The 72,089-nt window shown below is 32.0% G+C and overlaps 1 protein-coding gene and 1 long non-coding RNA gene across 2 annotated transcripts; one reads left to right on the top strand and one right to left on the bottom strand.

Moving 5' to 3' along the window:
• Positions 1–17,259: 17,259 nt before the first annotated feature.
• On the bottom strand, positions 17,260–67,852 carry lin28b (lin-28 homolog B (C. elegans)). The gene is made up of 5 exons (XM_056481631.1): positions 67,760–67,852; positions 67,343–67,388; positions 61,704–61,873; positions 25,322–25,509; positions 17,260–17,533 (listed from the first exon to the last, which is right to left on the bottom strand). Exons 1-5 carry the CDS (start codon positions 67,850–67,852, stop codon positions 17,260–17,262), a joined length of 771 nt encoding a protein of 256 aa, XP_056337606.1.
• Positions 46,581–47,565, top strand: LOC130248097 (uncharacterized). Its single transcript, XR_008839601.1, has 3 exons — positions 46,581–46,738; positions 47,192–47,284; positions 47,397–47,565. It is a non-coding gene; the product is annotated as an uncharacterized LOC130248097 (long non-coding RNA).
• Positions 67,853–72,089: the final 4,237 nt, after the last annotated feature.

Genomic DNA, 72,089 nt, shown 5'->3' with positions numbered 1-72,089 from the left:
TGTTTGATGAAAACTTAAAATTTGACAAACAGATCAGTACTGTGGTAAAATCCTGCTTTTACCACCTCAGACAACTGGCTAAAGTCAAGCCATTTTTATCCCAGAGAAATTTTTAATCGGTGATTCATGCCTTCATAACAACACGTCTAGATTACTGTAACTCTCTCTCTATTTTGGTATTTCTCAGCCTTCCCTCTCTCATCTGCAGCTGGTACAAAATGCAGCTGCTAGACTCTGGCACCCGCAAATATGAGTCGGTAACTCCAATCTTAGCTGCACTTCACTGGTTGCCCATTAAATACAGAATCGATTTAAAAATTGTATTATTTGTTTACAAAGCCATCGAAATGTTGCTCCTCAGTACCTTAGTGACTGGCTTTGTCCATATACCCCCTCTCGATCATTGAGATCTTATAATCTCAATGTACTCACCGTGCCCAGAACACGCCTTAAAAACGAAGTGATCGAGCGTTTGCTGGTCCTAAACTCTGGAACAGTCTACTAATTCACATTAGACTTTCACCCTCCATTTCTGTGTTAAAGTCTGTTTTAAAGACCTATTTATTTTCTCTTGCTTTTAATACTCCCTGATCACTGTTTTATTTGTTAAATGTTTCTTTTATTCTGCTTCTCTCTCTCTTTAGTAGTAGTAGTAGTAGTAAAACTTTATTGTCCTTGACAGGAAATTTGTTATGGGCATCACCATATTGCTGCAGACATTCACGTAAAACAAGCAATAAAAACAATACAAAATACAACAGTTACAAAATATATAATGGTAATTAAGATAGACTCTTATTAAATAAACCCACTGATACAGGTACAAAAGATTTCTTATAACGGTTTAACCTACACTTTGGGACTCTATATCTTCTACCTGAGGGAAGCAGTTCGTAATGAGGAAACAAAAAATTAGTTGGATCGTTTACAATCCTTTCCACCTGATTGAGGACACAATCCTCATATAAAACTCGAGGATTAAAATATTCATCGTGCCCAACAATTTTCCATGCTGTCTTTAAGAGATGCATCAATTTAGATTTACACTGAACAGATAGGTTGCCAAACCACACTGTGATACCATATCTAACAATGCTTTCAAGAACAGCTTTATAAAACAACATCATGAGTTTCTTGTCAACTAGCACTCATATGTACAGCACTTTGATCAACCTTGGTTGTTTTAAAATGTGCTTTATAAATAAATATTGTATTGTATTGTAACAATACAGTAGGTCAGTAGTGAAAGATGACCTCACTTATGTCAGATTCTTATGTTTTCTTGCATAGCTGTATGTTGAAATCACACCAAAACCTTGGCTACGGGCCTGTATATGTTAACATTATATTGAAACATCTGCTTAAATTATTGTTAAGTATCTTAAGTTATGGGATCATAAAAATATCAATCTGTAAACACGTTATATATTTTAAATGAGGAAAATAAACATGCGTTATGGATGTGACCAAAAAGTATGCGGGTTTACAACATACTTTGTAGAAATTATGTGAATTAAACTGCATAACCTAAAATAAACGATGCTAATCAAAACTGTGAGAGTTGACTCACTATATAGAACAAAAATGGTTGCTTTTATTTTAACTTACATTTATGCATTTTTAAGGAAACATCTCTGTGACATCTCTACGTTATGGATGTGACAGATGTCAAATTGGGTGTTTCCCAGTGTTGGGTTGCGGCTGGAAGGGCATCCGCTGCGTAAAACATAGGCTGGATAAGTTGGTGGTTCATTCTGCTGTGGCGACCCCTGATTAATAAAGGGACTAAGCCAAAAAGAAAATGAATGAATGTTCATTTTTAGTTTATGTTAAGTTTTAGTTTATGTTATGTTAATTTGTTAAATTAGTACACTAAATTTATATGTTAGGGAAAAATATTAAATAACATTTCGGTAAATAGTAAAAACCAAGAAAAACTAAAAATATACACAATTTTTAAAAAATGTTGTATTTTGTAATTTTTTTTTGCAAAACTTTGCTTGAATTCAATTGTATTATCTTTCAATTTCTAAAGATGCTCTGTGACTAAAATATTATTTTAATAAATATATCTGTTTAATAAATCTGTTTTGTTCAAATACAATATAAATTACCTATATTTACTGAGAAATGGAAAAAAATATTTATTTTCAAAATGCGGCGTACATATATATTCTGAGCACTGTGTATATATATGATAATGTGTAGCATTTGGGGTCAATAAGAGTTGCAAAATTATTAAGCAGTAAACACATTCATAATGTTCAAATGTTTTCATAATGTTGGCATAAATCAGTCCATTATAATGATTCATGAAGGAACGTGTGACTCCGAATACTGAAGTAATGGTGCAGAAAACTGAGCTTTGCTTTAAAGGAGTAAATTACATTTTTAAATATATTGAATACATTTAAATAACTATAATAATTATTCATAATAGTACAGGTTTTTAGTTTTGTATCAAATGAATGTAGCCTTAGTGAATCTAAGAAGCTACTTCCAAAAACCTTATCAACTCCAAACGTTATGGTGATTAACATCATCATTACATTTTTAAGCAATATGTCATAAATTCTTCAGTTAAACAACTCAGCAATTATTGTCATAAAGCTCAAGTGAATTAAAGATACTGTTTACTCAACTGAAAAGACATCAAAAGTATCATAACCAGTGTTGTGGGAAGTCCCTTTTAAAAGTAGTGCATTACAATATTGGGTTACTCTTCAAAAAGTAACAATTGCATCACTTAGTTACTTTTTATAGAAAGTACTGCACTAGATTACTTTTGAGTTACTTTTACATTACTTGTCCTTACCTGACACCTCTTTCAGAACTTGCAGGGTTTTTTTAGAGGAGCTCTGCTTTTAACTATAACCTACACCTCCTTTTTTCTTAAAAATAATAATGATTGAGAGTAATGTTATCCTCTGAGAACTTTCTAACCGTAGAGCTATGCATGCCTTATATACAGATTATGAAATAAGTTTAAAGCAATGTGTTTGCTACTTTTATCATTTTTGTTTATTAGCATGCCTACATGGTATCGGTGCGTGTAGAAATGTGCAGATTTTCACAGATTTATTCAGGCCATCACTCAATCTACTTTAATTATGTATTTATTCAGTTTTTAATTTAATGTCAGTAATATTATTGAATAACATGCTAATTATTTGATTGTTTTATATCAAAATTATATGGTTTATGACAATACAGTTTGTAACGTAATATTTTCTGGTTTTAGTAGATAACCTATACAAGAGACTTAATTTGTTTACCAAACAAGTGGTTCTAATTGTATTTGCATTGAAAACATACTATTGTTTATTTTTTTTACGTTTTTTGTTACTATATGCTCAACAGCATTCAGCATAAATTTAATATGATGCCATTCAGATTTTGTACAAACTTCTGAACAGAAATAGCCATCCGCAGATTGTGTCTGGCCCTGTTTATTAGTGAAGTAAATTCACTGTCCAGTGAAGTAAATATTGCAATTAAGCCTAAATAAGTACCAATGTTAAAGTATTTATATTACAGCAAAAGACAGATCTCCTAACATGTTTAATAACATAAAACCGAACAGTCAGATGATAAAGAGATTTTTTACATTTGATGTTGTACAAGTTTTTTACCTACACATAACCTACACTTAAGGACAATCCCTTTCTTTGTTGAGTTCAAAATAATGAGAATACACTAAAACAATGCAGGGTTTTACACATTTCCTTCACATTGTCCCAGCACAAATCGATTAAGTTAACTTAATTGTTTTTACAAATTTAAGTGGATTTAACAAAAGAATTAAGTTGTCACAAAAAATCAAGAATTGTGTTGATTTAGCTCATTTGAAATATATTACTTTAAACAAGCAACAAAAATCTTTTTTTGAGTGTACTGCACTACAGAAATGTAAAGCTCCAGCCTGCATCTTCAGTTCTGATGGTCTGTTCCCTCGCAGCACACTCATATTGAGTGTGTGATTTAACACGATTACATTCATTTTAATTCAGCAATTTATTTTTTAGGTGAAGTTTATTTATAAACTAATTTCGAGAGGACCACATGCTTATGATTGCTTGTGGCTGGTCCCGCATTAATCAATTTATGATTCACCAATCAGACAATTCCTAAGCCACTATAAATACCCTAAGTTCAATATCACAGACATCTTTGTTTTGAAGAATCCCCCCTTCCACCCCTACTCCTTTCCTAGATGGGTGGCAGGCACGGTGGCCCAGTAGTTAGCACTGTTGCTTCACAGCAAGAACCTCACTGGTTCTAGTTCTTACCATGCCAGCCGACGTTTCTGTGCAGTTTACACGTTCTCCCCGTGCTCACGTGGGTTCCCCGGTTTCCTCCCACCATCCAAAAACATGCAAATTAAGTGAATTGACTAATCCAAATGGACACCATAGACATGCTCCTATTAAGTTGTTATCTCTTAAGAGCAATCACTATCTGTTCATTAGCTACTACAGCAGGGGAGTTCTCGAGATCTACCTGAGCTCAAACTCCCCTCTCGCCTTGCAAATGGGAGGGAGCTCAGAGCTCTGTCCCTGGACAGAATGCCAAACATGCTTTATAATCAATCATCAGCTAAGTGTGAACTCTTGAAAAGCTAATTAATTGACCCAAAAGGTAACTCGCATTACATTTACTTAAAAAGTAATTACTTAAATTACTTAAAAAAATAAAAAGTAATATATACATGACGTGTATTGCTTATAATGCTTTACTCCAACAATGATCATTAGGAGCAATGTGTATTCATTTTATTTTGCTTGTATATACACGTTTGGACTCTCAAAGTGCTTAAACTATTAACTTTTTATTTTGTAGATGATCCAGGACCACCGTTTCAGCTAAAAATTTAACGTCCTACTGAAAGTGCAAAATTTGAGGGTGAGTAGATTAACAGCACATGTTCTCATTTTCGAGTGAACTGTCCCTTTAAAATTTAATTATCAAATCAATCAGCAAATTTACTAGTTGAGGTTATTTTGTCGAAATATGTACTTGTTACCATTCTGCATCTTTTATTGCACTGTAAATATGCTGGGCTCCACACAATTCCTTCATGTAGTCTGAACACAAATTAATTAAATTAAATGTTTTTGCAAATTTAAAACATAAAACAATTAAGTTGTCCAAAATAACCTCAAGAATTGTGTTGATTCAGCTAAATAATAAACTTAATTTATTGATTTTATTTTAAATCATTAATGTTTATTGTCAGAAAATACTGAAATTCTTCACATTTTTTTCAGAAACGACAAACTCACTTGTGAATTTCTCTCCAACATATTTAATGTTGATATAATAGGTTTAATATCAATCAAGTAAAACAGTTAAACATACTCAAAAGTCCTAATTTCACAGACAAAAAAGGCAAAATGCATATAAATGTGGTTACAATGAGTGATACGCTCTTCAAATAATATCGTAAGAGGCAATCAGTGCTTCGATGAAGTTAAAACAGAAATGACGGCCGCTCTGAATGCACTTCGACAGCAGAACTGAGAAATGATAAAGTTTGACATCATTAAAATAAGGGTTAATAAAGCACCGCCGTCTCTGTGCATGAATAAAGACATCATTGACTTCAGGAGTCCAACTCAAAGTTTAAATACACAGGGCATAAAACAAACCAGTTCGTAAAGCCACAGATATATAATAAAAATCTCTGAGCGACAATGTTATTCAAAGTTCAGCAGCCACTTGGAAAATAGAGGTATGTGTCCAAATAAAATACAAACAGAGTCTTGAGAACGTGATATGATTGATTATTAAGACCGCAGTGATTCATTAGGCATTACAATATCAATCAAGAGTTTCCAACAGTTGTTACTTTCATTAGTCCTGGACTTTGGTCAGTTTCATATACATTCAGTGCTAAAAACAGTGAGGCAAAATAAACAGCACAGATGATCTGGTTTCAAACACAGAACGTCAAATCACTTGATGTCAAACAATCTGGCAGAACTGTATTCGGTCTTGTGACTTCAAATCTCTCAATCAAACAGCGGTAAATCAGTAGTTCTAACATCATGTTTCCTTTTACAATGCATATATGTTATGTATATAGCTATGGAAAAAATTAAGAGATTTTCTTAAGAAATTCCTGTTTTTCTGGAGAGACTTTTTAGTTTTAAGTAAAATGATCAATTAAAAAAATATTAGATTTTAATTAATTTAATAATTGTATTTATTTTTTAGAAAATTTATTATTTTTCTATTTTGGGATTGGAAAAAAGACAACAAAATCAACCACAATCATCGAAAGTGGTTAATTTTTTTTAATCACAACAGAATAAAAAAAAAGATTTATATTTTTTATACTGTTTATATATGCTCTTAATATCCAAAAATAAATGTTTCTGTTTCTCTGGGCTTTTTTTTTTTTTATTTTAAGTAAATGATAAATAAAAAAAAAGTCAAAAAGTGTTTTAATATATTTTTTAGTTTAATTAATTTAATAAATGTATTTTTTAGAAAATGTAATGTTTATATAGTTGTCTTTGGAAGAAAAAAAATCAACTACCATCTGGTTAATTTATTTAATCCCAACAATAGAAACATATTTAATTTTCAAAAAAAATAAATAAATAAATAATTTATATATATATATATATACACATATATTTATATATGTATATATATGTATATGCAGTGCATCTGGAAAGCATTCAAAGCGCTTCACTTTTTCCACACTTTTTATGTTACAGCCTTATTCCAAAATGGATTAAATTCATTTATTTCCCCAAAATTCTACACACAACACCCCCTAATGACAATGTGAAAAACTAATTTATTAAAAATAAAAAAGCTGAAAAATCACGTGTACACCAGTATTCACAGCCTTTGCTCAATACTTTGCTGATGCACCTTTGGCAGCAATTACAGCCTCAAGTCTTTTTGAACATGATGCCACCTGCCTTTGGGAATTTTTTCCCATTCCTCTTTGCAGTACCTCTCAAGCTCTATTAGGTTGGATGGGAAACGATGGTGTACAGCCATTTTCAGATCTCTCCAGAGATGTTCAATAGGATTTACGTCTGGGCTCTGGCTGGGCCACTCAGGGACATTCACAGAGTTGTTGTGAAGCCACTCCATTGATATTTTGGTGGTGTGCTTTGGATCATTCTCCTGCTGGAAGATGAACCATCACCCCAGTCTGAGGTTAAGAGCACTCTGAAGCAGGTTTTCATTCAGGATGTCTCTGTACATTGCTGCATTCATCTTTCCCTCTATCCTGACTAGTCTTCCAGTTCCTGCTGCTGAAAAACATCCCCACAGCATGATCCTGCCACCACCATGCTTCACTGTAGGGATGGTATTAGTCTGGTGATGAGCGGTGCCTGGTTTTCTCCAAACGTAACGCCTGGCATTCACTCCAAAGAGTTCAATTTTAGTCTCATCAGACCAGAGAATTTTGTTTCTTATGATCTGAGAGTCCTTCATGCCTTTTGGCAAATTCCATGCGAGGAGTGGCTTCCGTCAGGCCTGATTGGTGTATTGCTGCACAGATGGTTGTCCTTCTGTAAGGTTCTCTCACAGAAGAGCGCTGGAGCTCAGACAGAGTGACCATCGGGTTATTGATCACCTCCCTGACTAAGGCCCTTCTCCCCCAATCACTCAGCTCAGATGGCCGGCCAGCCCTAGGAAGAGTCTAAATATCTTCTATTTATGGATGATGGAGGCCGCTGTGCTCATTGGAACTTTCAGAGCAGCAGAAATGTTTCTGTAACCTTCCTCAGCCTTGTGCCTCAAGACAATCCAGTCTTGGAGGTCTACAGACAATTCCTTTGTCTTCATGCTTGATTTGTGCTTTGACATGCACTGTCAATCCTGGGACCTTATATAGACAGGTGTATGCCTTTTCAAATCATGTCCAATCAACTGAATTTACCACAGGTGAACTCCAATGAAGCTGCTGAACCATCTTAAGAATAATCAGTGGAAACAGAATGTACCTGAGCTCCATTTAGAGCTTCACAGTAAAGGCTGTGAATACTGATGTAGATGTGATTTTTCAGCTTTTTTATTTTTAATAAATTTGCAACAATTTCAAAAACTCTTTTTTCACATTGTCATTATGGGGTATTGTGTGGAGAATTCTGAGGAAATAAATTAATTTAATCCATTTTGGAATAAGGCTGTAACATAAAAAGTGTGGAAAAAGTGAAGCGCTGTAAATACTTCCGGATGCAATATGTATATTAAATATATGTTTTGGGCTTATTTTTAGTTTTAAGTAAATGATAAATAAAAAAAATTAAAAAATATGTTTAATTAAATTAATTGTATTTTAATTAATTTAATAATTGTATTTTATTTTTAGAAAATGTAATGTTTCTACTGTTGTGATTGAAAAAAACAACAACAAACTCAACCACCATCATTTAAAGTGGTTACATTTTTCAATCACAACAATACAAGAATATTTAATTTTCTCAAAAAATACAAAATTTTATATATCCATTTTTTTTTTATTATTTAGGTTTGGATTAAATGTCATCAGTAGTTTACGGATTAAAGCAAAATTATGTTTTACTAAAATGCATAACTATACATTATAAATGCAGAGAATTTCCAAGTGATCTCTTAATTCTTTCTATAAATGTATACACACATATACAAAATACTGCCGCCAATGTATTACTCCTAGTATTGATGTTACAAATAAACAGGTAACACTTCACAATAAGGTTCAACATAAACTTACAATGAAAAGTAACTCAATCTAAAGTTGACGCTAACATTTAGTGATGCATTATTAAAATCAAAGCTGCACCTTTTAACATTTTAATGGACCTGAGCCACGAGCTAACATTAATCAGATGTATTGGTTATTAATGTTTGCAAAAATGAATAAATACTGTAACAAATGAACTAAATGGGACCTTATTATGAAGCGTTACCAATAAACACAACTGGAATGATATATATACAGCACTTAATGCCCCAAAATAAGACACTGTCCGCCTCCTAATCAAAATCTAGCCATAAAACAATAAAAATAAAGGCACAAAAAGCGAAACAATCTTTGCACTGAGCTGTAATGGAGAACATTTTGAGTTTTTCAGCAGGAGCGGCGATAGGAGTCGGTGTTAGATTGAGCTGAACCGTTACACATTCAACAGCTAGTTTGGTTGAGTTACTATTAAACAAAAAAGGGAGGGAGAGAGAGAAATGAGCAGATGATTTCTATCAAACGACATAAAAATGAGTCGATAACTGGAGATGAAAAAAGAGAAATGAGGTAGACTTCTGTGTAAACAAAGCAAATGATAACTTTCTCCAAAAGATGAAGACTAGTAAAACAAACTACAAGGACTCGACACTGTTAATCGCCTAAAAAAATACAAAAACAACAGAAAACAAAACAAAAGTTTGACTATGTGTAACTGAAGAGGTAGTTCTAACATACCAGAACAGAGTCGGTGAGTTTAATAAGCAACAGTCAGTTCATTCAGTCAATGCTTCCCTACAGAATAACATCAAATACACTTATTTGGTTCGTTCCCTGAGAGAAGTTCATCCTGAGAAGAATTGTGGGTAGAAATGTACAAAAATACACTGTATAAATCTGTATGAGGTTTGGGGTCTGAGTCTGTGCTGTGTCTGTCTTTTGGTCAGTTTCTTTCTCTCAGATTGTTTTCTTCGTCTGTGCATTTGATTAAATACGATGCACACACACACACACGCGCATACACATGCATGCACACACATTCATAGGGCTGTTTCACAGCATGAGCGTCAAACTTCGCACTTCCAATGCCTTCAAACACAGCCGGTCTTTGGTATAAACATCTATACCAAAACACACGCAGTTAGTTTGCGCCCTCCGATAAAACCACATGACACACTGTTTGATTTGTCAACACAGGATGGAGAAATCCATCGTGCCGGAACAGTCATGCGAGCTCGCTTTGAATCTTTTACACATTCAGTATCGTCAGAGGTGTCGTCTGGTTTTTCCAGACCTCGAGCAGAGGATGAGCGCTGGTTCAAGTCATAATAGAAATCTCTGCCTGAGCACGCACACACATACACACGTTTCACTGCTTGTGTGATGGAGATTAAAAAAAGCAAGCTTCAGTTATATATAAAAACACTAATTAATTTTGGATTTGTTCCTTGATGAAACTCACTCAAACATCAAGTCGAATGAAATGTGAAATTATTGGAATGAATATCAAGTTAGTCAATCAAAAATGAACATTTTGTCATCATTTAAACACTCTTGTTGTACTTGTTTGAAATCTATTTGAGTTTCTTCTGTTGAATGCAAAAGATTATTGTACAAAGAGATATTTTGACTTGTACTCAACCCATTGGGCTCTATTTTAACAGTCAAGGTGCAAAGTCATGCATGGCGCAAAACATTAAGAGTGTGTCGGAATCCACCCTCGCTATTTTAAAGATGGAAAAGTACACTCTGCACTGTGGTGCATGGTCTAACGGGGTTGTGCTTATCCTCTTAATGAGTTATGTGTGTGTTTTGAGAATAATGTGCATTAAATCAATCAGAGTCTCATCTCACATTCCCTTTAAGAGTCAGATGTGTCGCACCACGGCGCATTTGCTATTTACATGGTGGACTTTAAGTGGAAAAACTGAACGCTTCACTAGTGTGAAAACAATTAAACAGATCATTTGCAAGTCTGAGGATAAAGAACAAGCTTCCTCCATTCAGCTTCTTTAGTTTCTATAAAATAAATTAGGGATTAAAATGTTTCGAAAGTTATTATTTTCAAAATATAAAAACCACTGCCTCCATGCCTCATCTCCTCTGAAGACATCCTTAGCCTACATATTTAATTTAGTTTGTTAAGCGCAAAGATTTGTTTCAAAACTATTTCTAAATTCAGTTCTAACATCCAGCAAACGAATAAATGAACAATAATAATGAAGTGTGTATAACCAAGTTGTATCCAAACACACGTCCTATTCTTATGTCCCATATAGCATGTCTCCAAAACCGACAGATGGACAAATCTAAACTTGTTTTTATTAAAACAAATATAAATATGTGTATAATAAATAAAAAAAAAATAATAATAATAATAGCAACAACAACATTATACAAATGCAAGTTGTCATGAATAAACTGAAAAAAGCCTCCTGAGATGAAGGCAAGGAGGCAGTGCTTTTTAGATTTAGGTAGAAAATAATATTTTTTTAAACATTTTAATCCTTTCATTTTTCCCATACATCCTGTGTGTATTAAGCAATGTGTAAGCGTTTGGACCTGCATAGGCGCAAAACTAACACGTTCTGCGCTGGACTTTAGACATGCTTTTAGTTGATCAATGGCGTGGTCTATTTCAGGTCCTCAAAATAGCAATGCATCAACAATGCACCTTAACACACCTCTTTTTTAGACCAGCACACCCATGAGTCCACAAAGCAGCGCAAATGGATTTACTATTTAAACAACGTGGCGCAAAACATGAAAATTAGGGTTGCGCTGGTCTGAAAAAAGCAACAAATTGCACCATACACGTCTTGCACCTTATTGCGCCGGATGTATGATAGGGAACATTGACTTCCATAGTAAAAAATGTAACCTACTATGGAAGTCAATGGGTGCCGATAACCAGCATTCTACAAAATATCTTCTATTTTCAAGAGAAGAAAGAAACTCAAATACAAAGAGGAATAAATGATGAGGTCATTTTCATTTTTGGGTGAACTATCCTATTAAGGAGATTTTCACGCCTAATTATGAATGCCAATTATTCACTTATTTTAATTGTGTTTACTTTACTAAACTAATTCTCAATGGTGATTCTCACTGCTTTTTTACTTCATTTAAAATGCATTTTTGAAACTCAAATCAGTAACACTGACATGGTGTAAGCACTTGAGAATTTGAATACATTTCTCACATTACAGTAATATATTTGATATTTATTTGCATTACTGACAGAATTAATACTTTACTTCAACTAAATACTGTTTAAAAATCTATTTATCGTGTCTTTTTAACTGATTTTGTGATTAAAACTGACCCTAGCGTGTGCTTAAAATGCTTAATGAGATTCACCATCCCATTCTCTCCTCATCAGAACAAAAATGAGAGACATTTCAGATGCCAAACGCTGCCGTAACGCTCTATAAACGCATTTCTGTTACTAGTAAGCATTAGTTAAACTTCTAAAGCTCATCAGTAGTTAAGCTTGACAGAATGAAAAGGATCGGAAATTATTGCTGACAGTCAATTCACCAGGGCTTTCAAGGACGTTTCGGCGTTAAACGGCGAACCTCCAAATGCACGGCATTCTGGGTAAACAATGCTTTGTTCAAGTGCACTTTTGTTCAGTTTTTCCACAGTTCAATGGATGATTGTAGCAGATTTGCTCATAACGTTGGGATCATTCAGATCTCCGCCAGCAGCTTTAAACGATCAGATCTCAGTCTCTCTAAGGCTTCAGTTTGTCTACATTCATTAGCTAAATGAAAAATAAAACAAATGTGTGTGTTTTTGTGTGGACTGTGTAATGTGAAAACTGTAGTATGTTATTTATTCTCCGCACATAAGGGCGTAAAAACCTTCTCAATATTTAGTACATTAGCATGGTCGCACAATTATCAAATAAAAAAATTGATGGACTTTTTGATGAAGCTTCATAAAGATACAAATATTTGTACAGATACAGATTTTTTAAAGGGACAGTTCACCCAAAAATGAGCATTTTCTCACTATTCATTCTCCCTTAAGTGGTTCCAAACCTTCCGTTGAACACTAAAGGAGATATTTTGAAGAATGCTGAAAACCTGTAACCATCGACTCCCAATGTAAGAAACACAAATACTATAAAATTCAATGGTTATAGGTTTTTAGCATTCTTTATATTCTCTTTTGCTCAAAATAAGAAAGAAATTCATAAATATTTGAAACAAATAAAAGGTGAATAAATGATGACTGAATTTCCATTTTTGTGTGAACTATCCCTTTAAAGACTAAACGAAAACTAATTGTATAAAATCTTCAAAAATTATTCGTTGATACACCAAATAGTATGGACTAAAATCTGTCGATCTACCGCTTCATTTTTGCAGCGTGACGCAGTTTAAATTGTTGTATAATGCTGTGTTTTGCGTCATGTTGGAATTACCGTAATGATAAAATTAAACATTAATTCCACGTTGAGCAGTTTTTTTGTTGTTCCATCTCATCAGTTTACTGTTGATTGTGAAACTAAAGATCAGGAGGATAGTGTTGCTAAGTTTTGTCCTTTGTAAATATTTTGAGAGTGTAGGGAGCTAAGTTTCCATCCAAAGATGCGAATTAAATTCATGCGCAAAACTGGAACGTCGCATAAAACGGTGTTTCTCAACCACATTCCTGGAGGACCACCAACACTGCATGTTTTGGATGTCTCCTTTGGCTGTAATACCCATTACCGATCTTTCCATCTCTGCTAATGAGCTGATGATCTGAATCAGGTGTATTTAATTAAGAAGACATGGAAATTGTGCAGAGCTGGTGGCCCTCCAGGAATGTGGTTGAGAAACACTGGCATAAAAGACGTGCGAATAAAAATAGGTGGATGGAGACATAGCTAATTACATTATTTGCTGTGCTTCATGGTAGTGGGCGGGTCAAGATCTCTTTTGCTGATTCTGATTGGTGGAATTTTCTGTACAGCATCATGGGTAATGTACACTGTAAAAAATGCAGGGTTCCACACAAGCAATTTGTGTTGGGACAACATGAATGAATTAAGTTAACTTAACACTTTTAACAAATTTATGTGGATTAAACAAAAAAAATGAATTGTTCTAATGAAATCTCAAGAATTGTGTTGTTTCAACTCATTTTTTCAAAAAATATTTTTGTAAATGTAGTATTTTTGCAAATTTGGCTGTTTAACAATTGTTTTAAAAGCCCATTGAAATAATGCGAGCAGAAGGGTTCGTTAGATGCATATAAACATCAACAAGCTTACGATAACCTCATGTACTGTTAAATTAATGGAGTTTTTAGTTATGCAATATGCAATCGCTGTTCACGGAATTAGAAAATCAGTCTGCGCACATACAGTATGCTGATGAAATTTTGTTACTTACTATACAGAGTCTAGAACAGAGATCCCCAAACTAGGGCCCGCATGCCAAAATTGGCCCATGGTAACTTTTAATTTGGCTCAACATCCCATCTGAGAAGAGAGGGAGAATGATGGGGATGGTTTTGAGATTGTCAATTCAAATTGAATGTTACCCTTTGTTTGTTTTATTGTTAAAAGCTATCTGAAGTTCAATTAAATGGTGTAAATGAATCAGATTTTCTTTAAATGTACATACAGTAACCCGACAATGCAGAGACTTTGGTGAGTGAATCAAGGCAAAAGCAGAATCTGCCTGACTAGTGCATTCATCATTGAACTCCACTGTGTTACTTTTTTAAAAAGTTACACTGCATTAGTTAATATGATTTATGATGATATGAAATAATGTTTTCTATTTATTTCAAAACATTATTAAATAGATTAGGAAATTACCCATGACAGCTTTAAATGTAATGGTTTGGTATATTTACCTTCGGCCCACATTTGGTTTTAGGCCCTTCACACTAAAAAGCATGGGCACCCCTGGACTAGAATATGCATAAATTAATATACTGCGGATCTTAAAAATGAATAGTTTCTGGTGTATACTGCACGCCTACAGTGCACTTGGTGTAAATTGCATCATCTGCATAGTTGCAAAAAAATAACTGGTAAAATTTACTAGCAATTTTGGTGCGAAAATTAGAATTATTTATATTTTGTCAGGTCTTGACTTGTTAAGCCTGATTTTTCAAACTTAATCAGCATAAAAGGAGTAAAAATAGGGATTTTTAAGGATTGGAAAATATTATTACAGTCATCGGATTTTAATTCAGTGCGGTTTCTTTGTACTTTCTTATAAATTTAACAAAGTTTAAAAATATTTTTAGTATAATTCCTACAGTATGTGCGCAACCTGATTTTTCTAACCTCACATACATTGTTTGCTTTTATTAGATTTTTTTCAGTAATAAGTTGTTACAGAAGAAAAGCAACAACAAACCACTGAAGAAAGCTAAATATAGACACGGTATGGCCTGCTTTTGGTCACAATGGATCATGCACAGCATTACCAATTACAGCAACATCCTTAACCACTAAAATAATTCACGATACACTCTCAATATATTGCCGAAAACAAATAAAATCATATTTTTCCAAGTTATTTTCTGTGTGACAACACAAAGTGAAAGAATGTGTAGTTTCCATTTGTAATTTAGATTACTATTTCTTCATTACAGTAATTTAGACTCAAAAACAGCATCATCCTCCACGTTCAATGAAGCAAAGACGCATAACGGAGGAGAGGAATCAAATCAAAATGCCATTATATATATATAAAAAAATCAACTTCATCTACCTACGTGTTCTATATAAATTACAGTACACTTCAACATTTATAATATCTCAACATATATTAAAGTCTTAAACTATCACCGCGTCTGTGATGAAGCAAAAGACAGCTTTACACTGCAACTAAACAGTGCTGATAGGTTTAAAGCGGTTCGTTAGTCCTTTCTGACTGAAGTTCATTTAGCTCTTACGCTTCAATCCGTACAATCGAATCGTCTAAAGACCAGAATATTTGAGAGCCGCATATATAAAAGAAATTAAACACATATTCTCCATTAAAAACTTTCTCTTTGTCCCACAATATTGTTATTAATTGGATATATTCAAGCCAGCCATAATAAATCTGTGCCAGGACCCATACATTTTAACGTGAATCGAATTGTGAAGTACTGAGACTTCATTGCTGTTATATGTGAATCTGAGAATGCATGTTCCTGATCTGAATATGAACGTTTTACCTGTGCTTTTCCTCAAACTGTTTCAGACGATAATATTGCGAAACATTAGGGTTTAAAGGTTGTTATAGGAAATAAATGTTAAATATTTGTAGATTTAAGGATTGTGAAAATGTTTTTAAAGTTGCATTTATTTAATTAAACTCACAGGAGTAACTGGTATATATAATTTTAAACAACAGTAACGCTTTAGTTTTGGTCACAATTCATGCTATTTACCGCTGGCTTATTATCTGCCTACTATTAAGATATTAACTGTTCATTAGTAGTTATAAAGCTTGATCTTATTCTGCATGTCTAATCCTACCCAAAACCTAAACCCAACTTCTATCTTACTAACTATTAATAAACAGCTGATTAGGAGTTTATTAAGCAGGTAGTGTTGGTTAATGGTTTGTTAAAAGCGTGAATTGTGGCCTAAACTAAAGGGTTACCAACTAGTATCTGCTTTAATAGATTTTAAGGTAACACTTTAAATAATGTTCCATTAGTTAATGTTAGTTAATGTATTTACTAACATGAATAAACAATGAACACTGCACTTAATACCATAGTTATTCGTTCATTCGTTCAATGACAATAAAGTCGTTCATTGTTAGTTCAACTAGTGTATTAACTAATCTTAACCAGTATAACTTTGGATTTTAATAATGCATTGTTGAACTATGATTATTAAATACTAATTATAGTAAATTCTTAGTTCATGTTATTAAATATGTTAACTAATAGACCATTATTTTAAAGCTTTTCTGATAATAAACAATGGTCACAGGTGAATTTTCAGCATCATTACTCACTGCACTTTATAGTGTCTCCTAGTGATCGTCCTACTGATCCTTTAGAAATCCTTTATAATGTAATAAATTCTTTAATTATAATATAATAAACACTTATTAGTGATGTTAAAAACCGTTGTGCTGTCCATCCAAGAATCTGAAACAGTCTGAAAAGTGTTTTTTAGAGGAAAAGCAGACCAAACGTTCACATTACGAACTTTAAGTAAAAGTCCTGCTCAATTACTCACATTATGGAGGTAAAACGCTTGAATTGGATTGTAATTTTTAAAAACATTAATACATGTCTTTCTTCTTCAAAGCGTAATCTGTTTTGCTTTACTACTCTCTCATTTACACACTCACATTCGTTCTAAAACAAACACACACACACACACAAACGTCAGTCATAGAGTTTGTTGTGATTGCTTAGTGAGAACACACACATGTATGTACACTCATACACACACAAACAGGTGTGTGTGTGTATGTGTCAGTGTGTGAACCCATCATTATGATACCATATAGCTGCACGGGAAGGGAGGGTCTCGTCTGTGACCCGGCCGTTTGAGGTAGATGATTTCGGGTCCGGGCCTGTTCTGGATGAGAGGTGTGTTTGTTTTAGTCCCGGCTCTTTCTCCAGCGCTGGGAGCGACTCCCTCTGTGAGAAGCCTCCTCCGGGGATGAAGACGAGCCTGAACGGCTCTCCTCTTCCTGGGACTGAGCGGAGGTGGAGGGGCGTTGGGGGTCCTGAGACGCGGAGGGCGACGGCGCCCCCTTGTGGGGACACTGGGCCACCATGTGCGTGACACTCTGACAGTAGTGACACTTCTTTGGCTGGGGTGGAAGGCCACACTCTTTAGCGTGGTGGTCCAGACCTCCACAGTTATAACACCTGCAGGAGGACAGGAAAATGCACGATTATGGTTCAATAATATAGGACAGTGGTAGGGAACCCATGGCTCGCGAGCTCTCCAGCGGTCTCCCTTCAATAATATTTTAAAGTTAAAATTTTTAAAATTATAACCATCACTAAAAATCAGTTTCCTATTGAAAATACAATTATAGTTACCTTTTATTGCATTATATTTACAGCAAAATGAATAAGAACTCAGTTTACAATAAAAGATTGTCTCAATCAAAGCTTGTGTGCGGCACTGTGGATTAACTTGAATCCCGACACCAATAAAGGGCGAGTAACTTACATTTCTATGGTAACGTCGCGCACATAAATTCAAACAATATTCATGAGTGGTGATGGCGAAAAGAAAATCCATAAATTGTCCTTTCTTCATACATGGACTTGCTCAACATGTGATAATTCATATTTGTTTGTTTTTGAGTTGTGCATGGACATCAATAATGGTTGTTAGATATACACACTCTTGTGTTTAGGCTCAGAAATGTAACTTTAATAATGATGAAAAACTTCTTTTCAATGCGATTAAAGTGAAATACTTGAACATAAACAGGAAGCTAAGAAAAATGTTCATTTTAGGAGAACATTTCAGATGGCTTTTGCATCTAATTTCTTTATATACACACACACACACACACACACACACACACACACACACACACACACACACATATATATACATATATATATATATATATATATATATATATATATATATATATATATATATATATATATATATATATATACACACACACACACACACACACACACACACATACATACATATATATATATATATATATATATATATACACATATATATATATATATATATATATATATATATATATATATATATATATATATATATATATATATATATATATATATTTAAATATATATACATATATATATATATATATACACACACACACATATATATATATATATATATATATATATATATATATATATATATATATATATATATATATATATATATATATATATATATATATATATATATATACACACACACACGCATATATACACACACACACACATACATACATACATACATACATACATACATACATATATATATATATATATATATATATATATATATATATATATATATATATATATATACACACAGACACACACACACATATATATATATTAAGCCAGATTAAGCCAGTAAATCTAGCAAATATTGTTGTTATACTTTTGTCCCGGCATATGGGGTCAAATATAACAATGTGCAACTTTTGTTTAAAGGTAAGTTATATTGGAGTTGTTCTACATTGGTACATAATAACACCTGATTTTAATAGACCACACTTATGAGTAGCCCCACATGGAATCTGCACGCGCAGAAATCCCCAGATCTTTGGCCCATCATTGAGTGTATTTATTTACTTGTGTAAATGTGTGTAAACTTGTATTTATTCCGTTTTTAAATTAATTTCAGTAATATTATTGACTAATATGAAAATGTTCATTTGATTTATTTACAATACAGTGTGTAAAGTAATATTTTCTGTTTTTTAGTAGATATACTATATGAGTGACTTGCTTTGTTTACCAAATAAGTGGATCTAGATGGATTTGCATTTTAAACATTAAAAATAAAAAAGCTATTATTTTTCATTTCATATATTAAGTTTTTAGTTACGAGGCTACTAAAATAATTCCGCATAATCTGCAGATTTTTTACAAAATTCTCAGCAGAAATAGCAAAAAATGTCCACAGATTCTGTCTGGCCTTAATTGTGAGTTGGTAACCACAGCAAAAATATATTTCTGCCTAAAAACATTATCTTTTACAATTAGGTTTTTATGAAAAATCTGACTTTCGTCTCCGCTCTTCCTTATATTTTGCATGAATAAAATAGTGTTTTCAAATAAAAGTGAAAGCATGCATCTACTAAGAGTTTTGCTGATATTTAAATTCAGTGTTTGTCACTAGAGGGCGGTAGAGGATTAAATTTAGCCCAACATCATTTATATAGAAATTACCAATTGATTTGTTGACATAAAATAGGTGCAGAATAGTATTAATCATACAAAAGTAATAAATAACCATATCGTTTTTTCAATAAAACACAAAAAACTTTGAACATGAACAAGTTAATAGCCACAGCATCACTAATAAGATTCAGTATGTTAGATATACGGAAACCGAGTTACTGAGAGCATGAGGAATTATCTACACATTAACAGAAACCTCCTATGTAACCATGGAGCCATCGGTTGCCAAGGAAAATCCGCTGCATGGTAACAAGAGAATAGGAAATGACATTATAGCTCTAAATATAGAGTATAGATCTGTGTGTGTGTGTGCGTGTGGCTCAGATATATTATTACACACTCCTTCAAGATATGTGATTCTGATTGGTCGATCGCAGCATTCTGCAGTCATAGACTGACATACGATGCCAATCTACATCTGACACAGGCAAATGTTTTCTTAAAGCCGTTACATCTTTATTATATAATCATGTATGTTTTTAATATCTAGTCCATTTATCTGCTTAATTTTAGTTAGTGGCAGAATTAAAAAATAAAAGAAGGTTGTATCTGTCTCTTACGCCTGCATTGACTTTAAAATACGATCATCCTAAAGAGACATATACTTTCCTGTATAAAGAACCAGTTTATTCTGTGGATAATTAATAGTATAAACTATAATAATAAAATCATTATTTGGAAAATGTTTATAGTTACATCATAATATTTTCCCTACTCATAACTGTTGCGGCTGTTGCCTGCTTGTGTGTGTGTGTCATGACGTCACTCAGTTTGTTTCCTAGACCCTGGTCCACCTTTGCGCACCTGCTGCGAGTAGTGCTAATTGCAACTTGACTATAAATAGGGACCGACGTTGAGCAGAGAGGGAAGACTTCACTGCCAGCCATCAAGCTTTATTTATTTTTCTTTAATACCCTGCCTTATTTTCCTTAAGTCTTCCTTTATTATGCTTTGTTATTTGTTGGGTTGTTAGTCTTAGGTTACTGTTGGATATTTGTTGGAGAACGTGAGTTTTCATTCTTTATTCATTCTTGCTTAGTTGTGACATTATTTGTTTGATTGTTTTGTTGTAATAAGACGAAACTTGATTCATGGAGGTTATTTATCACTCAACCTTTGATTTTTTCTCTTTTTTAAAATATTTCCCAAATTATGTTTAACAGAGCAAGAAAATTTTCACAGTATGTCTGAAAATATTTTTTTAATTACCTAGTCTTAACTTTATTAACCTAGTTAAGCCTTTAAATGTCACTTTAAGCAGTATAGAAGTGTCTTGAAAAATATCTCATCAAATATTATTTACTTTCATCATGGCAAAGATAAAATAAATCAGCTATTAGAATGCAAACACGGGGAGAACATGCAAACTCCACACAGAAATGCCAACTGACTTAGCCCGGGCCTGAACCAGCGACCTTCTTGCTGTGAGGCAACAGCGCTAGCCACTGCACCACCGTGCTGCCTGCGTTTATACATTTATTTGTATTTCATCTTAGTTTCCTTTGGTATTTAGTTTAATTTTTCTGTGTTTTTAATATTGGTTTTAGTGCTACAATTTTTACTTTAACAAAAGTACTTACTAATTTTGACCTGTGTTAATAGATTAAAACAGTCGATCTTTTTATGTCTCTTTAAATGAACAGCCTATTGTATCTCTGTGATTGACAAGCGTCAATAAAATCAGAGTTAAATTAAGAGAAATGACAGCATTGTCAAATGACCTTCAATGTAATGTGCTAACCAACCCAGAAGTTCATATTGTTCTAGCTTTATTCTAATATTACTTCAATATCCAACTTTAGCGATCAACTTTTTGATTTCACTAAGGAAATGTGATAGACATCGGTTATCTTTAATGGGTAAAACAAGTTTATATTGTATGAAGCTCATACAAATAACCTGAACCGGAAGCGCTACGAGGTTTTTAACAAAAAAACGGAAGTCTGCTATATAACCCCTATAGACGTGAAACTACAAAAAATATCATATATTTTACGTTCACGTTTCTTCCAATAGCATATAACGTTTACGACTTTCAACAAAATGAAGGAAATTTAAGTTTTACGGTGGTCAGTGGAGAGAAAGATGGACGTCACTTTATTAGCCGCTAACGAGTTGACGAGACATTTCAATGCAATTAAATATTACGTTACCTACGTTAGCCAATAGAGTTAAAAACGTACGATCAGTTAAACGTGATAATAATAATAATAATAATAATAATAACATAAACATTTAAACCACTGATACTTATCGCCGAGAATGCTCAATAGCCTATCTACATTTGAGAGATTAGCTGTTGTCTCTGTTTTTAGCCTCTAGGTGGAGCAATGGTTTAACAAATTGCTAGTTTAGGCTGCAGACTGAACTGAACTGCACAAAACGGCGAGCATAAATTATGAATTACACTAACACTTCATTTCAATGTACAATTCACGCTATTAACAAACCATTAAACTAAGGCTGTTAGAGCTAGCTTCTAATTAGAGGCTTATTGATAGTTAGTAAGATGGTATTTGGATTCAGGTATTGACTAGGGATGAAGAATCAAATCATAATTTAGAAGTAGCCTACTAAAACACAGCTAATATACCTTTAATATCTTAAAAATAGTCAAGTAATAAGCCAAGTTAATAGTGTGAATTGTGACTTAAACTAAAGTGTAACTTAATATCATCATTTTAATTGAAAGAAAACTAGTTTTAAATGTTTCTACATCAACATCTGCACCTCATCATATATTTTAAAACATACTATATGCATCATAAGCATCATATTTAAACTGACTGCTCATATGAGTGGGAACATGTCTAGATATACGCAATTATCTTGTTAAAGGATAACTCTCATAACATTAAAGCTATCAGGGCCTGGGAAGAGGAACTTGACTTGGAGTTTGAGAATGACTACTGGAGTGCAGTAATTAGACAATGTGCACACCTCCACTTCGTGATCTAGACTCAGTTTTAGTACGATTTAAAACGATTCACAGAGCTCATCTCTCAAAGGCCAAGCTTTCTAAAATATATCCCAATGTTTTAAGATATGTGTGATAAATGTAAACTTTCATCATGTAACCTTAGTCACATGTTTGTATTTTGTCCCAGGTTGCAAAACTATTGGATTACTTTCTTTAAAATTGTTTCTGATATTCTGGGGGTCAAGTTAGCTGTTTGCTTTTTTAAATTTATTGCATTCTTAATCACTTAAAAACCTTAGATGTGGATTGAGTGAAGGTATATACACTTGAAGTCAGAATTATTAGCCCCCTTTGAATGTTTTTCTTTTTAAAATATTTCCCAAATGATGTTTAACAGAGCAAGGAAATTTTCACAGTATGTCTAATAATATTTTTTCTTCTGGAGAAAGTCTTATTTGTTTTATTTCGGCTAGAATAAAAGCAGTTTTTAATTTTTTTTAAAGCGATTTTTAGGTCAAAATTATTAGCCCCTTTAAACTATATTTTTTCCGATACTTTACAGAACAAACCATCATTATACAATAACTTGCCTGATTACCCTAACCTGCCTAGTTAACCTAATTAACCTAGTTAAGCCTTTAAATGTCACTTTAAGCTGTATAGAAGTGTCTTGAAAAATATCTAGTCAAATATTATTTACTGTCATCATGGCAAAGATAAAACAAATAAGTTATTAGAAATGAGTTATTAAAACTATTGTGTGGATTGGGAAATTGGGAATAGATAGATAAAAATCTATCTATCTATCTCTTTAATTAATCTCTTTTATATATAACTCTTTAATATCACTGCAAGTACAAACACTTAAATGAAAACATCATTAGCAATCAATGACAGAAATCCTTTAAAAATGTCCGTCATGATATTAACAGTAAGCGACATCCTATAACTTAAAACATAAGGACAAATATTAGGATTTAAAGATTTAATTTTAACCAATCATTTCTACAATGAACTGCACTAGTCAATCATTACTTCTAATATAGTTAATTAAATATTCGCTATCAACCTAAACTTAAGATCTTTAATAGTATTAGCATACTTTTATTTTAGATGACTGTTATTGTGAACTTTCAACATTGAAAATCATCTAAGCATTCAATAAAAAACCTACGCCGGTATTATGTATTTCAAAAATGAACTGAGATAAATACTTTTAAATAAAAATATTTTAAAATAATTTAGTGAAATATGGTCTTTAATTACTATTTTAAATTGAGTTGTTCAAATGTTATTAGCTTGAGTGTAATAATTTATGTCAAAATCATATCCTAATTCTTTTCCAAATTGATGTTTAGCCTTTTTGATACTTATAAAAAATAAAATAAATAGATATTAAAACATCAATTCAGCTACACCGCTGTCAGCTGATGGGTTCAACAAATGCCCATCATCTCCACCTCTATAGGGACAGTCTATATGCTCGCCCACACATGCGCACGTACATACTTATAAATAGCTTTTAGCACAACAGACTGAAAAGACTTGTTCAGTTTGGTTTCTCTCTCTTTTTTTTTGCTCTGATCACCATGGCAACAGGAAGTAGAAGACAGACTTACAATCAATGTTGAGTCGGGAACAGAAAAGGTTTGGCGAAACTATAACACACACACAGTTGAAGTCAGTAACTGTCAGCTGACTTTATTATTAAATTTTCTTTTTTAAATATTTGCCAAATTATGTTGAACAGAAGAAATTTTCACAGTATGTCTGATAATATTTTTTCTTCTGGAGAAAGTCTTATTTGTTTTATTTTGGCTAGAATAAAAGCAGTTTTTAAGCCCCTTAAAGCTAACTTTTATTTTCTATAGTCTACAGAAAAAATCATCATTATACAATGATTTGCCTAATTACCTTAACCTGCCTAGTTAACCTAATTAACCAAGTTAAGCCTTTAAAATCCTAACTAGTAAAAATTTTTGTATACATTTACTTCCTATAATTATTTCTATTGTTATCATTAAAAGCAGTTCTTGACTTTTGCTGCTGGTTTAAACTAATTATTTAAAATGAGTTGAAACAGCATAATTCTCAACTTAATTGTTTTATCTTCAATCCACTAAAATTTGTGTTGGGACCACGTGAAGGAATTGTGTGGAACGCAGCATTTTTTACAGTGTTGTTCTGGCTATTTCCAAACAATTAAAGCTTGTGCAAACTAAAGATAAGCTATACTAACAAATTTACATTTGAAAATGTGCATGCTGAATTAAATAAACCCGGTGAACTTTTAATTACTCCAGAACAAACTGAAAAAATGATTCATTGTGTTTACTTCCTTTTTTTAAGTGGTTGCAAACAACTTATAAGGGCTGAATTTGAACCGTCAAACTAAACTGTGTAATGTTCAGCTTAATTTGTTTGTATAAATTCAGCCCATACAAATTGTTTGAAACCTTTGATAAAGTTTAACTGTTAGTTTGACTGTTATAAGTTGAGATGAATTGGAAAAGTTTGTTTGATTCAACTAAAAAACTGCAGGCAGCAAGATTTGTATCTATTGAATTATAACATGTATTAATGTAAAGGTGAATATTTAATTACTTCAGAACAACTACACTGAAATAAAAGATTCACTGGATTTCCAACTAATTAGGGTAACTAGTTGCAAACAATTTATTTGAGCTGAATATAAACAAATAAATAAAGTTGAACATTACTAATTAGTTTGTTTAAATTCAGTCCATATCAATTGTTTGCAACCAGTTACCTTAAACTCCATGTCCCATGATGCAGTGCACACTCACCGGTCTCCCTTTGGTTTGCGCTTGAGGGGTGGGGCCTTCCCTTTGGGGCGTCGCTCGCTGCCGGAGCAGGGGCCTCCGCCGGGCCCCGTCACCCGGAGCGACTCCAGACCTTTACTTGACCTCTTAAAGGTGAACTCCACCTGCTCGCCCTCCCGCAGACTCCTGAAGCCCTCCATCACCAGCTTACTCTGAACACACACACACACACACACACGCTTCATTTAATACACAAATATCTGAACACTTAAAGACATCAGGCATTCTTGAACATTTACTACACACTGAAAAAAAATGATTCATTAGATTTACTAAATTTCTTTAAGGTAAGAGGTTGCAAACACTTTATATGAGCTGAATTTAACTGAATAAATTAAGTTGAACATTACTACATTGAATGTGTTTGTTTATATTCAGCCAATATAAATTATTTGCAACCCCTTAACTTAAATTTAGTAACAATGAATCATTTTTTTTCAGTGCACTCAACTAATGGTGTTTGCTGTTTGTTCATACTAATTTAAAATTAAACTAAATTCAACTTAATTTATGTTCAATCCACTTAAATTTGTAAAAACATTTTAGTTAACTTAATCAATTTGGGTTGGGATAATATGAAGGAATTGTGTGGAACCCAGCATATGTCTTATACAGTGTACACTCAAAAAGTGACGTTTGTGGTTTGTTCAAACTTCTTATTGTAAAAAGCTCAGCAATTGGGTTGTTTTAGCTCATTTTAAATCTCTTCATTGTTATATGGTGAAAACACTTTGCGCTAAATACACACATGTACAGATCCCCCTATTGGAACATTTACAGACATCAGGCATTCTCGAACATTTATCACACACTGAAAAAAAAGATTCATTAGATTTACTAAATTTCTTTAAGGTAAGTGGTTGCAAACACTTTATATGAGCTGAATTTAAACAAATAAATTAAGTTGAACATTACTAAATTGATTGTGTTTGTTTATATTCAGCCAATATAAATTGTTTGCAACCCCTTAACTTAAATTAAGTAACAATGAATCATTTTTAGTGCACTCAACTAATGATGTTTGCTGCACTGAAAACAATTATTCAAAGATGATTCCTTGGATTTACTAATTTTTTTACGTTAAGTGGTTGTAAATAATTTATTTAAGCTGAATTTAAACAAACAAATTAAGTTGAACATTGCTCAGTTTAATTTGTTTGTTTAAATTTAACACAAATAAATTGTGTGCAACAGTTTTGCATGCAACACTTTTTTCAGTGTGTTTGTTTAAACTCCTTATATAAAATGAACAATTCTTAAGTTTTTTTGGGGGGACAACTTAATTTACGTTCAATCCACTTAAATTTGTAAAAACAATTAAAGCTAACTTACTCAATTTGTGTTGTGATAATATGAATGATTTGTGTGAAATGCAGCATTTTTCTTTACAGTCTACACTTAAAAAATGACGTTTGCTGTTTGTTCAAACTACTTATTTAAAATGAGCTAAACCAACACAATTCTTGAGCTTTTTAAAATAACTTGATTGTTTTATCTTCAATTGTTTTATGTTAAAAACACTTAAAAATAAATAAATTAAGTTGAAAATTACTCAATTAAATGTGTTTGTTTATATTCAGCCCATATAAATAGTTTGCAACCCTTTACCTTAAAAAAAAAAACATGTAAATCCAATGAATTCTTTTTTTCAGTGCACTCAACAAACGACGCTTGCTTTTAGTTCAAACTATTTAAAATCTACACAATTCTTGAGGGTTTATTGGGGGCAACTTAATTTATGTTCAATCTACTTAAGTGTTTAAAAACAATTAAGTTAACTTCATCAATTTGTGTTGGGATAATATGAATGAATTGTGTGGAACCCAGAATTTCTTTACAGTCTACACTCAAAAAAAATGACGTTGGCTGTTTGTTCAAACTACTTATTTAAATTGAACTAAAACAACACAAGTCCTGAGCTTTTTTAAAATAACTTGATTGTTTTACGTTTAATCTACTTAAAATTGTAAAAACTAATGAGTTAACTTTATTCCTTCATGTTGTCCCAACACAAAACGATGGATTGTGTGGAAACCAGCATTTGTTACAGTGTAGAATAAAAGAGGAATAGATGAGCAAGAAAGATTTTTTGGATGCTAGGAAAAAAAAAACATGCGTCAGTATCAGCAAAAGCTGCATTACAGAAAGCAAATGTTAAAACACTTGGTTTAAATACACACATGTACAGATCTCCATATCTGAACACACAGACATCGGCTTTCTTGAACATTACATTAAACAAATGCGTTTGCTGTTTGTTCAAACTACTTATTTAAAATGAGCTGTAACAACACAATTCCTGAAGGGTTTAACTCAATTGTTTTTACAAATTTAAGTGGATCGAACATAAAAGAAATTGGGTTAATTTAATATGTATTGGGATAACATTAAGCAATTGTGTAGAACCCAGTATTTCTTTACAGTATACACTGAAAATGTTTGCTGTTTGTTCAGACTACTTATTTAAAATGAGCTGAAACAACCCAATTCCTGAGCTTTTTAAAATAACTTAATTGTTTTATGTTCAATTAATTTATGTTAAAAACACTTTGCATTAAATACACACATGTACAGATCTCCATATCTGAACATTTACAGACATCAGGCATCCTTTAACATTTATTACACACTGAAAAAAATTATTATATTTATTTACAAAAACATTAAGGCAAGTGGTTGCAAACAATTTATTTGGGCTGAAAATAAACAAAAAAATTAAAGTTGACCATTACTAAATTGAATGTGTTTATATTCAGCCAATATAAATTGTTTGCAACCCCTTAACTTAAAAAAAGTGTGTAAATCCAATGAATTTTTTTCAGTGCACTCAACAAGTGACGTTTGCTGTTTGTTCAAACTACTTAATTAAAATGAGCTGATTCAACACAATTCTTGAAGAGTTTAAATCAATTTCTTTTATGTTCAATCTACTTAAATTTGTAAAAACAACTAGGTTAACTTAATCAATTTGTGTTGGGAATTGTGTTGAACCCAGAATTAGTTTGCACTCAAAAAATGACGATTGCGGTTTGTTCAAATTACCTATTTAAAATGAGCTAAAACAACGCAACTGCTGATCTTGTTGAAATAGTTCAATTATTTTATGTTCAATTGTTTATGTTAAAACACTTTGCATTAAATACACACATGTACAGATCTCCTTATCTGAACATTTCAGGCATCCTTGAACATTTAATACACGCTGACAAAAATTATTCCATGTATTTACAAAAACATTAAGGTAAGTGGTTGAAATTGAATGTTTGTTTATATTCAGCCCATATAAATTGTTTGCAACCCCTTAACTTAAATAGTAACAATGAATAATTTATTTTTTTCAGTGTGTTCAACAAATGAAGTTTGCTGTTTGTTCAAACTACTTAAAGCAAACAATTCTTAGGGTTTTTTGGGGGGACAACTTAATTGTTTTAAAAAGATTTAAGTGGATTGAACATAAATTAACTTAACTTAATCAATTTGTGTTGGGATAATATCAATGAATTGTGTGGAACCCAGTTTTTTTTTTTACACTCAAAAAAATGACGTTTGTGGTTTGTTCAAACTCCCTATTTAAAATGAGCTGAAACACCATAACTGCTGAGTTTTTAAAATAACCTAATTGTTTTATGTTAAAAACACTTTGCATTAAATACACACATGTACAGATCTCCATATCTGAACATTTACACACATCAGGCATTATTGAACATTTATTACACGTTGATTAAAAAAAAACGGATTCCACGTATTTACAAAATCATTTTAAGGTAAATGGTTGCAAACAATTTTTTGGGGCTAAATTTAAAGAAATAAACATTACTAAATTAAAAGTGTTTGTTTAAATTCAGCCCATATAAATTATTTGCAATCACTTGCATTAAAAAAAGTGCACTCAACAAATCAGTGCACTCAACAAATGATGCTTGCTGTTTGTTCAAATTACTTATTTAAAATGAGCTGAAACAACAATTCTTGAGCTTTTTTAAAATAACTTAATTATTTTATGTTCAATTGTTGTATGTTTAAAACACTTTGCTTCCCACACATGTACAGCTCTCCATATCTAAACATTTACAGACATCAGGCATTCTTGAACATGTTTTACACTCAACAAATGACGTTTGCTGTTTGTTCAAACTACTTATTTAAAATGAGTTGAATAAACAATTCTTATGTTGTTGTTTTTTTGGAAAGACAACTTAATTTATGTGCAATCTACTTACTTTTGTAAAAACAATTAAGTTAACTTAATTTGTGTCGGGTTGAGATAACATGAAGGAATTGTGTGGAACCCAGCAGTTTTTTTACAGTGTACAGTGAAAAAAATTGTTTGTTCAAGCTACTTATTTAAAATGAGCTGAAACAACACAATTCCTGAGCTTTTTAAAATAACTTAATTGCTTTATGTTTAACCTGCTTAAAATTGTAAAAACCAAGTTAACTTAATTCATTAATTTTGTCCCAACACAAATCAACTGTGTGGAAACCAGCATTTCTTTTAATAGTGAATCCGTCATACACTGAAAAAAATTATTCAAAGATGATTCCTTGGATTTACTCAATTTTTTTACGTTGAATGGTTGTAAACAATTTATTTGGGCTGAATTTAAACAAACAAATTAAGTTGAACATTATTAAATTTAATTAGTTTGTTTAAATTCAACACTAATAAATTGTTTGCAACAGTTTTGCATGCAACACTTTTTTCAGTGAAGAGGAAGAGAAAAAGACGAGTAAGAGGGATTTTTTAGAAAAAAAGTATTAGAAAAAAAACATTTGTCAGTATCAGCTAAACCTGCATTACAAAAAGCGAAATGTTAAAAACACTTTGTTTTAAACACACACACACACACACACACACACACACACATTTACAGACATTGGCGTTCTTGAACATTTATTACAGTCAACAAATGGCATTTGCTGCTTGTTCAAACTACTTATTTAAAATGAGCTGAAACAACACAACTCCTGAGTGTTTAGGGGGACAACCTAATTTGTTTATGTGCAATTCACTTACATTTGTAAAAACAACTTAAGTTACTTTATTAGTATTTGGATAACATGAAGGAATTGTGTGGAACCCAGCATATTTTACAGTGTTCACTCAAACTACTTCATTAAATTCAACTAAAACACAATTCCTGAAGTTTTTAAAATAACTTAATTGTTTTAAGTTCAATCTACTTATAATAAGTTAACTTAATTCCTTCATGTTGTCCCAACAAAAATCGATTGATTGTGTGGAAACCAGCAGTTGTTACAGTGTAGAATCTGTCAGAGGAAGAGAAATAGATGAGCAAAAGAGAGTACCAAGTACATTTTAAGCACTAGAAAAACAACAACATTTATTAGTATCAGCTAAAACTGCATTATTTAATGCAAAGTGTTTGTAACATTTGCTTTTTGTACACACGGATCTCCATATATCTCAACATTTACAGACATTGCACTGAAAAAAGTGTTGCATGCAAAACTGTTGCAAACAATTGATTTGTGTTGAATTTAAACAAACAAATTAAATTGAGTAATGTTCAACTTTATTTGTTTGTTTAAATTCAGCCCAAATAAATTGTTTACAACCACTTAACATAAAAAAAATTGAGTAAATCCAAGGAATCATCTTTGAATAATTTTTTTCAGTGTGTCTTTCTTGAATATTTATTTTACTCAACAACTGACGTTTGCAGTTTGTTCTATTTAAAATGAGCTGAAACAACACAACTCTTGAGGTGTTTTTGGGGACAACTTAATCTTATGCATGATCAAACACTCAAATTTGTCAAAACACTTAGGTTAACTTAATCAATTTGTGTTGGGATAACAAAGGAATAGTGTGGAACCCTACATTTTTACAGTGTACACTTAAACTACTTATTTAAATTAAACTAAAACACAATTCCTGAAGTTTTTAATCTATTTAAAATTGTAAAAATGAATAAGTTAACTTGATTCCTTCATGTTGTCCCAACAAAAAAAAACAACTGATTGCATGGAAACCAGCACTTTTACAGTGTAGAATCTGCTGTACAGAGGAAGAGAAATAGATGAGCAAAAGAGAGATTTATTTTTTGGTGCTGGAAAACAACAGTTGTCAGTATCAGAAACCTTCTGCATTACAGAAAGCAAATGCTAAAAACACTTTGCATTAAATACACACAGATCTCCACACATCCCTACATTGACAGACATCAGCTTTCTTGAACATGTATTACACTCAACAAATGATGTTTGCTGTTTGTTCAAACTACTTATTTAAAATGAGCTAAAACAACACAATTCTTGTTTTTTTTTTGTAACTATTTAATTGTTTTTACAAATGTTAGTGGATTTAACTAGCAAATTAAGTTAACCTAATTTGTGTTGGGATAAAATGAAGGAATAGTGTGGAACCCAGCATATTTTACAGTATACACTCAAACAACTTATTTAAATTGAACTAAAACAACACAAGTCCTGAGCTTTTTAAAATAACTTAATCACTTTATGTTCAATCTACTTAAAATTGTAAAAACTAATGAGTTAACTTCATTCCTTCATGTTGTCCCAACACAAATCAATTGATTGTGTGGAAACCAGCATTTGTTACAATGTAGAATCTGTCAGAGGAAGCGAAAGAGATGAGCAAAAGAGAGATTTATTAGGAACTAGAAGAAAAAAACATTTGTCAGTATCAGCTAAAGAAAAAGCAAATGTTTTGAAACACTTTAAATGATGCACACATTTATAAATCTCCTTGCTAAAAGACATTTAGCTTATTTAAAATATTTGTAGAAAACAGAGCTAATGTTTTATGTAAATATCAGAATTTAAATAAGGATTAATGTAAAAACAAATGGGAGTGTTTTTCTAATTTCATCTCATTCTGCATGATAAAAATCAAATATAAATTGATTCCTAAACTTTTTTTTTAAATGCAAAACTCAATATAAATATACAAATAATGGTTACACTTTACCAGATACATTAGTTTATAAATGATTTTTACAGATTTGTTCAACTTTGTTAAATTGTTGGTTCACACAAAACTCTAATAATCAGAGATCAGTTTATTTTATTCCTTTTAATATTTTAAAGATGTATTATTAAATGTAGAAATGAACCAGGGTTAATAAATGCTGTCCATGTGATGGTGTGATGGTGCAAACTAATGTAACGAATAAAACAAACTAAGTGTTATTAAAATATTTATAGCTATCAGTCATAATTGAACAATTTTGTCATTATTTTAGAGAGTGCATATAAATAATTTATCAGGAAGAAAAAGACCATAAAAATTAAATAAATAGAAGCATTTATTGGGAAACTGATCATTTTTCAAGCATAACATGCATATGGACATCACTGTTATACTAAATTAGATTTTAAAACATTACAGGTCGATAGTGTAGCCTTTGCAGCTTTACTGGCTATTGGAAGTCAGCAGCTCCCCCTTCTCCCCCTTACGCACTGGGTTTTTGATGTCTTACATGTTCTTTGAATGGAAAAGATTCAGTTCGCAATAAAACAAAAGCCAGAACAGTTCCAGAAAGACTGGAGCCCTTTTCTAAATTTCAGGAGACACCTATATCTTAATTGTCTTTTTTTTCCTTTTCTTTGTATAATTTTATTTATTTATTTAATTATTCTTTTGTTTGTTTTTTATTATTCTTATTTTTTATGTTATCTTATGTTTGTATATCTATGTGATATTTCCCTTTTATTTATATACTTATTTAGTTTATAATTATGTTTTCTTGATAATTTCTTGTTTGGTGAATTGTATCAGTGTATATGTATCAATATTATGTTTATTTTATTGTCTGGCCTAAGATGAACCTAATAAAACAAATGTAATTACAAATATATATATATATATATATATATATATATATATATATATATATATATATATTTATTTATTTATTTATTTATTTATTTTAAACAGTTAATATGACAAAAAGTAATGACAACAACAGTTTTTATGTTACTTTAACTTATTTAATTTATTAATCAGGTTTCAACTGTGTTTTTAAGTTATACAAGTTTAACTTACTATTTTTTGTCAGTTCGACTGATGCAAGTTCAGATGAGATTTTCATTTGATTCAACTGAAAGATCTTTTTACAGTGCAGAATATAAAAATATATATTTGTATTTACTGAATTAAACCATATTGTTACATGCTTTTGATGTTTAAAAGGGATGCTTTAACATTAAGGCGAGACGTAATGTGTGCGGCAGAAATCGGTTCTAAGTTTAAGCAGTTTTTACTCAGTGGTTTAAACAAGAGACATGACAATAATAAAAGAAAATGAAATAAACATTTACAATATTCTTTATAAATAAAAACAACGAGTGTAAGCCAATGCAAAGAAATTAACAAAACAAAACAATCCTTAAATCTACCATCTAAACTAATGTAATTTTAATATTAATGTAAATTTATTTGTACTGACTCAATGACAGAATGCAATGCATTGAGCTCATATGTTACTTTTTAATTCGATTCTCAGGACAATTTAGGTGAATCTTAAAGAAATTTAGGCAAATCAAAAAAAAAAAACATTTGTGATTTTATTAATAATCACACCATTGTTGTTCAGTAGAAAATATCAGTACAAATGTCATTGCAAAAAAAAAAAACTCACTTAATATTTAATAATAAAAGCACATTTAAACGTGTCAATCGGTTTTAAAAGGGTGAGAATGTATCTTACAAAGCAAAATGCAAGAAAAACACGCACAAAACCTCCACCATCTGCAGGAAAAGCATTTAGCAAAGCTTTTATCCAAATGAGAGCATCAAAAGCATTATCAAAATTAACATTTAACCACACAAGAGCCTGAACAACACTAATGAGTTCAGTTTATTCACATCCTTCATTCGATTAAGAAACACTGCACTTTAAAAGCAAAGACCCTGAGAAATATTAAAGCAATTCATGTCTGTTCATTTTAGCGACACAGAAAAAATCTCAAACTCCATGCACAGATATTTGCCATTTTAGCACACAAACAATATTATACAATTAATCCTACAAAACAGAATCAAAACTTAACACTGAAGACTCTGAAATATAAAGGTTTCAAAATAGTTTTTTTCCAAAGAAGAAATATTTTTGCATTTCTGAAGATTTTCTTAAGTGAAAAAGCATTTATTTCTTTATGTGGAAACATTTAAAGATTATAATTTTTCTTCCCTTTAATGCAATGAAGGTTTTGTGGCTGTTAAGGGTCCTTTTAAAAAGCGATAATGCAAATAAACCTTTATTTTTTAAGAGTTGAGATATACAGAATTATTGGCTCTCCTGTAAAAATGTTTTTATTTTTAATATTTCAATCAGCTGTTTTGCAGAGCAAGGACACAGTATTTCCATTTATATAAAGAAGATATATAAAGATATATACTATCCATATATAAAGAAGAAAGCCTTGTTACTTTTAGTTAGACTTTTTAATCTTTTATCTTCCTCATAATAATCTTTTGGATTGGCTAAAGAACACTATTGTCCAATCATTTGTCAAACTAACCTAACTTGCCTAATTAAAATGAATTCTTAAGCCTGTAAGTTTAGATTTAAGTCTTTATATTTTCTATATCTTTAAGCTGAACGCTAATATCTTGCAATATAACTAGTAAAATATCATGTACTGTCATAATGGCAAAGACAAAAAAAGTGATTAGAAATTAGTTATTAAACTACCGTTTCAAAATGCAAATTATAAATATATTAAATAAATAAATAAATATTTAAACACACAATCTATAATACCAAAGACTCTTGAATATAAAGTTTTCAAAATGTTGGATATGTGGAAACATTTTTTAAAAATTATAATCTTTCTTCCCTTAAGGGTCCAATATTTTAACCTTAGTATAATTTTTGATTAGCCACAGAACACTATTGTGCAATTATTTATGTAATTAACCAAACTTCCCTAATTAAAATAAATTAAGCCTTTAAAATTTGAATTTAAGCCTTTAAAAACTTTAAGCTGAATACTAAAATCTTGCAATATAACTATAGCAGACTATTATGTACGGTCATAATGGCAAAGACAAAAGAAATGAGTTATTAAAACTATTATATTTAGAAATGTATATTATGAAAAGATATTAAATAAATACAGTTGAAGTCAGACTTATTAAAGAAGATTTATTCAGCATATTTCTAAACATAATAGTTTTAATAACTCATTTCTAATAACTGATTTATTTTATCTTTACCAAAATGACAGTAAATAATATTTGACTAGATATTTTTCAAGACACTAGTATTCAGCTTTAAAGAAAAAATATGATCAGACATACTGTGAAAATGTCCTTCCTCTGTTAAACATCATTTGGGAAATATTTGAAAAAAGGAAAAAGGAGGGCTACAAATTCAAAGGAGGGCTAAGAATTCTGACTTCAACTGTATATAAACACAATATATAAAATAATATATAAAAATAATTAGGGCCTTTACTTAGAAATTGATGAATCCATTGTCTACAGGTACATACAGAGCTTTCCAATTCCAATGATTATTTTACTTGGAAAGACTAATGCTAAGTAAAGCAACACAGCATCCAAATAATCTAGCAGTTTTAAGCTTTAAACTAAAAAATAATCACAAAGAGCTCATTATGTTTTACTGTACAAGCAATGTGCAAATTAATACAATGCCTGAATATCTTTTACAGGACATTATTAATACTCAAATCACCCCTGCACAAAGAAGCAAATAAATAAATATATAAAGGAGTATCTGCAAATGAACACACACACACACACACACACACACACACACACACACACACAGATAGTAAAATTCCTTATTAATTATCTTAATTAATTAATTCATAATCCTTCAAAATTTTGATTTAAGCCTGTAAATTTTCTAAACCCTTAAGCTGAACACTAGTATCTTGCAATATAACTAGTAAAATATGTACTGTCATCATGGCAAAGATGAAGTAAATGAGTTATTAAAACTATTATGATTAGAAATGTATATTGTAAAAATATATTAAATAAATATGTATAAAAATAATATACAAAAATAAACATTAGGGCATTTGCTTAGGAATTGAATTAAGTATATAGAGAGCTCTCCAATACCAAATGAACAAAAATCACACAAATTCTAACACACACACACACACACACACACACACACAGGAAAAACTAAACTACTTCAACTAAAAGTCATTAAAAGCACTGATTATGATTTCCCATGCATGAATACTAATGAACACGGCTGATTATTCAAGCTCTTTCTACATGGTCCCGTCACGGGGGATCGGCGTGATCTAAAGATTTACATTTCAATTAGTCTTTTAATTAAACTAGCCGTAATGTGATGCAGGAATCAAATGCAAGAGGCAAAGCTAGTTTTCAAGTATTCTCAAACATGTGATCACTTACATCTTTCTAGAATCATCACATCTAGAGAAAAGACATCAATAGATCAACAACACACACACACACACACACACACACAGACACAAAGAGAGAACATTTGAAACATTTTAAAACATCAACATTTTAAAATGAAAGACTGCAAATGAAAGAAGTTTAAAATTGACTTTTTGGAAAGATAAATGTTTACATATTGACACTAAATTCCTGTTCAGATTAATACGATTTTTTACTTAACCTTTATATACCTTATGTAAAATCTGAACTATTTTTTTTCAATATTTCTCGGTGCTGTTTAATGGAGAGAAGATATTTTAGCAACACATTTATAAACAGTTTTAATAACTAAATTCAAATGACTAATTTCTTTTTTGTCTTTGTCATGATGGCAGTAAACAATTCATTCATTCAATTTTTTTTGGCTTAGTCCCTTTATTCATCAGGGGTCGCCACAGTGGAATGAACCGCCAACTTATCCAGCATATGTTTCACACAGAGGATGCCCTACCTGCCACAAGCCAATGGGAAACACCCATACACACTCATTCACATACATGCACTACGGCCAATTTACCTTGCTGTGAGGCGATTGTGCTACCCACTGCGCCACCGTGACGCCCCACTCAAAACATTTTATAATTGTATTTGGATTCAAAAGAAAAAGACAATCAGAACCCTATATGGGAAGTCTACAAGATGGCAGGTGTACGTTTTACAGAACTTACATTTCTATGGACTACGTTTTGCATTTACAGAATAACACAACAAAAAAGATACAAAATTCACACAGAAATAACACAGACACACAAAAACCACATCAAAAATCACAGACACACATAAAACGCATGCATACAAAAATCACACACATGTGATCACACACACACACAAATAACAAATAATAATAATAAATAAAATAATAATAAAAATCACAGACACACAAAAACCACATACATACAAACGTCACACACAATAATGCAAAAATAGATAAATCACACACAGACACCCCCGTAGCCAGACTGGTAAAAGGGGTGGTTGTTTTTTCTCAAAAAGTGGACCTTTAAAAAGTGGTTGAAATACTGTATTTTAGTAACATTTTAAGCACTTTTTTGGGGGGATTAGCTTGTCAGCTGGTCAACTTAACCACAATTTTAGGCCCAATCCCAATTCTATTTTTCTTCCCCTTCCCCTTGGCCCTTGAAACAGAGTGTGAAGGGGAAGGTCTTCAAAATTTACCCCTAAGAATTGGGACAGCACTACAGCACCTGCACACGTTCTCATATGCCTCTTGCTTCATATGAGATCGATGATCGTGACTGCTGTGGTTATTCCAGTTGTGTTATTTTTTGGTATTTATCTTCAGGAAATCACCGAAGGCAATGATATTATGTTATCATAATGATATAATGTGACAATAAGATTGTAACTGTACTGCGTATTTACACAGTGGCCATATTCATCTGTAAACACAAGAAAACAACACTGACGTTATAGCAGACAGTGTAAAAGGGTCATTCCCAGCCACTAGACTATTCTGACAGGGTATTCGAGTGCCATTGAGTGTCAGAATGTTGTGGGACTGCTATACAGGAGTTATTAATAACAGATAGCCAAATTTATTAGTTTTTATTTTAGCGTTTTCTTTTTAAAGCATGACGGTAAAACATGAATGCGGTTATGAATATATTAAAACATGTGCTTGTTTGTTGTAAAAATTCGCAATAATGACAAAAAAATTCTAATTTGTGGATCTCCTTACCTCTGGGTGCTGCCGTTGTGGCTGGTGTATTCTGGGAAATTTTCTTACACCTTGGTTTCGAGTGTGGTCCTGAAAAATCTCTGTATTTAGGGGTATCTAGCCCTTCCCCTTAGCCCTACGCCTTCAAGCTAAAGAGAATTGGGACACTCCTACCCCTTCACGTAAGGGGAAGGGCTAAGGGGTAGAATTGGGATTGGGCTTAAATGTACCAAAAACATTTCCTAATTATTTAGAATAAAGAAATATATCTAAAAAAAACTTATTTACACTTTTATAATAAGAATTTATCAAATCATATATCATTAGAAAAATAAGGAATCTATTAAACTTTTAAATTAAAAACTGTAGTCTTTTGTGATTTGTTAGGCATAACAAACTGGCCAGCACATTCAACTGTCCTCGGTGTAAATTTATCCATTTGAATAATAAAAAAATGTAAACATAAACATAATAATAATAATAATAATCATAATAATAATAATAATAATAACAAAAACAACAATAATAATAATAAAAATAACGTAGAGCTTCTCAATTTTTGTAGTCTCTCTTGTAAAGTAGTACATTTAAAAATTCATAGATAACAACAATAGCTTAATTACAATTAACCTTAATATGCTTCAGAATTACCGTTTAATGTTTTACTCCTTCATTGGTCATTTTTCCTTTTAAGAATAAGGTCCAAGATTTAGAATAAAAGTTAATTGTAAAATGTTAACTCTGTTTAACAATACAGTTGGTCAGCAGTGAAAGATGACTTCACTCATGTCAGATTGCGCTTAGTCTTAAATAGGCATGGGACGATAACCGTTTTCAAGGTATACCGCGGTTTGAAAAAGGTATTTAAACCGCCAAAATTTTATGCTATACTGTTCCTACGGTATATGTAAGATTTTTTTGTTTTTTTTACATTTTTGTTTTTTAGGACAACAGTATCTCCAGCAAAAAAGATACCCAAATATGCTGTTTTAAATTGTAATGAAATCTCTGTTATTGAAACTAACAAAGAAAGCAGAAGTCAATGATTCATTTGAATTATTTAGCCTCACATTTTACCGACTGCTCCAAACTATTTTAAATGTTTCTCAAAATAAAATATATTGTGTTCAAAGGGAAAAAAGTTTTTGTTTTTCACCCAGACATTTAAAAAGAACTTATTTTAGAGCAGTAATCACAAAACCGTTAAACAGTGATATTTTTATCCAAGGTTATCATACCGTCAGGATCTTATACCGGCCCATGCCTACTCTTAAAGCCGTCTTCGATGAGTTATTTTCACAATTTATGATGGTATAGCAGTCAAAATAGGATAAATGAGCTCATGTATGGGAAAAAATTCTGGACCTTTGTCTTTCGAACCACCTGAACCCCACCCCATGGTGCACATGCATACAAAAATCACACACATACACACACACACAAAAAACCCCTCAAACTCTGAAACAAATCACACAGACACACAAATATCACATACACACATACAAAAAAAAAACACACGCGCAAAAATAATAAAGCAGACACACGCACAAAAAGCATACACGTACAAAAACAAAACAGAAAAGATGCAATCACTTTCAAAATTTCAGACACACACACACCGAAAATCTAAACCAGACAAAAATATACACAGACACAAAATCACACATACACACACAATACCACACAAAAATGCAAAAATAAATAATTCACATGCACACAAAAAAAATCATACACACAAATAAACACCAAATACTCAAAACAAAATAAAAAAATTAAAAACACACACATGCACAAGAAAAAAAAAACACAAACACAAATAACACAGACACACAAATATCACATACATACAAAAAAACACATATAAATAAAAGAGAAAGAAATTACACAAACACAAATCACACGTACAAAAAGCATTTACAAAAAAACACACACGTACAAAAACAACACAGAAAAGATGCAATCACATTCAAAATGTCACAGACACACACACAGAAAATCTCAAACACACAAAACAAGCAAAAATCACACACAAAGGCACACAAAATCCTTCATATATATATATATATATATATATATATATATATATATATATATATATATATATATATATATATATATATATATATATATATATATATATATATATATATATATATATATATATATACACACATACATATACACACACACACAATTCCACACAATAATTATTCACACACATAACATCAAACACACAAATAAAACAACAAACACTCAAACAAAAAAAATATATAAAAATCACAAACACAAAAAGCACACAAAAGCACAAAAAAATATCACAAACACTCAAACACAAATCACACAGACACACAAAAACCACATACAGACATGCAAAAATTATAAAAATCACAAACACAAATAAACACACATACACAAAAAAAATTTAAATCACACACACACACAAAAAACGCACACAAACAATTATTTTTAAATCACATAAACATAAAAAAAAAGAAATCACACACACAATCAAAACAAAAACATGCAATCACACTCAAAATGTCACAGACACACACACACACACACACACACACACACACACACACAGAAAATCTAAAACACACAAAACAGGCAAAAATCACAGAAGAAAAAAAAATACTTATACACACACACACAATCCCCCCAAAACACATGCAAATCACACACACAGACATCCAGTTTGCCTGTGCTAAATTAACAACACACTTCTGCAAGGACTACAGGACCCACACGCAGTATTTGATCTGCTGACACACACTACATCACTCCACACACACTCCTGATAGCAGCCGGATATGAGCACAGTGTGTGTGTGTGTGTGTGTGTGTGTGTGTGTGTGTAATGAGCTCTTAACATTGTGTGTGTAAAGTGCACACGGTCAAGTTTCCTTTGATAGAAATTCAATTACTTTTACATTCTAAAAATACCTTTAGGGATGATTATCCTGCACCTGATTTGGCAACACAAGTAAGCTTCTTTCTGTGAATGCATAAGATTTCCACCTCATTAGCTGCTAAATAACCAGAACAAAAACAAGTGTGGGAATCTGTGAACTATTTGCACTAAAAAACAGCATTCATGATAGGGCTGCAAAATATATCTACTCAGCATCGATATCGCCACGTATTCATGTGTGCGAGTATACGCAGTGTTGAGTCTGGATAATAACTGATCATTTGCATGGGTTTTTGAGGCATGTGACTGTGAGAATTTTTAAAGCATTCAGACATAAGAAACCATTAGTACCATTAGTGACTTTAATAACTATACATTTTAATGAATTCATTTTATTTTTTCGATTACTGTATCTGAATCAGGACTGCACAATATATCGTTTCAGCATCGATATCGCAATGTGCACATTCGCAATAGTCACATCGTAGGATCTGCAATGTTGAGTTGGGGTAATATAGTTTAGGATTATATATAGTACATTGGAATTATGTAGCCATTACTGCAAATCGCTGGAGAACTACAACTCAGCCACTAAACGAACTACAACTGCCAGCATGCACCACACACACACACCGGTTCCTAATCCCGACTGATTGCAAACACGCACAACTAAAGCTGCTCGAGGACCCATTATATGCACTATTTAAACAGCGCACACACTGACATTGCGGATTCTTGTTACCTGTAACCATTACAAATGGTTTTCCTTGCCCTGTTTTCCCGTACCGTGTTTGATCTTTGCTTTGTTTACATTTTTTTTAAACGTTAACTGTCTGAACTGATCTCTTGTCTGTTTGTGACTACTCTTTTGGATTACCCCTGATGATTCTGTTTTCCTTGGTGTTTGACCGTTGCCTGCCTGACCATACTTTGTATATTACTGCAGACTTCGACCATAATTGAGCAAAAAAAGAATAATTATTTGCACATGTGTTTAAGCGTTAAGAGACTTTAAAGCATTCGGACACAAGCAATTTTACCATGTAACTTGTAACTTCAATAGGAAACAATTTTATTAAACTGTTTACACAGTAAAGTCTTTGCAGTGTTATTCATGTTTTAATTTTTCAATTTCTGTACCGGAGTATGATTTGACTATTTCCTGAAATCCATAAAGCACTGTTTTTTTCACTTTTATATTTGCTCTATTGCATTAAGCTATGCTTGTAATTTGAATGATGTTTAACAGAGCAAGCAAATTTTCACAGTATGACAATATAACATTTTTTTTAATGGTCTTGCATGTATTTAGGCCATTTTACATATATAACAACTGAAAGTTCTGTTTTGACAATATTGCAAATTCACTAAAAGCTGGCTGGAATTATTAGATAAATAAAACCTTATTTTTTAACAGGAATATTTATTAATATAACTTCTTATAATTCACTCATTGCTATAAACAGTAGTTTATAGACCTTTTTCTTTTTAGTAAAGGAGTATTAGATTTATAGGCGTGCATTTTAATTCTTATGAATTAAACATGCGCTCCAAACTATGATATATGTTCTTGATTGAGTCATGTTGAACTCTTCTTTCATCATTTGCAAATGTTTCCAGATTGCATTGTAATTTTTCATAATATTTCACAATATTTATATTTCTGTTATATTATTTTCCGTGGCGGTTCATTCCGCTGTGGAGACCCCTGCTAAATAAGGGACTAAACCAGAGTAAAATGAATGGATGCATTATTTTCTCTAAAGCTGCTTCTGGCCATGACATGTCCACACTAAATGCTTATAAGAGACGTGTTTAAGGTATTATATGCAGCATCCTTCATTTATTCTCTTAGGTAAGGCAAGATCTTCTCTTAAGGGTTATACTTAGAGGGAAAATGTGCTCAATGCATTATAAAGCTTGAAGCATTAGAATCGGTATACCATGACAAGGAATCGGTACTCCGGCTGCAAAAATCCTGATAGGAGCATCCGTTGCTTTGACCCAACTTGGCTGTCAGAGCAGTATACTTAAGTAAAGGTAAAGTATAAAAGTATACTTTATTTAGTAAATAATTAAGCCCAAGATACACTGCAGTGACAAAATCAGAAGACAAACAAGCAAAAGTATATGCGCAAAAAAATGATATCAGGCTGTCTATCTGAACAAAAAATACAGTTAAGAAAATAAACCAATTTATTCTTGTATGTTGTTGTCATTTGGATTATTAGTTTGTGTTTATTCATGATAATAAAACAAAAAAACAGTTTAATTTATTATTTTAATAATAAAAAACATGAACATTCTCTCTCTCTCTCTTTTAAAAATAAATGAGAATATATAATAAATAATATATAAAATAAACTTTTTCTCATCCATCCAAACCATTTGATTCAAGATTTTATTAGTATATAATAGTTTATATAATTATATAGTTTATATAGTATATAGTATAGTAACAATTATTAATTCTAAACAGAACAAATTCAATATTTAACATTTATGCCCTTAAATTTACTGTATGTATGTTTTTTTAATCAGGTAGAAATGCCTTACGGGGACTCAAAACAACTAAAAAGTTTAAGATGATAATAATAATAATAATAATAATAATAACAATAATAATAATAATAAATTATTTTAAAATGTAAGCAGTTTAACCACACTGTAAAAAATGCTTCCACACAATTTCTGCATGTTCTCCCAACACAATTCGATTGTGTTTACTTAATAGTTTTTACAAATTTCAATGGATTGAACATAAAACAATTAAGTTGTCCTAAAACACTCAAGAATTGTGTTGACTCAGCTCATTGAACAAATAGCAAACGCATTTTTAAATGGTGCAGGCAAAGCATTCATAGATCAAATCTGCACGATTACACAAAACACTGAATGAAGCTTTGGGTACTTCAGAGGAAGGAAATGAACAGTTGTAAAGTGAGCATTTGTTTGTGTCAGATCAGCAGCTGTGGCTCCACCCACACACACTCTCGCTCACTCCCTATATGGGCATAGCTGGAGCAGGAAGTCACGTGACCCTGCTGCTTCTGCTGAGACGCACAAACGAAGAACTGAACAAATGGAGAATTAAAGTGCAGAATGCAGAAGAGACAGAGCTCTGGAAAAGAAAGAGAAAAAGAGAAACAAGTGAACGAAAGAAAAAGAGGGAAAGATAAAAATAGAGAAAACTGAAAATGAATGCTTATGCAAAAGAAACATTGGTCTGGTAAAAAAAATTTAATGAAATGGAGAAACTTTAAAAGAAAGAGCTAAAGAAACTAAAGCAGGGGATAATTTTATTGAACAACGCTGAAAAATGAATAGATTTACTAAAATAAAGAAATAAAAACAAAAACAAAGCAAAAAATCAACTGTATTCTTATACGACTGTATATATATATATATATATATCAGAATCAGAATCAGTTTTATTGCCAAGGAATTTGTTTAGGCTACAGAAGCTTCCAGTGTACATAAAGTGACAAGTGACAACACAAAATAAATCTGAAAAAATAAAATAATAATAAAAAATGATGAACATTAAACAGATGCGGTTAGTGAAGAAACCTGGATGTTGAGTTGTATGTACAGATTGTTATAAATATACAGGTTATAAGGTGCTGTGTACAAGTGCGAATGTAGAAGGTATTGCATTGTATATTGATATAAGGTGCTGTGTACAAGTGCGTATGAGAAAGTATTGCACATATTTATTGCACAGTAGGGGAATATTTAACTGTTCATAAGGTAGACAGCCTGAGGAAAGAAACTTTTCCTGTGTCTGGCTGTTTTTGTGCTCGGTGCTCTGAAGCGCCGACCAGACGGTAACAGTTCGAACAGGTAGTGTGCTGGGTGTGAGGTGTCCAGAGTGATTTTGCGAGCCCTTTTACTCACTCTGGAAGAGTACAGTTCTTGAAGTGTAGGAAGGGTTGTGCCAGTGATTCATTCAGCAGTCCGGACTAAAGTGCCTATATATATATATATATATATATATATATATATATATATATATATATATATATATATATATATATATATATATATATATATATATGAACTGTATATATATACAAATACATTTCAAATAGTTTAATCAGATAATTTTTTTTTTAAGTGTGATGCAAAACAAGTACCAGCTATTTCTTAAATTAAGTATTTTAAGTCAAATAATGTTCCTCAATATCAACATCTACCCTATTATTGTTTTTTTTTTAATTTACTAAAAACTAAAGTGATGTCATTTTCAGCAATAAAAATATACAAATAATGATCTGTATTTAAACTGGTCTTGCTTTGTATCACACGTTTCATCTAGTTTGTTGAAATTGTGTGAGTTGGCCTGTCACGATATTTATTTTTTGCTGTACAAAAGCTTGCACCAAAATACATTGCGTTAAACAATATTATTGTCATTCTCAGACCATTTTATGCCATTCATTATATAATGACAGGATGACAATATACTGCACACTTCCAAAGAACATAATATTTTGCTCTTAAGAGTATTTCATTTAATTATATAGTCAATTTAGGAAATTAAATAGCGAGGCATTGGAATCAGAATGTGAAAGCACATTTCCTAAATAAATAATAATAATAAATGTTAACACAAAAGTGCAAGGTCAAAAGTAGATCTATTTTCAGTTGTCAGACATCCACATGGAAATATATTACATATGTAAATACAGTCATTTATAGTAAATATCTATACGGACACCTCCAATAGAGATCGAGCTGTTGTGCAATTACACTGAAATAAATTATTCAAAGATGATTCTTTGGATTTACTCAATCTTTTTACGTTAAGTGGTTGTAAACAATTTATTTAAGCTGAATTTAAACAAAGAAATTAAAGTTGAACATTGCTCAATTTAATTAGTTTGTTTAAATTCAACACAAATAAATTGTTTGCAACAGTTTTGCATGCAACACTTTTTTCAGTGTAGCTAAAATGTTGCTAGAAATAATTATGTATGCACTGTAAAAAATGAATCTTGAGGCTTGTAATTTTCATTAAAAAAATTAATGAGGTCATTAAAAATAATGAGCATATTTTCTTTAAAAATTTGATATTCTGGATTTATTATAAAATATTAAGAAGATTTCGCTAATATAACTAAGATTTAAATTTTACTTATTTTTTTAAGCAAACTAGTGCAATTACTAAGCTTAATTTGAGAAACCAGTTAAGCTAATAAAATTGAGGAAAGATGGCTTCACGTTTATTTTAAGAAAATTCACTCAATTATGTGAATTTGATTGAGATGTTTGCATTTGAATCTCAACAACGGCAGTGATCAGACGACATTTTGAAGGAGCAGATCAACAGCGAGCATGTTAAGAGGTAAGCATTAACAGTTTATCATTTTATTGTCTTAAATAACCTAAGCTCTTTCAGGAAAGACACATGCTGTTCAAGCTTGTTCAGGAGCTTAGTTTTTGCCATATGATGTATATAGGGATACACGGGTAGTTTTAACCACCCATTCCTATTTGAAATTGATTTGCTTCAATATTCATTCTGAATTATATAATGAAGTTGAACAAATTATTTGTATTGTAATATTTAACAGCAATGATCAGGCAACAGTTAAGCAGATGAACAACAGTGAGCTTGTTAAGTGGTAAATCTAAGCTAAGCTAAGCTAAGTTAGCTAGCTATTCAATGGGGTTTATGTACAGCTAGTGCTTTTCCATTTCATAAGGTTCCTTTTACAGCATTGCTGATGTAATGTAATGAACTGTTTATATATAATACTGTACATAAATACTAATATTTGTTTGCTTCATTTTTCAGTTTAATGAAGAAAACTTTCGCAGTGTTTTCCCACTAAAGAGGAGCAGTTTATTGAGGCAGATTTTGATAAAGAGAATGGGTGCCATACATCAGGTATTTTTAATAATGTTATTTGTGTATTATTATTATTATTATTATTATTATTATTATTATTATTATTATTATTATTATTATTATTACTAATTTCTACACTTTTTTGCATCAGACCTCACATTAAATCAGGGATGAAACGAGAGATGTCGTCCTCTGTTGCTGGTCTATCTGTATGAATAAGAGGAAGAGCTCATCCAGGAGTGCAATGTAAGTGTCTCAAACTGTTTCAGATATTTATGATCTTCCGAAAACTGCATTTTATATTTTTGCATGCTTACAAAAAAATATATAGCTCAAGCATTACACTGTTGAATGCACTATTCCTTGTATAAACATGGTTTGTTTTTATAAATGTCTGTACACTAGTATACATTTAAACACCCTGTCCATTATAAGTCAAAATACTTGTGTATTTGTGTCAGTCAGCAACATCTACTCAAACATTATGAAGAATTACTGTTCACAGATATAAAAAGAAATGGTTTATTTCATTAATATATTTCCTTAATGTGTTTTAGTAAACCTTAAACATTTGAAATGTACAACTGCATAATTTCAATATAATAAACGTAAATGTTTATTTTACAGTGAGGGAATGCACAGAGAATTGCTGTCTGTCAGAGGGATGACCAACCATGAGGACTTCTGCATTGTCTTGGAGGATAAGTGAGTCATGGCTAGCCTGGAAAATCTAGAATCGCTGAACTGGATTTATACAAATATTCCACAAATTAAAATCACTTACAAAGAAATGAATATTAAGTTTGCAATACACAAATTCTGTCAAATATTGTCTAAAATGTGACTATTCCTACAAAGGAAAGTTGACAGGTCAGTTTTTTCCATGACATGGATAAAGGAATTTTTATCAGAGATTAGCATTGCTGTAAATTTTATATAGATTTGTTTAACATATTGTACCATTTTGTTATCAGTGTAACATGTAATAAAATGATATTTGGCCTAAATGTATTGTGTATGTTTTTCATTATACATTATATATTTTACATTTTATGAATGAGTAATTTTCAGTAATAAATTTGAGTAAATGGTGATTTATTTGCATATATTATAAAAGCACATTCCACTAATAATATTAAAATCATCATCTATCACTTAAAAAAACTAGTAATTTTCACATGATTCTTTCAAGTGGTTTTCGTTAAAAAAAATAAATATGAGTAAATGGTGGTGGATTTGCTTAAATTATAAAAGCACATTCCGCTAATAATATTAAAATCTTCATTTATCACTCAAAACATTTAGTAATTTTCACATGATTCATTCAAGTTGTTTTTGCTAAAAAAATCAAGTCTTGAAATTTACTTAAAAATAATACGTGCAATAGTGTTACCACAATTTTTTTTTGTAAATAGCACATAAGATTTTTTACAGTGTGGGCGATATACATTGCATCACCAAAAATGACTGAGGTCATGTCCATATGTTGTGCAAGAAGTTAATATATTGATTATTTTGTGTGATATTACAAAACAAATCACAATTCAACATTTAAACACTGAAAATTCAAGTTTTCAAACTAACAGGGGTCAAGAGGAGACGTCTCATTTTGGTGCAGTAAATTAAACAGAAAAAAGTTATTTTATACACACAAGGCATAATAAATTCAAGTAAAGAGATTACTTGATTGTTTCAAATAGCTTTTGTGAAGAAAAAAAATCTAAATAATGTTCAAACTACATTCAGCATAATGCACTGAAAAAAGTGTTGCATGCAAAACTGTTGCAAACAATTTATTTGTGTTCAATTTAAACAAACAAATTAAATTGAGCAATGTTCAACTTAATTTGTTTGTTTAAATTCAGCCCAAATAAATTGTTTACAACCACTTAACGTAAAAAAAATTGAGTAAATCCAAGGAATCATCTTTGAATAATTTTTTTCAGTGTGGAGTTATTCAATTAAAGATGAAACAACAAACAAATTCAGACCTGTAGCTTTTTCTTTTTTTTTTTTAGAAATAAGTAATCTTACTATATTTTCTAATATTTGAAATGATTTAAAAGCCTGGTGATGTGATGACAGTGGCAAAGTACACAAAAATCTATATTTCTGCTGCATGTTCACCTTATTTCTTTAAAATGAACTATAACAACACAATTCTTTATTGTTATATTGTTTTATGTTAAATCCACTTAAACTAAACAGGTTATTTAATACGTAACAATCTATTTGTGTTGGGACAACATGAAGGAATCAAACCAAGCATTTTCACAGAGTAGATTTAAATGACAAATGATGTGTATCAAATCCTTCCTGTTCTAAATATGCCTTTTTATACTATATAAACAATTGTTAATGTTTAATATGTGAACCATTTAACAGAGCAAGGACATTTTTTCATAGTATTTTCTATCATTTTTTCAGAAGAAAGTCTAATTTCTTTTAGTTTGGCTGGAATAATAATAAAAAAAAGGTAAAAAACTGCTATGGTCAATAATATTGGCCCCCTAAAGATTTTTATATTTCAATTGGCTACAGAACAAACCCCTGTTGTCCAATGACTTGCCTAATTAACCTAATTAAATCTTTACAATGCAGCTTTTCTATTGTGCTCTATTAGTGCATGTATTTTTAATTTCTTCTTATCATAAATGTTAAATCAGAAAGCGTTTATACCCTTTTGTATCCATTATGAGAAATTAATGTTGCACTTAACAACATGCTGTAACAAATAAAGTCAGTGTGTTAGATTCCATGTTAAATATAGTTCAAGAGTTCACACTTAGCTGATGATTGATTATAAAGCTTGTTTGGCAAGCTTGTTGGAGAGAGCCCTGAGCTCACAAGATCCTCGAGCCCGGGGCTCCCTCCCATTTGCAAGGCGAGAGGGGAGTTTGAGCTCAGGTAGATCTCGAGAACTCCCCTGCTGTGGTAGCTAATGAACAGATAGTGATTGCTCTTAAAAGATAGCTATTTACCAGGGGCATGTCTATGGTGCTGATTTGGATTAGTCAATTAACTTAAGTTGCATGTTTTTGGACAGTGGGAGGAAACCGGGGAACCCGGGGGAAACCCACGTGAGCACGGGGAGAAATCCGCACAGAAATGTCGGCTGGCTTGGTAAGGACTAGAACCTGTGACGTTCTTGCTGCGAGTCAACAGTGCTAACCACTGGGCCACCATGCCACCCATCTAGGAAAGGGGGAGGAGTAGGGGTGGAAGTGGGAATTCTTCAAAACAAAGATGGCTGTTATCTGGAACTTAGGGTATTTATAGTGGCTTGGGAATCGTCTGATTGGTGAATCATAAATTGATTAATGCGGGACCAGCCGCGAGCAATCATAGGCACGTGATCCTCTCGAAATTAGTTTGTAAATAAACTTCACTTTTAAAATTATTCACCCTCATGTGAAATTTTAAGATCTATCAGTGAAATTTCCAGATATATCAGTGTTGGCATCAGTGAGTAATAAACTGAACTGTGTCGAGTACAGATGACGAGAGGAGCATTTATATGTTGAAGGAGGAGCGAGATCTGAGAACTGAGAGGTGGAGTCTGGATGAGAGCTTAATCTCACTAGGGGCCCAGAGGAACCTCACACACACACACACACACACACACACGCACACACGCACACACGCACACACGCACACACGCACACACGCACACACGCACACACGCACACACGCACACACACACACACACACACACACACACACGGTTAACTAGCTGTGTAAATAAAGACATACCACAGACATGAATCCTTTAAAACAATACATTATTTTCAATACAATAAAATTTTTGCAGTTAAAAGCAAACTTTGATTAGATCTAGAGATAAACATTCCTACTACAGGTGAGCCCACACACACTCTTAAGTTAAAAAAAAAGTTATTTTATTTAGCTGATCGCACTAGTTGTGTCTTTCTTTTTCATTTTTTATTCCTTCTTTCTTTTTAAACCTATATTTGACATATTTTTTAATCAGTTTTCTTTTTTTTTTATTGATTGCATGCGATGATGAAGACATTTTCAAAAGAAATTGCATGCGATGATCAAGACATTTTTAAAGGGAAATTTTGATTGTTTGCATGCGATGATCAAGATATTTTTAAAGTGAGATTTTTATTTATTGCATGCGATGATCAAGATTTTTCAAAAGAAAAAAAAAAACGATTGTTTGCGAGCAGTGATCAAGACATATCCAAAGGAAAATTTCGCTCGATTGTGTGCGATGACAAAGATATTTTTTAAGGAAAATTTTGATTGTTTGCGTGCGATAATCAAGGCCTTTTCAAAAGGCAATTGATCGTTTCCGTGTGACGATCAATTTCGATTGTTTGTTTGTTGTTTGCATGGAATGATCAAGACATTTTCGAAGGAAAATTGATCGTTTGCGTAGGATGATCAAGACATTTTTTAATTATAACTTCGATGGTTTGTGTGTGGTGATCAAGACATTTTCGAAGGAAAATTTTTATCATTTGCATGCGACGATCTAGATGTTTTTTGGAGGAAAATTGAGATCACTTGCGGTGATCAAGATATTTTTTTACAGTGGACAGATGTTGAGAATTAGCAAGTCTGCTTAACAAATGTATTTGGTTGTCCAGCGTGATCAATCTTTGATTAGATTAGACTCACATCTAGACATAAACATTCCTACTACAGGTGAAGTGATCCCACACAAACTCACTATTTGTGTCATTATTTTATTATTATTATATATTTTTTACTTTCTTTTTGAACCAGTTTTTAACTCATTTTTAATCAGTTTCATTCTTTATGTTTGGACTCAAGACATTTTCAAAGGAAAATTTAGATTTGCGTGTGCTGATCAAGACTTTTTTGGTAGGAAAATTAAGATTACTTGTGAAAGTACACTGGAAAAAATGATTCAAAGATGATTTCTTGGATTTACAATTTTTCTTTTTATGTTAAGTGGTTGTAAACAATTTATTTGGGCTGAATTTAAACAAACAAATTAAGTTGCGCATTACTAATTTTAATTTGTTTGTTTAAATTTAATATGAATTCATATAAATTGTTTGCAACAATTTTGCAGAAATTTTTTTTAAGTATATTTCTTATACTTGTATTTTATGTTTCTTTTAGTCTTGTATATGTAAAGCACTTTGAATTATCATTGTGTATAAAATGTGCTTCATAAACATGCCATACCTTTCTAAAGTTTAAGTTTAATAACTTTATTAATCCCACCAAGGGCAATAAACTAGGGCAGTAGCATCATGATACAACAAACACATAAAGAGACAAATCACATACAAACAATATTAAAAACACAATCCAGCATGCTTCATAATCACTTCATAAATAATACTACACAAAAAAAGCAATAAGGAAAGACTCACATTGACGATTTAAAACTTGCTCAAATGTAAGGTGGTAAAGCCTTATTGCCTCAGGAAAGTTCTAAAAAAGAATCACGGAACTTTTATGGTACACAAACGTTAAAATTTTAGAATGCATTTCATTTAGAATGTGTTCTGTTTTAGAACTGCTCACTCAAAAGGTTCTTAAATGGAAGCACGACTGGAACTTCAACTGCATCACTGATAAAGACCATTATTTTTCATGAGCAATAAATGAACAGCGAGTCTCAAACTAAAACTAAATGCCTAAAATGATCAAATCACACACACTTGTGCAGGAAGACTCGCACACAGTGCAAACACACAAACACTGCAGGAGGTGCCGCATTCGGAAAAAAAAAAATCAAACACAAAGCTCCTAATGAAACACACACACACACACACATATACACAGACTGATTTGGAGTGTGAGGGCTGGACAAGCCACGCCTCCTTTCCCTTTTTTGTCTTTAACGAAATTCCTCTTTTAAAGAATGTTAGAAGAGCCCAACCCCCACCACACACACACACACACACACACACACACACACACACACACACACACACAATCCTTCCTTACATATACTAACAAATATATACCTTCTGTTTTGCTCTGATTCACACAAAAACATTGCAATATAGCTGTATTAGAAGGATCTCCTTCATAACTCTTATAACAGGACAACAAATGGACTTGCCATCTGCCATGATATAAAAACATACATGTAACTCAAGTACATGCACTGCAAGTCTAAATAGCCCCTTCTGATTCAGCACTAAAATCATCTTGATGGAACAAATTATTTGGGTTGAACAAGTGATGCTAAATATTTAAAATTCTTTATTATTATTACATTGTTGTAGTGTTTTAGTTTCTAAAATGACAGTATTTTAGTAGTGTACTTAAAAACAAAACAGCAGTGTTTACACAAATAGTCTACTATTAGTTCGTTTGATCATGCCGCCTTTGCTTTTGCCTTACAGTAATGTTACGTAAAGAATTATAATGTTGTGAATGAGTGTCTCTATTTTATTTTCGTTTTATGTCAAGCCTCCCCTGGAGAGGAGTTGAGATTTAGCAAGTCTGCAAAAACACCTAAACAAATGCATTTGGTTGTCCGGTGTAATTGTGATGTCCATGTCAAATAAATAAATAAATGTTTAATAATAAAAATAAAAGGTATTGTACCGGCTACATGATTATTTTCCCTAATCAAAATGATTCTTTGGGAATATTGGTTAAATAAGTAATTAATTATTGTGTGTGTGCATGCGTGCGTGTGTGTGTTTGAGAGAGAGAGAGTTCAGATGATTACCTTTCAGCCTGCTAATCTTTTATAACACACAAAAAAAGGAAATGACATCATTCTTTATAAGAAAACAGCATATAACATTTCATTTCAGTCATGTTTTATAAAACATTACACTACAAAAACTGCACATTGTAGACATTGTTACAATATGTTACCTTAAAAAGCTACATGTGTATTTAGTAGGTATTAATTAATGCATTACAACTGAAACAAGACAAAAAGACAACAAATGTTTTTATGATTTGTAATAAGATAATACAATTAAAGAATATAGGCAGCAAGTATTGCTTTCCACAACACGGAAAACATAATTAACATTTACTATATATAAACAGAAGATAAACATCAGTTGTATGACCTATATTCATGTTTAAAATCAAAATACAATAGTTTATAAATGACGCATCAAACGACAGATAGATAGATAGATAGATAGATAGATAGATAGATAGATAGATAGATAGATAGATAGATAGATAGATAGATAGATAGATAGATAGATAGATAGATAGATAGATAGATAGATAGATAGATAGATAGATATACAGACAGACAGACAGACAGACTGATCAACGTTTATGTTTAAAATCAAAATAAAAAAGTTTATAAATAAATGCATGGATAGATGAATGGAAATACTAATAAGTAATAAGATAATACTATAATTATAATAACTACTTTTTTATTATGCAAATTTTAACTTTTTATATTAATAATATTTTAGTCAGTTTGACTGATGTAAGTTGAAATGAGAGTTTATCTAATTCAACTAAAGCACTCAAAAAAATAGTTTACATATTTATTTATTTATTTATTACATATTTATTGCCACATCAGTAACTTATGGCTATTTCGTGGCCAAATGGATATAGATTAAAATATTACATGATACTAAAAAAAGTTACTTAGACAAATATATAAAATATAAATAGATAAAATTCACAAAAAAAATTATGCAAAGTTAAATATGATTTTTCAGTTCTATTTTTGATAAAAAATGTAAAACTCTTCCTGGTGGTACCTTTTTAAAAATGTCCATCAAAGTGCTCTCCTTATAAAAATTTTGTCAAATGGAATTTAAACTTTTACATTGCAACAAAATATGTTTGATGGTAAGAGCAGTCTGGCAGTTATTACATTTAGGTGATTCTTCATTATTTAATAAATATGAATGCATCAACCTAGAATGTCCAATTCGACATCTGGTATAGACCGTCTGATCATGCCTGGTCTCAAAATTATGTTTACATATTTATAATAAGCTGAATCAACACAATTGTTGCATTTTTTGGGGGTAAGTTAATTGTTTTATGACCTACATTCATGTTTATAATCAAAATAAAAATAGTTTATAAATAAACGCATCAAAAGACAGACAGACAGACAGACAGACAGACAGACAGACAGACAGACAGACAGATAGACAGATAGATAGATAGATAGATAGATAGATAGATAGATAGATAGATAGATAGATAGATAGATAGATAGATAGATAGATCAATGAAGTTTTTGGGGATAACTTAACTGTTTTATGTTCAATCAACTTAAACAAATAAGTTAACTTAACAATTTGCATTGGGACAACAAGAAGGGATTGTTTGAAATCCAGCATTTTTACATTGATTGTAGGTTAATTCAGTAATGTTAAATATTATATTTGATCAATTAATTAAATTTAGATGTTACCATTTTTTCAGCAGGTTCAACAGGGGGGGGGGGGTCCCTAAAAAATAATACCTGAAAGTAACCTAATATTTCTCAAATTATTACTATTACTTCTGTCAAAATATAATACTGTTTTTTTAAAAGGTAAAAGTTTAAACTGAAAGTTGATAGATAGATAGAATGGATAGATAGATGGATAGAGAGACAGAACGATAGAGAGACAGGACGATAGAGAGATAGAACGATAGATAGAACGATAGATAGAACGATAGATAGGTAGAACGATAGATAGATAGAGCGATAGATAGATAGAACGATAGATAGAATGATAGATAGGTAGAACGATAGATAGGTAGAACGATAGATAGGTAGAACGATAGATAGGTAGAACGATAGATAGATAGAACGATAGATAGATAGAACGATAGATAGGTAGAACGATAGATAGGTAGAACGATAGATAGGTAGAACGATAGATAGAACGATAGATAGAACGATAGATAGATAGAACGATAGATAGATAGAACGATAGATAGAACGATAGATAGGTAGAACGATAGATAGGTAGAACGATAGATAGGTAGAACGATAGATAGAACGATAGATAGAACGATAGATAGATAGAACGATAGATAGATAGAACGATAGATAGAACGATAGATAGGTAGAACGATAGATAGAACGATAGATAGAACGATAGATAGAACGATAGATAGATAGAACGATAGATAGATAGAACGATAGATAGAACGATAGATAGGTAGAACGATAGATAGAACGATAGATAGGTAGAACGAAAGATAGGTAGAACGATAGATAGAACGATAGATAGAACGATAGATAGAACGATAGATAGGTAGAACGATAGATAGGTAGAACGAAAGATAGGTAGAACGAAAGATAGGTAGAACGATAGATAGATAGAACGATAGGTAGAACGATAGATAGATAGAACGATAGATAGATAGATAGATAGATAGATAGATAGATAGATAGATAGATAGATAGATAGATAGATAGATAGATAGATAGATAGATAGATAGATAGATAGATAGATAGATAGATAGATAGATAGATAGATAGATAGAACGATAGATAGATAGACAGACAGACAGACAGACAGAAAAACAGACAAACAGATAGATAGACAGATAGATAAAATAGTTTATAAACGTATCAAAGGGAAACGACAGCACTGCTATTTTTTCAAAGTATTATTCTGAGCATCTGCAGAATTTTAAACAGTAACTACAGTCATGCTTTCGAGTGCATGAACCCAAATATTGGCTAAAAACATCTGCCGAATACATAAAAGCATAATAAGCCAAACCACATCATCCTGGCTTGTTTTGCAGAAATTAGGTGTTTTTGACCAGCTGCCCTGTTCTTCTCAACTAACAGCACATTGGGGTTCCCTGTAGAATATCAGACTTAGACACACACCGGGGGAATAATCAGCTGTACACACTCGTCTTATCACAAACACACTGCACAACGGCAGCACATCCGAAACAACACACACATACACACACGCCCTGCACAACATAAAAGCTTTTTTAGTTTCAGTGTAGCATGAACGCACGTGTATGCGCCACAAAACAAACGCACACAAATAAACCTCCGCACAACAGCCGAATGCAAATCTCTATAGGAGACGTTAAGGATTAATCCTGCTTGATTCATTAGTCTGTCAAAAACACAGACACACACAAACCGTCATGACCTGTGTGTGCATAAACACACACACACACACACAAATGAAGCATATAAATCTGCAAAAAACAACAGTGCTTACTTTGAGGAGTTAAAATATAATTTTGCATATGCATTTAGTTTTTGAATGCAAGAAATGATGTGCTAACACATTTGAAATCAGTATTAATATGTTTTATGCATGCATCATTGTTGTATTATACACTAAATGTACAGGAGAGTCATTGTAAAAGGAAAACGCATGGATATAGTGCACAAAAATAAAAGCGAATACTAACTAAACAGCTCTTCCAGATGACAAACATGACTAATCAATATGCTTTCACAAGCTTGAGCCACAAGGAGAGAGAGAGAGAGAGAAAAAAAAGCAGGCGTCGTTTTCCAAACGCATTCAATTGAATTGTTTACTTCATGCTTATCAGGAGGCGGTTTATCAGCAGTACAAGACGTTCTCATAATAACTAACTACTCAAAAAACATACGAGGCAGGAAATGTTGCATGTTGAATTTGTCTAGAGCCACGGCACGGATTTTAACACCGTGTGGCTGGTGATATTATTGTGCGTATTGACATGATAATTCAATTGAATATGTGGAGATTTCATTTCAATCGGTTTATTTCTAACCTATATTTTGCCTTGTGATTATTTCACATATTTTGGAGTGGCTAATCGATGCATCGTTGAACTCAACACATTATGTTCTGACTGTGTTTCTAGCTATAGATTGTCTTTTTCTGAAAACTGCAATTCCCAGAATGCACTGGCGACTAGCAGGAGAGCTTCATGTTTTAGCTCTTGCCCAATAACATCCATGCAATATGTCAGATTAAATTTATGTTTGGATGACAAATTTGTACAATTAAACAATTTAGCAGGGGATTAAACACAATTTGCATGTTTATTTATATGTTTAGTTGAATAATTAAGCACATATTTTGCAGAATGCATCTTTCTCTCGCTGTCATTGAATTTCACAACAGTTAATTCACAAATTTACCCAAATCAATTGGAAATTAATAGTTCAATACTATCCAATGTATCCAAGAAACCAATAGATATATCATGGATTAATAATTGTAATTCAGTTACACACACACATGCCCAGCTAAATATTATTAAAACTATGTAATTAACAAATAACTATTGTGTACTACTTGTTTGATGCTTAATAACTTAATAAAAATACTTAATAAAATGGAAAAAGTGTAATATATTTTGCATGTTCAAGATAGATAGATAGATAGAGCACATATTTTGCAGAATGCATCTTTCTTTCTCTGTCACTGAATTTTACAACAGTAATTCACCAATTTACCCAAATCAAATGGAAATTAGCAGTTCAATACTATCCAGTGCATCCAAGAAACCAATATATATATATATATATATATATATATATATATATATATATATATATATATATACATACATAATGGTTCAATGATTCTAATTCAGCTACATCTTAACTTAATATTATTAAAACTATCAAATTAACATAACTATTGTGCAGTTTTCGACAAATCAAGACCTTAATGAAAATCTAAAAAAAAATGTAAATGATATACAGACAGACAGAAATATAGATTTCCAGTGTTTATTCTGTCCAAGCTTGCTGTTTTGTTGTTGGAGTATATATAGTATAATAACAATAGCAATGAGCCATTGAAAAAAGCAAACAGTAAACACTATCAACTAATAAAATATATAAATCAATAGCAAAAGCTTTTATTTTGATAAATGTTAAAATGGCAAAAACAATAAAATTCTGTTAAATTGATAACATGCATTTAAAAATAATCTAATAAAAAATAGATAACAAGGGTAGATGGATAATAAAACTAATTGCAATTCAGTTACAACAAAATATTAAAACTATGCATTTCACAAACAAATATTGTGCCATACTGTGAGGTTTAATAACTCAGTGAGATAGATAGATAGATAGATAGATAGATAGATAGATAGATAGATAGATAGATAGATAGATAGATAGATAGATAGATAGATAGATAGATAGATAGATAGATAGATAGATAGATAGATAGATAGATAGATAGATAGATAGATAGATAGATAGATAAAAACAGTTTATAGATAGATAGATAGATAGATAGATAGATAGATAGATAGATAGATAGATAGATAGATAGATAGATAGATAGATAGATAGATAGATAGATAGATAGATAGATAGATAGATAGATAGATAGATAGATAGATAGATGCATAGATGGATGATAGATAGATATACAGACAGACAGACAGACAGACTGATCAACGTTTATGTTTAAAATCAAAATAAAAAAGTTTATAAATAAATGCATGGATGGATGGATGGAAATACTAATAAGTAATAAGATAATACTATAATTATAATAGAGATAGATAGATAGATAGATAGATAGATAGATAGATAGATAGATAGATAGATAGATAGATAGATAGATAGATAGATAGATAGATAGATAGATAGATAGATAGATAGATAGATAGATAGATAGATAGATAGATAGATAGATAGATAGATAAAAAAATACACAAACAGAGGGAAATACAAATCCCAATTTATCCTGTCAAAGCTAGCTGTTGTGTTTTGTGAAGTTTATATATTTATATATAACGAAAGTGATGAGCCATTAATTCCAACAACATGTATGACATTTTGGCTATCTTTGGAAAACAAAGCAAACAATAAACGCTAATCAAATATATAAATCTATAGCAAAATATCTTAATAAATGTTAAAATGAAAAAAAAAACTGTGATAAAAACCCCAATAAAACTATTGAAATTCTGCTAATACATTACAGACATTTAAAAACATTTGATCTAATCAAGAAGAGAGATAGATCTTTCAACTCGAGCTCTTTAAATGAAATTAAGCTTTAACAAACACTACTAGCTGTTGTTAATGAATTGTCAGAATTTTATATAAATTACCAAACGTTTTCACTGATTAATCTGAAAATATGTATAATGTTAGGTCAGTCTTTAAGGGGGAAAAATAAAAACAGTGAACACTAATCAAACATAAATGGAAAAAAATCAAATATATAGTTTGCTTTAATACATGTTCAATACAAGATAAATAAATATAGATAGACAGACAGATGAAACTGCTAATCAAATATAAAGATACTAAATATTCCTAGGTAAATATTACAACAGTTTTCACTGAAATTAAACTAAAAATATGTATAATGTTATGTCAGTCTTTAAGGGAAAATAAAAGAAAAAACGCAAACACTAATCAAACATAAATATAAAAGATGTAATATAGTTTGCTTTAATACATGTTCAAGATAGATAGATAGATAGATAGATGGATGGATGGATGGATGGATGGATGGATGGATGGATGGATGGATGGATGGATGGATGGATGGATGGATGGATGGATGGATGGATGGATGGATGGATGGATGGATGGATGGATGGATGGATGGATAGATAGATAGATAGATAGATAGATAGATATGCCTACGTGTGTATCCTGTGCAAACTAGCTTCCATGTTATTGAATTTCAGATTTTCAAGGATTATGCAGATGCGTTTCGTAACAATGGAAATGTGAAGTCACATGAATCATTTTACCATCTCATTAACATCCAGCAAGTACAAACATAACATTGCTTGACAATAGTATCAAAGGCAGATTACAAGAACACAATGTAACCGAAATCAGCAAAACTGACAGCAGAACAACAGTTGAGCCCGCGTGCTAATGGAACTCAGAAGAAACCTCTTGTTCGGCCCGCTTTTGTTCTATTCATCTGCATATTCTATTTAAGGAACCATAGAACGCATGGAAAATGATGAAAGGGGATAATTTCCGGTTTAGCACACGTGTCCGAATTGATTTAGCTCTCAGTGTACATTTGAAAGGGCGAAATATTGTGTGAAGGGAGCTAAACGACACCCATGTAAACACGAGAGCACATGATGTTCAGTACAACCGTGCACACCGAAAACCGCCTTAAAAGTGGGTTTGTGAAAGCGGTGTGCTTCGTGTGACAGATTTTCCGACATGTTTATCAGACATGTTTCTCAGAGCACGACATTACTAGTTGTCGTGAAAAAAAAAACACTCTTTTTTTCTTCCTAATGAAGTCCTGAGGTTCCTTTAAGAGCTGCCGCGTAAATACCTCCTTGTTTACTACTAATACGGCGTTCTTGTGATTATATCAATGGAGGTGATCCAGAGTAAAGATGTTTTTAGGAGTGAGTAGTGCGGCTCTTAAAGTGACAGGGGATGAAAACACAAGCGCATGTTTACTTCTGCTTTCCACGAGCACATCTGCTGATGTCAATGAGATGCGACAGATAACGTGAAAACGGGAGAAGGAGAAAGGCTGAAAGCACAGCGAATGAGCCCAGTGGACTTACTTGGTGAACGAACACGTCTAGCGGAGGGTCCACTGGCTTCCCCTCGCTGCTGGTCATCGATATAAATCCAAACCCCATGCGGACATTAAACCACTTGCAGTAACCCAAGCCAGCCAGAATCTGCGGCGGAGTCCTGGCGGTGTCCGACCCGCCACCTCTGCGCGGCCCTCCTGTGCGGTCAAGGGAGAAAAGCCCAAGATGATGTTTGTTTGTTTACTTGTGTGTTAATGAGATGTAGCCTACACTTTGTTCTTGATATATACACAATAACCGTGGGTAGCGATTCTGAGGGAAATCCCCAACTACTACTCAACAAACACGCGTTCAGATCACCGATGGGCCCTGACCACTATAGACGCCCCCTACTATTTATGACCAATCACTAATATATGTTTTTTTAATGACAAAGTCTCAGACTTGAACAATGTGTCGCCCTAAGCTTCATTACATCCTTTCCTATTCTCTGGAAAACTAGAGAAAGTCAATGAAAAGCAGAGGTAGCCTGTACCTCTTTAGATGGGATGGCGCAGTGTATTGCGATTGCTCAATCTGTTTAGTTTTGTAGCTACACTACAACTTTTTGTGCTCGTGCATCTACCGTATGTAAACCGCCTGGTGTGGGGCAGGTGTGCACACGTTACCCGGCCCCCCTCTCTCGTCCGCTCCCACCCCCCTCAATGCCACTGGCGCAAACGGCTCTTCAGCACGCGTACAAACAACGTAAACAAAGCGCGGCGGTGCGCGTGCAACAATAGGACTTCCCACGTGAACGCGGAAAAAAAGAATTTAAAAAAAGCATCGTAACCTTCGGCCATGTTTCCCCGCGGACCCTCCGTTCCAAAGTTCCAGCGAAATCGTTTCCTCCGTGAAATGGGGTGATGCGCGTCACCGTCGATCCGACATCCCGATTTCCAGCGGGCACAAATTTAGCGCGCATGGTACGGCGTGCGTCTCCTTTTTAGATGTTTAGTCATGTCTCTTTTAACATCTCCTATCCTCTCTCTTTCCCTCCCTCGCGCACTCTCTCTCTCTCTCCCTCTCTCTCTCTCCCGCTCTCCGTTTCTCATTCGCTTGCTCGCAGCGCTGCACACGTGACTTCTCCGTGAGCCCGGGAGAGTGAGCGGACTCGGAACCGGGCTGGACTTCGAGCTCTTCGGCTGCGTCACGTAAAAGCATCTCCGTTTGAACAGGTTTAGTTTATAAAGCGTGCATTAGCGTCTAAAATCTTATTTTTGCATGTGCTTAGTTATTCAAAGGAACAGAAAAGTCTAGAATTTGTCTCGTTTATATGTAACAATTTTAATGATGCGTTATGTAACCAAATTCCAACCGCTAGTAACCACAGTAGTTATACTTTGTAGCCTTATGAAAGGAAATACTTGTATAACACTTCATTTTTTAATGTTCTCACTTTTTCGAGCGACAACAACAGATTTTCCACATTTTATATGAGACAGTGTAGCCTAGTTTTCGAGACATTTCCATTAACATTCATACTATTAATTGTTGTATTATGCTAAGTTGTTGAAATGAAGCTTACACCTTTATGTCTTTATTCTTCTGTACGCGTTAGATGTACTTAAACAATTGCATAAAATGATGTGTTTTTCTTCTGCTGATCATCATATTTTTCTTGTTTTGTTTACACATTGCAGATTACACTTTGTTAGACATGAGGTCATCATTAAATATTGTGTATTGAAGCACACTGCAGTTTGCATTAGTTGTTTGCTGCAGTACAAGCGTCAATAAGACTGAACCAAAATAAGAAGAGTTTATTGACCAAGTCCTCGCACACACAAGTTTTTTAAAGGGGTTTACCAAAGATTTAAGCACTTACAAATATATACTCAAGAAAAAATTACACGTATAGAAAGACCGAACGTAAAAACATAAACTTATGGACGGTTCATGTGAATTGCCACTAAATGTAATTATACCCACACGCGTGGCGTTATCTGAATGTTCATGAAAAGACAGTATTGATCCAAAACCACCAGCAGATCACTTTATTAAATGCAGCATGAGCAGAAAAAGGAACGTTCTAAGTGACGACATGGAACGGATAGAATGGAATCGAAGAGTCGGGGATTCTATGTTCCTTTATGTGTGTGTGTGCTTATTGTGTTCTTCAGAATTGTATTTCAGTGATCACTTAAAAATAATAACAAAAAAGACAACCTCTATAGCCAAATGCACCACTTGAAATGCAAGTATTAGTTCTGAAACTCACAACTAAAATATGTATCTTCTGTTCTAAAACAAAATAACGTTTAGCTTCTGCAAGAAATTCGTTCTGATTGCAACCTGAATACTTGCTGAGGATGTTTTTCTCTGTCTTTGAGTCAGAGGAAAAACACGTTGAAGGAGTGAATCAACAACTACCCCCACCGCTTGTACGCCCCGCCCACTTCACCCACCCCCACCCATGTATGCCGACCACCCTCCGGAATTCACCCCTGCCCCCAAAACCCCCACCCCCTGCGCCAGAGCTGCTGCAGGAGATGCTGTGTGTATGTGTGTGTGTGTGTGTGTTTGCTGGTGCGTGGAGGGGATGATGGTGGTCGTGCCATTACGGCGCAGGTCATGGAACTGGTCACCGGTGTCAGATGTTATGGAGTTTCTCATTTCCTGCACGAGGGTTTCCCATCCACCATTCATAAAATAGCCCCGAGAGTGCCGGGAAACGCGTCCCACGCGATCTCAGACACACCCTACATGTCCCCGTTTGATCCCGTTAAAGTTCACAAGAATCGAAACTGCACTGATCGATAAATGAAGATGTTTCTTAATAGTTTGTGTCTATATTAGAAGCGCAAAACGGCATAGTATATCTTTCGAGAATCCTTTAGCACCGATATTGATCTGAGGGGAAATAAATATACGCATTGAGAAATTAAAGTTTAAATAAATCAAACACAAGCTTGGGTAAATCAGCAGGGCATTATTTAAATGTGAAATTTTTATACACAAATTAATGTTCTACACATTGAGTTTAATGCTGGACTGATTAACAACAAGAACCCAAAGTCGTGTATTTATGTTAGTTAGCAATTCATAAATAAATTGATTGTACAGGTTTGAACGCGTTAATTTTGAAGCTGTATAGTTTGTAAATATTTTTAAGCGCTGTTCAATCAACGACACAAAACTTTAGTCATTACATTTTATGTAAACGTTTGATTAAACAAGATTAAACCACGTTATAAAAATGCCTTAATTTTTAAGATGAATCAAATAAACTTATATTATATTAATCTGACATAAAACAGCTTGCTTAACTTGTAAAATTAAGTTAGAACATGACTAACTAAAGTTTAATAAGTTACACTGAACTAAAAACATTTGCTGTCTTGAATATTTGATGATATTACAGTTTATTGTTGAAGGACCTCGTTTTTCTTTCAAAGAAATAAACAAAAGTTTTTTGTTTTATTTGGACACTGATACATAAAATCCAAACTCAATCAAACACCAGATAAATGTTTCCCTCGTGTTAAATTTGCATTTAAATTAGTGCTATCCAAGTGTACACATTATATTGAGCTGCAATATGGAAAACATGCATTGCAAATTGACATTTTAATTCACAAGCTTAGCATTTTAAAATCCACAGATAAACAGACGAATTATAAAAACAAACTGAACAAAGGAAATATTTCGTTGGGTCTTGATTTTATACCAGTTATTTGTACCTTGCCTTGAAATGGATATTACAAAATATTAGTTTAATCTTTAACTAAAGTATATTTTTGAACATTTGGATGTATTGAGTCAAAAAGGTAACATAGTTTATTTACTTCTAATGTTCATGCGCTCACAAAACTGACATTATTGTTGGGTTCATATTCATTTATATGTTTATAAATATATGCTATATCTGACTCACCCATTAACTAAACAGTATATCTGGAACTCTTGAATGAATTGAGTCAAAAAGGTAGCATTGTTGATTTACTTCTAATGTTCATGCGCTCACCGAAAGGACATTATTAGGTTTGTATTTATTTATAGGCAAAACGCTTAAATATATGCTATATCTAACTCACCCATTAACTACACAATATGTTTGGAGCATTCATAGGAAACAAGATCCAAGTTGCACCCATCAAAACACTGGGCTTGCAGTAGACGCAATCTTATAGACAATGCATTTGCGACAAACGGCGATGCTTTGTGCTTAAATAAAAGAAACTGATTGGAGGGTCTTGTGTGACTGTTTGGATGTATTGAGCAGTTCGGATCCGCCATACCTTCACCTCACCCACCCCCACAAGCCGAACCCCTGAGGAAACGCATAGTTGTCAATAGAGTTCACTGGAGTTTATTCGGCTCTCCTCTTTTCATTTGGTTTGGTGTTGCATTCGTTAAATATTTTAATCTCTCAGAAATTATCTTTCGAAGTCAACACAAACCCGACAGTTATTTTTCGACGCTGTGAAACCGATTCGACTCAAATCAGAGGTAAATATCGAATAACAAGGACACTTGAAATGCTTCATTCTCAGTTTAACATGTGAAGACTGCTGCTAAATCATTTGTTCATACAAACACCGGTACAATTGTGATTTCGGGATAAGGTAAGAGTTTATCTTATTTAAAAAACACAACGTTTGAATTATAATTAAAACAGACCTACAGACATGTTTAACATAGGAAGAGTTGTATGTTTACTGATGATAAACTGAAGAGGTCAAATAAATAAAACAGAGATTTTTAAAGCATGGAGCTTCCTGTAATTATTACAGATCAATTTCGGTTTAAACTAGTCGTGTTTATTGCAAATTTGGGGTATTTTGTTGCAACAACAACAAACAAAAAATCAACTGAAAGATGATGAGTTGTTTCTTTAAGCAGTTTTTCGCGCTTTTACATGAATCTTTCGTTTGTATTGTAATTACAAACGCTTAAACTAAAAAGAAACTTAAAAACCGCAATTATATTTCAGGGTTATCATCGGTCAAATTCCAATTTTAAATGGAATAAATAGAGTTCATTACTTAACAATTTGCCTAACAAAACATTCACTTCATATATTTTTTTGTTTGCTCGATTTTAGCCTACGAAATACATTTAACAAAACCGCGCAAGCTTGTGTTTATTCATTTGTTTATTTATTTTGATTTCACTTTATTTAAAAATGTAAAGGAACTACCTTCATGTGTTGTTTGCCAAACCAACAACACATTCAATTCATTACAAATATTGTAAATGCATTCATAAGATTTTAACAGCTCGCAGCAGGGTTACCGTTTAAAATAGTAGGCTAACATGTTATGTGGGTTAAACATGTTGGCGGCTTGTACCGCCTGAACGCTCCTCATTGCGTCACAATTAAATCATGACGTCGAACGGAAGTATGAACAGAGCATTCGGGTTTCTTTTCCTTTCCGAGTCGCTCACTCTTCATAAAACTGAATGAACGCCATTATACACAGGCTTTTTAAATATGTTTGATCAAAGTTTAGCTATGTTATAATTATATGACTGAGACATCGTTAAATTAAAGTTTAGCCTTCATATCATTCAAACAGGTAGCACCGTTGATTTACTTCTAATGCGCTCGCAGAAAGGACATTATTTTTATGTTCGTCTTTATGAGTAAAACACTTTATAAATATAGGCTATATCTGACTCACCTGAAATGGAGTACACGGCCATGCTGTTTGTTTTTCGTGTCTGGCCCTGAGTTAAAAAATAATGAAATGATTATTTCTGATTCGCATCTAGGCTAACTTATACACTTATATTGTAGCCTTATACACTTAATGTAGCCTTAGTTCGTCTATTTTACTTTTGTTTGGGCTACTGGTGGCGCGTTCATTTGTGCGGAATGGAGGAATTTTCCAGCATGAATATTTCATAGCGTCTGTGAAATCTAAGAGGAGTTTAAATAGCTCCTTAATCCAAACCTTGAATGAAGATGATAATAATAATAATAATAATAATAATAATAACAATAATTGAATATAGCTTGCCGTTTCGCGCGTTTTGAGGTGATGCGTTTAAGTTAATGTAAACTGTTTCCCAAATTATTTAATTAAACACCGACTTACTTGTATATGATGTGAAGAGATTTTGATCCAAACTGGTGTGGATAACAAACCAAAACCTCTCAGAAAACCGCCGACAATCTTTGTAAAGTTCATTAGAGTGAATATACCTTGTCAAATTCGGCAAATACCTGTTGAAAAAGGCAAACAGTCATTCCCGCGCTTTTCAAACAGTTTTTTATAGACTTTCCTAATTCTCTTTAACCATTATAATTAGCACTACATTTTCTGCTTAGTTTAAATAATTTCGTGAATTATACTGACCCAAGAACTGCGTTTTATAAACAGTGATGGGTTGTTAGATTTACTTAAACTGTTAAAGTCAAATATCTGTCATGTTTTATAACCATTAATATGATTATTAAAATAAACTTCAACAATTAACGCTTAATAATGTTATGTTAAAAGACATGCAGAGTCTGTGAAGATGATTCTAACACACATGATTGAATGATGGGCACTGATTGGCAGCCATTTTGTGTGGACATGTCCTCAATACAAAATTTATAGGATAGGCTTTACTACACATATATTTTAAATTAAGCGTAAATCACAATTAGCTCACCTGTTTTTATCTTATAGTGCCAAATAAAGGCACAACAAACAAACAAGGCTTGATGTAGTTATAGTAGGAATAATTTAATTCCGATAGCGCCACCTGGCGGTCAATCAATGTAATGACGTCAGAAAGGAAATTAGCTATGCAGCCGATTTTTCAGCAGGTTCATCTACAGGTGATGTGATGATGTATTAATGATACGTTTTCAAAAATCAGAAGTAGTCTCATATATATTTGCATAATAATAACATATATTATACATATATTATATTATTATATACATATAAGTATACTTATAGTAGACACGGCCAAATACGGGACTTCAAAATAAAAGTTTGTCAATAGTCAATAATACAAATGTGAAACTTGACATTGAAAGAAATGACTCAGATCTTGTACTTTTTACACATCTTGGTTTAGAATATTTATCTATATTTTAAAATGTATTTTAATTAAATTCTAGACTACTTTATTTGGGCCTAGTCATTATGGCCTTCCATGAGTCTATTCTGGCTGTTATGAAACACAAACTATGCTGTATATACATTAAAGAGGCATATAATAAGCTTGAAATCAAGGGATTCGTGTTATTTGAATGTAAATAGACCATGATGACTAGTCACCTACTGATTTTTGCAGGCATGCAGTTTCATCATGAGCCGACATGCGCAATCTTACCTTTCATCCGCCATTACCGGAGCGTCAGGAATACGGGTGTGTTTGTATTCAATCCAGAGCTTTTTTAACGTTTGCCGACTGTATTGTGAGGTAGCAGCAGGTGACGGAGTTTTCCCGGTTCCGTTAAGCATCTGATCTCGCCGCATCCTCCAGAGTCGCTATGTCGCTAGTTGCCATGCGCAGATTGCACTTAAAACTTCGCCTCTGTTTCAAAAATGAAAATAAATCGCGTTTACTATTGAGGTTTACTACAGTATAACTGTAATTCGATATTAGACGTATTTATGTATCTAGTAAGATTGCTTGTACTCAAATAATTAGCTCTGATGTTTGTGGTTTGTAATTTTACTTTGTGAAAAATTAAATTATAAACTAGAATATGTCGCTTTAGAGTTCACTGCAGTCAATATGAGTGTAATCAGAAGTCATTTGTAAACGTGAGAGGGAAAATGTATAGCTCCATCTCCTGGTTATAGTGAAGTAGTGCAGCATTTTCAACAACCAAATTACAGGAATAATCTTACCTCGTTTGTCAAAGCAGTGACAGCAACATAACAGACGTTTTATTAAAAACATACATTTTAAAGCCAACCACGCAATCGGAAGTGTCTGTATTAAAAAATATTTATGAAAATTGTATGTACACTGTCAAAATTACATAATAAAAAGTAACGACTTGTTTTACGTTCATTTAACTTGATTTAGAAAGTTTATCAGGTTTCAACTTGTTTTTTTTTAAAGTTAACAAATTTTAACTTGATGTGTTATGTCAGCTTAATCGATGCAAAATTATATTTACACTGTAAAAATTACATAATAAAAGTAACAACTTCACTGAAAAAAATTATTCAAAGATGATTCCTTGGATTTACTCAAATTTTTTACGTTAAGTGGTTGTAAACAATTTATTTGGGCTGAATTTAAACAAATTAAATTGAACATTGCTCAATTTAATTTGTTTGTTTAAATTCAACACAAATAGTTTGCAACAGTTTTGCATGCAACACTTTTTTCAGTGTTGTTTTTACGTTAATTTAACTTGATTTACAAAGTTAATCAGGTTTCAACCTTTTTTTAAGTTAAACACTTTTTAACTTGATGTGTTATGTTGATGTGTTATGTCAGCTTAATCAATGTAACTTTATAGTTACACTCACTGTAAAAAAAATGCAGGGTTCCACACAATTCATTCATGTTGTCCCAACACAAATTGATTAAGTTAACTTTTAACAAATTTATGTGGATTGAACATAAAAAATTAAGTTGTTCCAATAAAATCTCAAGACTTGTGTTGTTTCAGCTCATTTTAAACAGATAGATTGAATGAGCAAAAAAAAAATATTTTTTTGAGTGCTGTAAAAATTACATAATAAAAAGTAACGACAACTTGTTTTTACGTTCATTTAACTTGATTTAGAAAGTTAATCAGGTTTCAACTTTTTTTAAGTTAACAAATTTTAACTTGATGTTTTAAGTCAGCTTAATCGATGCAAATTATATTTACACTGTAAAAATTACATAATAAAAAGTAATGACAACTTGTTTTAACGTTAATTTAACTTGATTTAGTAAGTTAATCAGGTTTCAACTTGTTTTTTTAAGTTAAACAAATTTGAACTTGATGTTTTAAGTAAATTATACATTGGTTATAGCGACACGTTTATATAGCGTTTAATTAAAAAGTTAAACTTAAAATGTTCATGTAAGTAAACTTAAAAATATTATTTCATTAGGCTATTTAAAGTAACTTGTAACCACATGTTTCATTTTTTATTATATTATAGTTCACAGAAATTATTTACAATTTCATTATTAACTAAAATAATTCAAATGCATTTTAGGGGTTAAATATTCACATTTTTTTATTTATATTTGTGGTTTTGACCAATACCTTACTTAAACAGTAATAATGAATCAGCATTTGCCTAAAATAATGGGACTTTAAGGGAGCAATAAGGGAATGCTGGGATTTAATGTTTTAAATTTGCATGTAAGTGGTATCATATATTTGACTGCTTTCAGTAGCCATACTGTGATTCTTCAAATATATTACATTCTAAAAATAAATAGATAAAAATAACAATAAATAAAATAATAAACAAAATACAAAAACGTCATTACATTCATAGTTTAAGTCAAAACTAGACTACATGCATTAAAACTATTTAGTTAAGACAATTAAGACACATTTTTTCCTATATGTCTTCATACATTATACATTTATTGTTAGGCCACACTGAAAAAAATATTCATTGGATTTACTAATTTTTTAAGGTAAGGGGTTGTAAACAATTTATATGGGCTGAATTTAAATGAACAAATAAAATGTATTTAAACTCAACTTAATTTGTTTAAATTCAGCTTGTTTAAATTGTTATATAAACTACTGTTAATCAATTTTTTGACTATAAATCCTTAAGCAGGAACATAATTTTATTATTTTATGGTTACTCTCAGAATTTTAATTATTTTGTTTTGTGTGTTGTTTTAGTTTGTATTTTTGGTTTTGGTTTCAGTCTGTTGCAATGTATTGAAAAACAACAATGTATTAATTTTCCCCATCATAAATTCTTTGATAACCAATATCTATATCGTCGTATATTATCTATACACTTTTTGGAAGGTAATATAAAACATCTCTTATGTATTTTCGATGTTGATTATTACAGACAATAAAAATGGCTTAATCAAATACTTAATTGTTGTCCTGCCTCATTTTTTAAAGCTTTTATGAAGGTCAGATTTGTTTAGTATCATCTGAACATTTCACCCGTCATATACACATCCAATGCTGTACATGAAAACTGGTTAATGACACTCACTTCATGCTTCAGATCCGCAGTAGTATTTCTCATCTTCAACAACTGAAAATCTGGACGAAAAACAGACTTTGTGCTGCCATCGTGTCTGAAAACCTTAAATCAACATCCACAAACTCCGAAAAATGGGGAAAAACACATATGGTGAATATTTTGTGAATGCTTACAAGTAGTTGTGTCTTGTTTTCATATACTAAACATAACACATAGCCTAATTCATAAGCATGATGATATGTCCCAGTAAGATGCATCATTGAAGCCTATAATGAAGAGGAGT

The sequence above is a fragment of the Danio aesculapii genome, chromosome 20 (assembly GCF_903798145.1).
Source record: "Danio aesculapii chromosome 20, fDanAes4.1, whole genome shotgun sequence".
NCBI classification, from domain to species: Eukaryota; Metazoa; Chordata; class Actinopteri; order Cypriniformes; family Danionidae; genus Danio; species Danio aesculapii.
The sequence above is the reverse complement of the archived record's forward strand: the minus strand, read 5'-3'. Positions and strand labels throughout refer to the sequence as shown.

Coding starts and splice junctions, on each gene's coding strand:
- lin28b (XM_056481631.1), bottom strand. CDS start 67,852: ATGAACTTTACAAAGATTGTCGGCGGTTTTCTGAGAGGTTTTGGTTTG. Junction 61,874..67,342: donor GGCCGTGTACTCCATTTCAG/GTGAGTCAGATA, acceptor TTGACCGCACAG/GAGGGCCGCGCAGAGGTGGC. Junction 25,510..61,703: donor TAGACGTGTTCGTTCACCAA/GTAAGTCCACTG, acceptor GTGTGTGTTCAG/AGTAAGCTGGTGATGGAGGG.